We start from the raw sequence: 65,233 nt of genomic DNA, 5'->3' as shown, positions 1-65,233 counted from the left end.
TTAGGCGCAAGGGGTTTACATATTTATAAATAAGACCACATACATCTTGTAACACTTACCTTGATTGAATGAGAATTGATTTAGCTAAAATACCTGTCTTTTTATTTTTGAGGTCATGGGAGTACTCTTCTCCTAGTTCTCCTTCAAGGATCCTTCCTTGGAAGAGCAATCCAAAATACTATAAGAGACTTAGAAATATTTAAGAACTTTCATTGGTGTTCTGCTGCAAGGGAAAATGTGGTTTTCATCATTTAACACCGAAGCTAAGTTTGGAGGTGTTCAAGAGATAAGTCCTCATTCTTTCTCTCTTATCTTAGTTTTAAGTCTTGTTCATGTTTCCTTTGAGTTTAAGTTAATTTACTTTCCTTCTATGTTCTATGCCTAATTTTTTTCTTAATTGATTCAATTACTTATTCCAATTGTCTTGAATCAATTGCATGTGTTTAAGAAACTGTATAACATGTTTTGTTTGTTTCTTTTGTCATAGTTTGATTCGGTCCTTCACATGTATTACTTAGCTTTGAATTTCTGAATCTTTTTAGGTTGTTTCGAGTTATATTAGTAATAAGTGTCAAATAATAGCAAAAATTCATAGTCAAAAGGCATGCAAAATAGGTAGAATATGTGTAGATATCAACAAGGAAGCATGCTAAATCAATCCAACCACAACTACACATTAATAACATAAAGAAAAGAAGGAAATCAAAGGAGATTGTGCAAAACAGTGTAGAAAAACCATTAATCAAGGATGAAGTATTCGAGTAAATTTTCCCAGCTCAGGGAGAAAGGCTTAGCAGAATGGAAAACTCCAAACCGCTGAGCACATCACCATGCGCTAAGCGAATTGAGGCCATAACAAAAGAAGCATCCAGAGACAAAAGCGCTAAGTGAATTTAAAAGGGTTGAGCTAATAGAGTACTTAACCATGAAGAAAGCCCAAAATCGCTCAGAAACGGCTCAAGCCAAATTTAGTCAAGTTGGGATCATGAGGATTTCGCTTGGAGCCAAGGCTAAGCATAACCTACCTCATTATTAAGATTTGGTAGGGATTAGTAGGATTTGGAGCCAATCCTTGACAAATCCTTGAACTTGAAATCTCAAGAAACCCAAAGTAGATGATACTAGCTACATATTGAGACTTTTCTTTAAAGTTGTCAAATTGCATGGTGTACCCAAGACTATAGTGTCTAATAGAGATTTTAAATTTTTAAGTCACTTTTGGAAAACGCTTGGGGAACAATTTGGAACTAACTATGTTCTTTACCATATGTCATCCTCAAACTAATGGGCAAATTGAGGTAGTAAATAGGTTCCTATGCACTTTATTGAGCGTAATATTAAAGGGCAATAAGAAGTTTTGGGATGAACATCTTCCTCATGTAGATTTTGCTTATAACTAAGTAGTCCAAAAAACTATTAATCTTTCTCCTTTTGAGGTTGTTTGTGGTTTTGACCGTATCAGTCTTATTGATTTACTTTCACTTTTGGATACAACTTCTTTATATAATGTCTAGATTTGAGTTTATCAAGATGTACCATGACCAGGTGAAAAACCATATTGAAAAACAAATTCAAAAATATGTTGAATACAACAACAAAGAGAGAAAGAAACTTATTTTTTAAGAAGGAGCCTAGATTTGACTTCATTTGAGAAAGGACAAGTTTCCCTCTCATAAGCAATCCAAACTTAGTTCAAGACGAGGTGAACCATTCCAAGTCCTCTATAATATGATAATGCATATAGATTATATCTCCCACCTATGTATAAAGTCAACCATATGATAACTCTCATTTTCTTTACGTTTTTTTAGACTAATTGTATCTCCTAGAGATTTCTTTTGTTCTTATTTTTTGTTCTTATCATAGATTTTCATTTTCGATATTAAATTTGTGTTGTAATAAATTTGGTATAAAAATGTATTTTTCACCTAAAATTTTGCCTAGACTGTCTAATTCGTTGCTTATGTTTACAGGAATATTTTTGAGTTAATCTTTGACTTATGAAAATTTAATGAATATATTTGGATCATGAAGAATGGAAAGAGAAGAGCTTGAAGGATTAAAACCATCAAAGAGCTAAAGAAACATTAGATGATCAAATAACTTAACATAATGTAGTATAGATAGTGTTGTATTAGATTTATGGTGGCTCCAATTTTCTATTTTAGCTAATGTCTGCCCATTTGTAGTGATTCATACCTTTATAAATAGGAAATAGATGAAGAGAAACATACACATTTTACTATTTTTAGTAATTATGAAACTCACTTTTACATTTCAGTTTTTACAATTTTGTTTTCTCTATTTTTAGTTTATTTCAATTTGCAATTTTGTCCATTCAAGTTCTTCGTTTTATCTTCTTCTTTCTCTTGTGATTCTTTTTCTTCTCTTTACGCTTTACTTTCATTATTGTTTTACATTTTATGAATTTACCTTTAAAAATTGATTGGATTATGAAAATGGGTAACATTGAATACGAAATCATGTTAGATGATGCTTTGTTCGAGTTATTTTCTTCATCGAAATCATTTTGGAATTTTGTTTTTGATTGAAAATCACTGTCTTTTGAACATACAAACCAATTGGTTTGTATTTTCTTTATTAATAAGGAATCCAAAATTGTGTTTCTTTCATTCGAAGTTGAAGGTGAATTGACCATGATTTTCGTTCTCTGTTTCACTACAATTCCTTTTAATTATCGTTCATTGGATTTTTTCACTTTACATTTCTAGTTTACTCACTTAATTCAATTGAATTTTATTTAATTTTAATTTTAATTTCACTTTTAATTCCAATCAGGCTCTATTTTTTGTTTCTCACGTTTATGTTTCTACACTTTACAATTTCTATCATCTACATTTTTGTCGTTCACAATTACATCAGACACTTTGTTCTTCTTTAGTAGAACTATTAGATGGTCTGGTAGATTATTGTCTACTAGATGATCTCATAATTGTACTTAACTTTTGTTTTGCACAAATTCATTTGTACTTTAATTTTTCTTAAAAAATTGATTATAGTTTTAATTCGCTTTGCATTCATGTGTATTCATTGAATCGTTTAACGAAGTTTTCTTTTATGCGTCTAATGCATACTCTATTTTTGGTTCTTCATTGCAATTGAATCAATTTTTTAATGTTCTTTTTCTTCACAGATTAAGAAGGGGGAGTTTGATTTTAGATTGTAGAATGTAAATGGAAAATAAGATGCAAGACAAAGTGTATACTAGACAATCTAACAAGACAATCATTTCATAGACAGTCTAATGACACCATAAATGTAAATGACTTGAAAGTAAATGGTAAAACGTAATGTTCTAAAAAGAGAATCCAAATTATCAACTAGAAACATACACGAAATGAACAGAAATTGAAATTGTTTTAAAGTAAAACTATATAACAAAATATGGAGTAGACGTTAAAATGTATAAAACATCAAAGAATTGTAAATTCATGAATGAAATCAAAAGTAAAACTACTCTAAAACAAACATGAAAGAAAATTCGTAAAGAAAATAACTAAGTACAACTATTAGACAGTCTAGACAACCATCATCTGCTACACCGTCTGATAGTTATACAACAAAGAAAATAAAAAGAGAAAAGTGTCTGATGTAAAACAAACTAACTAGAAGAAATTAAAATTAATTGAAAACACACTAAGTACAACTATTAAACTCTATAGTTAACTGTCGCTTACTAGATTATCTAATAGTTCTACTTAGAGAAAACAAAAAAGAATATAAGCGAGAATGGGAAAAGTAAATTGTGAGAAAATTTAAATACTGAGAATTAAATTATAAGAAATGTAAAAGATAAAAAAAGTAAATTACATGAAATGTAAATGGTTGGAAACGTAAAGGGCTGAAAGATAAATTGTAGAAAATTTAAATTTCATAAATGTAAAAACTATGAACCAAAAAAAAGAATGATGAAATGTAAACTAGGAACGATTTAGAATGTATTAAAAGTGAAAGGGAAATGTAAAATTCAAATGTAAATGACAGAAATGTAAAGAAATGTGAATTGAACATAAATGTAGTAAAGAGAAGCAAAACCCAATTCAAGAATGAAAAATAGGACCGAAACCATGGTTTAGTGTTCTTCTACTTCAAATGCAAGGGACCTAAATCTAGAATACTTGATAATGAAGAAACATATAATCAATAAGTTTGTATGTCCTTTAAAACCTATTTTTAATCGAAAACAAAATTTTGAAGAGAAAAATGCTAGAACATAGCATCGTCTGACATGGTGCTCGAATCGCTGAAACCCATTTCCAAAATTGAATTAATTTCAAAAGATGAACCGAGAAAATGTGAGAACAAAAGAGAAGAAGAAAATGAACAAAGAAAAAGAACTTGAATCGATTACTATGGAGCTCAAAACGTCATACATCAGAAAACTAAAAGTTGTAATCTAAAACTAGCGTACATACTGACTAACTAACTAAGTATCTAGGTAAGTTAGTCTTAAGCGTTACTTCCAATTTATTTATAGATTTTTTAATATTTAGAAATGAATGGGCTTTTCAATTGGGCCCAAAACCAGTTCTAAAACTATCTAACTTAAGCTTCTTCTTCCAAATGCAATGTTGATTGTCTAGTGTAGGTGGACTAAGAACTATTGATCGTTTGCTACCGATTTCTACATAATTTTTGTTTTTTGAGTTTTTGTTTTCAGTCTTCGTTACTTCAATATCTTTATTTAATATTTCCAAGGTTAAAGTCAGTTCAAAATTTGTCCTTTAAAATGATAAAAGCACGTGTCAGACAATTCAATCAAAATGGTATATCACAATTCAGATATCTTATGTGTTTTCTTTTTATCTATAATTAATTAACATAAGCCATATAAGAACAAATACTTTCTAGATTAATTTAAGTACCAAAATGTTTTATCAATGACTAGGTTTTCTAAGGAAAGAAATGTTTTAATTACGAAAAAAATTTAGAAACAAATTATACATTTTTATAAATTGTTATTGTATATGCATATGCTATGCATTTTGATTATCTTTTCAGGAAAGTTTCAAAATAAACCTTTAAAGTATATATCAAACATTTCCATATCAAAACATCTACCATATGGAAGAAGATATAAGATCAAGTAATGTAGTTTCAAAAGCTTCAACAATACTTTACATGAAGGTTGTATAAATAAAACCTTGATGAAGTTGAAAGTAATAACAAGAATACAAACGATGCAAGAGGTATAAGCCAATCAAGCTACAAGTATCATATGGTTATTAGAGCATATAGTTTTTGGGTTGTGAGCTAAACGTTTATAAATACTTCACTTTGTGAAGTTATACCCTTGTGAGCTTTAATTGTACTCTCTTTTAGATTTTTCTCATATTCTTTTAAGAGTTCTCAGTCTTAAGGGAGACTGAGATGAATAACTTGGAGAGGTTTGTGTACTTGAGATAACTTGCACAGGTTGGTGTATATATTCATTGTAATCAAGATTCTTGATTAGTGGAACCTCTTAAGTAGCCTTCTTAAAGAAGATTGGATCTAGGTCAGATTTTGGGTTAACGATTGTAAAACATGTTTTGTTGTTTTTCCTTACTCTTTCTAGATTGTTGTATTTTTTGCTCTATTAGACGGTCTATTAGACGTCTTGTTTTATTTGTTGTGAATTGAGTGTTAGGCTCCATTCAACCCCTCCCTTCTTTTGGAGTCAATTGACCCTACAACATGTATCAGAGATCGCCTCTAAGGTGAGTTCCTAACAATATTAGAGGAAAAGATCCTTGTTGATTCAATGGACTTTGAAGTTCGTGCTATCAATCGTCCACCTTTATTTGTTTGAAAAAATTATGAAGAGTGGAAATTGCTTTTCTTGAGTACAATAACATGTATTTGCTTGATGCTATTGAGAATGGCATTCCTACTGTGCTAGATGCAAATCACAAATTACTTCCTCGAGGTACCTATACCGAATAAAAAAAGCACACATATCAACTGAATGTCAATGCAAGAAATATTCTAATATACACTCTAACTAGTAAGGAGTTGGCCAAGGTTGAGATTATGGTGAGTGTTAAAGATATATGAGACACCTTATCTTTATTCTACGAATAAAAAAAAGGAAGCTCATGTGGAAGCCTTTGAAGTTGCTAAAGACAATGCATGAGACGAGTCTAATCAAGAAGAACATATCAATCTAATGGCATGCACCATGTACAATAGTGTTAAAGAGTCTAATTAGGAGATATATTTATTTGACAAACATTCTGTTAGAGAAATATATCAGATAGTTATTCATAATAATGCTAAAAATGTTTATGCATACAAATAATAGATTTTTTTTTTAAAAAAAAATCGTGTAAATGTAATGAGCTTTTTCCACAATAGCAATGAATGTTTCTAGTTCTAGACTCCTTAGAGGAATATTTTCTATATTTTTCTTTTTCTTTTACCTTTTTTTTTCCTTTCCATTTCCTTTTCTTGTGGCCCTTCATATTTAGATTTGGAGGGCTACCCCTCCCTTTTAGAATCTCTCATAGGAGAGGAAGTGATTGAATAGTCTTTCCTAGAGGTAGGCCTTCTTATAATCTGGTGCTCTACGCTCACATAGAATTGAACCAAATCATTTAAATCATTATAGGGAAGAAGTTCAACCTTAACCTGGATTTCATAATTGAGGCCACTTTGGAACCTAACCAATGTTATTTGAGGTTCTTCCCTAATTCTTGCCCTCAATAAATGTAACTCCATTTTTTTCTACATTCTTCAACAATCACATCTCTCTATTGGAGTCTTTGAAGTTTATCCATCAACTCCTTATCATACTAAGAGGGCACATGAATTTTCCTTACGAAAACCCTAAGTTCATTCAAATATTAAATTTGGGGATTATTATGAACTCTGAGGTCTCTCATTAATGAGGTTCACCAGTACATAACTGACCCCTAAAATCTTAGGGTATCTAGGGATACTCTCATCTCCTAATTTACTTGGTGACACTCAAAAATTTGCTCCACCTTAATCTCCTAGTCCAAATATTCTTCTACATTTTCTTTGTCATAGAATGGGGGAAGGTCTACCTTAGGCTCTTAGAGGGTTGTTGGTGGTAGTCAACATTGTGGTGACTATTAAACACCTAATCACTTTGAGAATATGGGTCATGATAGTCCATTCTCCTACTAGACCCCTTTCCATGTCTGCTCTTAGAATTTTCTTGATTCTTCATGAATTAAGCAAACATGTACCTTAACTTAACTATTTCTTTGTTTATGTTTTAGAGTTCATCTCTCAAATCCTGATGATTCGTAAGACTACCATGTACGATGGAAAGATGGATATGATCACTTATTTTTTCTCACAAAAAGGTTTTCACAAATTTTTTGGTTACAATTGGGATCACAATGGATGACAAAAAAAAACCTTGAAAAAAATAAAGAGAGTTGTCACCATAGTTTATTACAAAAAAAACTATAAGAAATTGTATGTGAAACCGAATTTAAGGTTTAAGAGTCAATTTATGTAGAGAAGGTGCCAATACCCTAAAAAATTCGTCCTAAAAGGATACTAAAAACATTTATTTTTTTTCTAAACAAGAAACAAAGATGCACATAAAAATAAAAACAAAGAAAATATTTTTAAAATTTTTATTTGAACATGATAAATATTGACCTTACTTCTACATATTTCTATTCGTAGTGGAAAAATAGAATTTACGTAATTCTAAAGGTCAAAAAGAATTGTTTGTTGAGTGTTGTTATTTTTTAATCTTGAAATTTCTATTTTTTAAGATTTTATCTTTTTTACGTTTCACGTGAGTTAATACTGTGCGAGCGACTATGGTTAATGTTTTTTACGAACCGTACAATAACTAGAGACATTATAAAGTATACATCAATATTGTTAAATTTTTTACTGAATTTTTTTGAAGAAAACTTATTTTTTTGAGAAAATTTATGTTTATTTATTTTTAAAATATCATATACGAAATGACATGTGTGATGATAAAGTACCCAAAATTTATTCGGGCTTATAAACATAGCGCCAAAAAATTATATCTTTATTTTTCACTTTTTAAAAACAAAACTGTTGGTGAATATGTATGTAAAAAATATGTGGTCAATAGTAAAAGTGTTGAGCTAGCGAATGGACCTAGACTTTATTAAAAATTGTAGTGCATATATAAAAAAGGAAGTGGCAAATATAATAAAAATGTGGCTTGTTCTTCCTGCACCCCCACATTTTTCTTCCTGCACCCCCATAATTTTAAATATTCCAACATTAACCTTGAACAAAAATATGAAAAGGGCAACGTTCAACACTTCCAAAGTCACTGCTCATCTTCATCCTTGGGTTTCAAGTGTTGTGGAGGTTCTTCATAATTGTTGGAAGCAAGGCGGAGGAGTACACAACGTTGCCGAAGTGTTGTCTGGGTTATAGAGGTAAGAGTAAAGTTTTTTTTAAGAAACACGGTGGTTATGGAAATTTCGGGATTACCGGATATCGGGATCCGGCAATACCTTCCGGATTCATGAATCCGGAATAAATGAAATAATGTGTTTCGGATGAGGGGGTGTTCCGGAAGTAAAATGCCATAATATGTTGTTCTTTGGATTTCTGAATCCGGAAGCTTAAATTTCATTACGGATGGGTTGATCCGGTACAGTATTTTGTGTTATGGATTCATGAATCCGGAATGCTTTACTTGCATTATGGAGTTATGAATCCAGAATTGTATTTTGTGTTATGGTGCATTCCATATTCATAAATCCTGAATGGTTTTTTTGTGTTATGGTGCATTCTGGATTCATGAATCCGGAATGATTTTTTTGTGTTATGGATTCCTGAATCCAGAATAGTCTTTTTGAGTTATGGATTGTTGGATCCGGAATGATTTTTTTCACTTATGGATTCATGGATCCGGAATGCAATAATTTTGTTTTATTTTTTTTATTTGTAGAAGCATGGACAATAGTGAAGAATTTGAACAACAATTATATGATGGTGTGAATGTGTGGGATGATGATGATATTGAGAAGTCATTATCTAAATCGAAGGGATATGAATGTACAGATGCGTTTACTACAGATGAGGTAAAGTTAAGTTTGTAAAGTATTTTGAAGTTGTTTGTTAATTAGTAAATAATTTGTTATGATAACTTTTGTAGGTATTTCGTACTCGGGATGAGCTCCTAAAGTGGGTTAGAAAAGTTGCGTTTGACATTGGTTTTTGTATTGTGATATTGAGATCGGATACTTCAACTGGCCAACGAGGAAGGAAAACATTTGTGTTATTAGGTTGTGAGAGAGGAGGTCAATACAGACGATATAAGAAGGATTTACAGGTTACTGAGAGTGGAACTAGGAAATGTGGTTGTTCTTTCAGATTACGAGGGTATCCAGTAAAGAGTGGTGAAGGGTGGATATTGAAATTAATTTGTGGGTCTCATAATCATGAGTTGGCAAATACATTGGTTGGTCATCCATATGCTGGTAGGTTCACATGTAGTGAGAAGTCAATGCTTATGGACATGACAGACAGTTCGGTGAAGCCTAGAAATATTTTGCTAACAATGAAAGAGCATAATGAGAAAAATGTAAGCACAATAAAGCAAGTTTATAATGCACGATATATGTACAAAAAATCAGTACGAGGTGATAGAACTGAAATGCAATAATTGATGATGTTACTTGAGCGTGATATGTATGTCCATTGGTCTAGGTTTGAAGAAGGGACGAATGTTGTGCAAGATTTATTTTGGACACACCCTGATTCAGTGAAGCTATTGAATGCCTTTAACATTGTATTGATGATGGACAGTACCTATAAAACTAATAGGTATAGGATGCCCTTGTTTGAAGTTGTTGGTGTAACCTCAACGGGATTGACCTTCAGTGTTGCATTTATGTTACTCGCATCAGAACGTCATCATAACTTTGTATGGGCCCTTGAGAAGCTGAAAGGTTTGTTTTTGAGATTTGATTCATACCCGAAGGTTGTGGTTAGTGATAGAGATATTGCTCTAATGAATGCAATAAATGTTGTGTTTCCCGAAGCTGTTAATTTGTTATGTCGTTTTCACATTGATAAAAATGTTAAAGCTAAATGTAAAATGATTGTTCATCCAAAAGAGGCATGGGATCAAGTGATGGAATCTTGGGGAGCAATTGTTGATTGTGAAAATGTAGAGTCCTATGAACATCGTGTTGAGGCATTTAATGTTGTTTGTTCACCATGGCCTATATTTACTGAATATGTGATTAGTACTTGGTTAAATCCACATAAAGAAAAGTTTGTTAAGGCTTGGACGGATAAAGTCATGCACTTAGGCAACACGACAAGTAATAGGGTTGAGGCTGCACATTGGAGTTTAAAAATGATCCTTGAGATGTCAATGGGGGACTAATGCTTTTGTTGGGAATCCATTAATAAGATGATCATCTTGCAACATAATGCAATTAAATCTTCATTTGAAAAGAGTTTGCATGTAGTGAGTCATGTCTTCAATGTAACAAGATATAAGAAATTGCTTGGCTTCGTATCGAAATATGCCTTGCAGTTTATTGCAGAAGAGAGTGATCGAGTTCAATATGTTGGTTTAGATATCTCGTTGTGGGTGCACCATTAGATCTACTCATGGCCTTCCTTGTGCTTGTGAATTGGCTTCCTTTGGTGTGGGTAGCATACCATTGCAGTCAGTGCATATCATTTGGACACGATTAAGCTTTTTAGATATTTCAAGTGATGATACTTCAGCAGAGTTGTCCATCCAACAAGAGTGGGCTGTCATCATGAATCGTTTCAAGGAGGTTGACATGGCTGGTAAGATTAACATCAAAGCCAAATTACGTGAGATTGCCTATCCAGATAACACATCTTTATGTCCACCAAGGGAGAAAGTCAAAACAAAAGGTGCATTAAAAGGGCGTCAGAGTAAATTTGGTAGATCAACGAAGCGAATTCCTTCTTACTTTGAACATGTTGATGCCATTCTTTCACAACATGATAGTTCATCTAGTTTGAAATGTAGCAAGGGATTTATTTCGGAGACTCCTCCGACCAAATCAATACCAATGCTACAACAATTTCTGGTGGAAATTCATCCTTACATTGTTGATATTGTTGATGTTAAGGCTGACAGTCATTGTGGTTATCGTGCGGTTGGTGCATTATTGGGTGTGGGAGAGGAGTCATGGGCTATTGTACGCATGAACTTGCATAAAGAACTTTGTCAATGGCGTCAAGAATATATTGATTTGTTTGGCGGGGATGAACTATTTGAATTTTCGAAAAATTCACTTCTAGTTGACCACATGGTAATTGTATTCATTCTAAATGATGTTATTAATTGTAAAAAGGTGTATAAGTGGATTAACTTGTTACATTTTCTTCTGTTTGCAGATAAGTACATATAAGTGGATGACAATACCAGATATGGGATACGTTATTGCAAATCGATATAATGTGATTGTTGTGTGTTTATCTCTTAAACAATCATTGACTATTTTTCCATTAAGATCTCAACCTCCAACAGATTTTAATCATCACCGCATCATCTGTATTGGACATGTTCATGGAAATCATTTTGTTCAGGTTTGTTAAACTTCATTATCAATGAATTTTAGGAATCATAGAAAAACATAATTAATGACATTGCTTACAATTTTTAACAGGTTCAGTTGCAAGAAGGTTGCCCGATTCCACCAACAGATATTTTATGATCTACTCATTGTTATCCAATTACCAAAACATGGTGTTCATATTATACTAGTCGGATGCAAATGTTTACACAAATTATGTCCATTAGACGACATTTATAGTTGTAATTGCATTGATAAATGAATATGTTAACATTCTGACTATTATAAATGCGGAAGAAGAATTGTCTAATTTCATAACCAAAGTGTTCATTCATCAAATGCATCTGCCTACAACCCCTCAACCGAATGTACCCTGAAAATAATGAAATCCACTCAAAAGGACGCACCGCTCTATGCTCTTCATAGGGCATCCATTGAACAACACCAACACAGAGGCTATCTAATTGCATCCGAACTGAGGCAAGTGTGGACAACCTACTCCCGACCACATATTTCATACACCGCGGCTCATCCTCAACATAGGCATCCCAAAGCTGTCGGTGTCCAATACTCGGAAAGTGCTCATATATCCATGATGAAAATAACGTGACATACCCTGCTAACTATCTAGTATTTGCATAGGAACCATCTCCCAACTGCTCATACATGTGGGTCAAAGTAGCTGCTGCCCACGAGTATCCTCCGGTGTGCCTTAAATCTACAAATAATCCCAAGTAGGATACACTAACCGACGTAGCACTCTTATCTGCAAAGATGGTGCAACCTACTAGGTGTAGCAAATATGCCCGTGCAGCAACAGTCCATTGTCTCATGGTACATGCGTCCTCATACATCTCCCTCAACTAGCTTAGACGCACATGTCCACCCCGACAATGACGAGTCTCAGCAGCTGCTACTCCCCGATCTACACGAAGTGAATCAACAAGCAAATCAGTCGCCGTAGCTGTATCCAAGCTCGGATACGTGTAGAATTGCCCCATAATTGGGAGGTGCAACAAATTCGACACATCATCCAATGTGATGGTCATCTCACCTACAAGCAGATGAAATGAATTTGTCTCTGGGTGCCACCTTTCTACAAAGGCACACAACAGTCCTTTGTCTATCGTGTCATAGCTTGCCCCAATAAGTGCAGCTAAACCTGACAACTCCACTGCAGGTAGTATCCGAGGATGAGGAGCACCCATCTTACTCATTTTTCGGCCATGAGACACCAATTTTAACCCTCCTCGATCCTAATTTAACCAACCAAAATCATATACAATTTAATGAACGAAAGTCATATCAAATTAACAATGAACAAGTATCATATTACAATATATTTACTTACCACACCATTCCATAATTGCATGGCCACATGGTCTTCATAACCTGTCAATAGTGTCCCATCCCGTGGACCTCCAGGATAACCTTCACCTTCTATTTCAGGTGCGTCTTCATCCTCCACCTCCATTTGGGGTTCAGCTTCTTCAAGTTCAACATCAACATCTTCTGCATCTTCATGTTCAACATGTTCTTCATCTTCATTAACATGTCTTCTTCTTCTTCTAACAGAGGTTGTGGGACGTAGACGATCACCTTGTGAACCTTCTCCCCTAATCTTCACCATTTATGTTCAATTACACCATTCAAGTTAGATTCAGCTTATATTCATAAACCTGCAGAAATTTGCATGTGGTACCCTGCACTAATAGTGTACATGTCATCTAATTCTAATCTTTTATAAAGTATACATGAACATTTGGTGAACCTTTCCTTGGTTTCCGAAAATGCTTAGCTATTTTTAGAGGTGAAGGAGAAGTTCCAAGCAAAAAAAACGAAGCAAAAAAAATAGAGGAATAGTAAACAGAGGTCTACCGGGTTTTGCTACATATAAACACTACCGGATTCCTAAATCCGGAATACTACCGGATTCCTAAATCCGGACTACTACCGGATCAACAAATCCGGAAAGGTCACGGATCCTCACATCCAGGAAACTAACGGATCCACAAATCCGGGAAAGTACCGGATCCCCAAATTTGAAAATCTACCGGATTCTGTAATTTGGAATGTGAAATAACATTTACGGAAACAACAATCCATGAAAAAAACGGATATCAAAGTCCGGAACACATGAATGTACTTACCTTTATGAATGAGAGATGGATGAGATTTAGAAGAAGAAGCTATTGCAAAACCGAGATTCAACGTGTGTTGCGCCGCTGAAGAAGACGTTGTGCTATCGAAGAAGACGGCCTCCACGCACAAATGGCAACCATTTTAAGTTTTTAGGGTTTTATTACATTAAGGGTAATTTTTGGAATTTCAAAAATTTTAAAGGGTAATTTTGTCTTTGCACAAGAGTGTGGGGGTGCAGGAAGAAAAATATGGGAGTGCAGGAAGAAACAACCTAAAAATGTTGAGTCTAATGAATGGACCCATATTTAAGAAACTGAAGGGTATATATTCAGAAAATGTAAATGTTAAATAGTAAAACTACTGGGCAGCCAAATGGGCCTAGGCGTTTCAAAAAATTGATGATGCATGTATAAAGCACGTGTTGCTAGAACAGGCAGATTCTCTCTACACCAGATCTTTTCGGACTGCACCCAATATGCATAAGTGAAAAGACCAAAATACCCCTAATGAAATGAAAATTAGGGTTTAGGTAAAATGAGCATCCAACCCAACGATCTTGCACCCTTCATTCTTCTGTGGTCACTGTGAGGCAGCGCGGAAGCTTGGAAGTGTAAAAAGAGAAAAATGTCACCACGATAAGATTTATCTACCCAATAAACTTTTCCTTTAAATTGGGTACTCAATAAATTAACCCTTCAAAGTTCAGATATGCCTCTCTATCTACATTTGAGTCTCCCAAAAACCAAAAAATGCAGTGAAAAGAGAAATTAGACAAGTAAAAATATTATCACAACTTTCCCTAACACAAACTTAAGTCCTTTATTTCTCAATGCATTTCATCTTTTTCAGGTTGCAGGAGATTGTAGCTTCCATGTCTTGACTATCAACTTTTAGAAGAAGATTCAGGAATTTAATCAAGGTTTTGTACATAGAAGCATTGCAGCCTGGTGCTTCAGCTATCCATATTGGAGGCACTGTAGTTCTCAAGCATAGTGAGAAAAGCAAAGAACACAATGTTGATGAAGGCACTATTTAAGTATACATATCACAATTACATTTTGAAGATCAAAGCTTCTTGTAAATTGACAAGGGTTATGCAATCTTTCTTCTTTATTGTTATTTTATTTCCTTTGTGGCCGTTTTCTATATTTTTCTTCCAAAAGAAAGAAATGCACATGATCATGAAAGACAAAGGGTGCAAAGCTACATGCTTTTCCTGGTTTCTCAGTGTGTTTGGTTTAGATGTGCGATATTAGATCAAGGAGACTTTATACAATCAATCATAGTTCAAATTGATTTTAAATTTATGTGATTTAATATCTGGATAAAAAATATTAGAAATTTTATTTTTTAAGAAAAAAATTGTTTTGAATTTCTTTTTGTAATTAAAAGATTGAATTTTAATGTCTATGAATAATTTTTATTACAGTTAATTACTATATCCGGAAGCATGATAGTGTCTTCCGCATGGACAAAATCCGTAGCATGCATTTAAATTTCAGACTTACATATCCATAGGCATCATGATGTGTTTCGCATTTTCGCATGTGTTATGGATTTTGCCATCCGTAGGCATCATTATGTGTTCCGAATTTTGTCATCCGTAGACACCCTCATGTGTTATGGATTTTGCCATTCATATGCAACATTATGTGTTCCGAATTTTGGCATCCGTAGGCACCATTGTGTGTGATGGATTTTGCTATCCGTAGTTGTATATGATAGTTTCGTAAGCGCGTATATGCAATATAAATGTAGTGAATACATGTATTAAAAGAGGCTAAACATCCTAAAACATAAACATTAAGTATCTATTACAAATGTTAAGATTAAAAATATCGTCAAATGGACATTATTTGTGTATAAACTTGTATCCGACTAGTGTAGTATGTTGATCAAGATTGGATCGTAGGATAACGATGTGATGCCCACAATATATCTGTAGGTGGAATTGGACAACCATATTTCAGCTTCACATGTAAAAGTTATAAATATAAGTTATATATAACGGAAATGGGCTGGCCCAATTTTATTTTTAGGTTAAAATCAAAATGGGTTGGGCCCAATTATTTTATTTAAAAAAACAGAAATACAAAAAATGATAAAATTTTAAAATATTTTGATATTTTAAAATTTTATAATAAAAAAGAAAATAATTTTAAAGATTTATATTTCTCTATTTTTTAATTTATTTTTAAAACTATAATTTTAACTTTTAAACTTTACTTATCCGAATGAAATTGGGTGTTGACATTTTTCAAAAAAAAATTAAAAAATGAGTGATAAAAATTTTCACCAAATGATTTTAATTTTTAGTGAAGTCTTGTAAGAATAAAAGATGTTGAAAGTTTACTAAGTACACTAAAAAAAAAAAAGTGATCACTAATGAACACACTTAAATTTCTTAGTAAAAAAACTTCAAAAATATTTTTCCCAAATGTATGTGTACACATACTCTTAAGGACTAAAAGAATGTTAACATTGCTTTGATTGAGAGATGAAACTCTATATTGTCACTTAGACTTAAAATTACAAGAAATAAAAGTGCAAGTAATAATATCACAAAGAAAACAATAAAATTTAGTTGAATTCTTAAGTCAAAGTGCAAGTGACACTTTGAACCCATAACACACTTTCACAAACTAAATACTTAACCATACAAAGTTTGACAAACAAGATGGGATTACACCAAAGACATTTCCCCAAGACACCAAAGCAAAGGAAAAAAATTACAAATAAGCAAAGAAAGTATAAAAATTATACAAAATTTCGTGACAAAAGATGAAATTACAACATAGAAATGTAGCTAACAACGAATTTTGCACAAAAAATTTAGATTTCTAATAGAAAATTTTGTTGTTAACTCGTTTTTGTCTTTGTTTTTGGTTCTTATTTCAATTGACAAGATTTCGGTCTAGCTCTTCTTCTCAAGTGTAGGCCAAATCAGGTCAATTTCTTAATCAAGGTTATCTAGAACAACGAACTATCATAATCAATTTCTTGACTTATAATAAGTTGTTTCTGCATTAAGATGGAATAGTTCAAGCCAAGTACTCAACTTTTTTCCCCAGACATTGGTATACTTGATTGATTTGAAAGGTTTCAGATACATGAATCTGTCTCGCGACATCATTCATGCTCTATGGGCATTAATGGTCGTTTCTCATCATTAAGCATTAAACATACAATCAAACCAATAAAACATGAATCTTAAAGAAAACAAGCATTCATAAATAATAACAACTCAAAAGATATTACATTGCTCCTCAATCCCAACAAAACATATTTAGCAACTCATGATAAATTTCACAATAAAAATTATAGAGGAGTTGCTAAGCACAATAAACATGGATCCCTGTAAGTTCCGTGCCAGCTTTTTAGGCTTTGGTCTTCTACCTTAGTGTATGCCTTCGTTTTAGCCTTCCATTGAAGTACGAGGACCTCTCTATTTAGAGAGTTTAGTGAGGACCTTCAGCAAATTTAGCTTCCACTCAGCGCAAAGACAATCCACTCAATGGATTGACATTCTACATTCTGAAGGAAACTTTTGGCTTCAATCTTTTTTCTTGGGCTTTAGAAGATTATAAGCTTTTTAGTTTTGGGATTCACACCAAGCTAAGCCCAATGAAATCCTTTCTTGAACATGGACAATTCTTAGGCTTGGGATTCGCTTCAAGCCAAGTCAAAGCAAATCTGCAACCTCTCTTCTTTGGTTGTAGTTAGCGTTTTTCTTTCTTTGATGTAGTTCTTAACAAACTTTTAATGAAATTATCATCTGATAATTAATTATTCCACATTTAATATAAAATTAAAATAATAGGAAGAGATAACTAGAGATGTTTCACATATGCTCGTTTCTAACACATGAGATTTTCTCAATTTAAAGAGATGAAATATTAAAACAAATAAACAAATATATATATATATATAATATATATATATATAACTTCTATATAAAAAAAATATTTGTTCTCCATTCTTAATTTTTTTTTTTAAATATAAAAGAAATTCTTGCAGTTAATCTATTATATATTTGACTAGGTATTATTATCTCATTTGTATTAATAAAATTTAATTGTTTTTCAATTTTACATTTATTTTATCATACTAACGTGGTCATAAATATATCTATACAGATCCATCATCTAGTATTGGATAGAAAAACGGTGGTGAACTGATGATTATATGGTAATAAAAATGGCCTTTCAGGTACTGCTCAAATCCTCAAAGAGCTATCAAATACTATATTTCTGTGATACCCCTCTTAGTTGCTGCAAAAAGATACTATCTGATAAAAAAAGCCAAAAGTCTGAAGGCTCATCATTTCTGCACTGATCTACGTTTTCACCCTCTCATATCAATGGCAACAACCACAGTAAACTTAGTGTGGCATCTCACAGGTGTGACATTTGCTGCCCTTTTTGAAACAGCCTTAATTTCATACCTTTCAGCACTTAGCTTATCTATGTGTTGAGTACAAAACACTCACATCACGCACCTTTCTCTTTTGCAATCTCATAATTATAGTCAGAACAATGGAGTGCCTGAAGCCTAGAAGGAAAGAAGGCCAGGAAATGGATGTCATTGAGAAAGACTTACTGAAGAAAAGCATCAACTATATACAAGACAACATTACAACATTTACAAAGGCAATATAGGCTGCAACTGTAACGAGAAATCAATACAACAATCAACTACGTATGATGGAACCTCGAAGAGATTTAAACGAGCAAAGGACAAAAAGATAATAAGAGGGTAGCAAACATGATAAGAGGTCGAAGAAAAAATATATTTTTTGGTAGCAAACATATACATTAGCTGTTTTTCCTTCTATTCATCTGGGTGTCACTTATAAGTCTCATTTCTACATTAGCAGGGATCAAGTTTTTATATCTTACAGTCCAATGAATTACCAAATGTTAGTCTGCAAAGCATACTTTTCGTATATTGAAACTGAAAACGATTTGCAGCATGACAATATGAACTGGTCAGTTGCAAAGCAATGATTCAATCAGGAATGCATTTACAGGCAATAGTTGGCATAGATGCTAATGTGGCCAACAAATCTAAAAAAACTACTGTCACAAAAGGTGAGATATACATTCACATGTACACCAAAATTGGGTGCACAATGATTCCTTTTGAGATAAATACCCACATGGGCAACACAAACTAAAACTCAAACTCCACGAGTTCACACCTCGTCAACATAAAACTATCCATATCAACACATGTCCATTTAAATTGAACCCAAAAGAATAACATCAACATATGAATGAAGGGGCCTGAGATATGGCAGACGCGGATGAATCCAGAACCAAAGAACCATATTTCTCGAGTAACAAAACAAAACAATCCCCAATGCTCAAGAGGTAGGAAATATATTCACATTCTCGGGTCCACCATAACAACAATGGAACCCGAAAAATAGCATACACCCTGAAGCACCATCGTTCATAATTATTCATCAATCAAGAGCTTCTCGAATCATGAACTTTCTTAGCCAAGGAGTCACGGAAAGCCAAAGCCTTGGACGACACAGCCTCACCCTCCAACGAATCATCAAACGGGCCACTGTCAGAATCCTCAAACCCGGAAGCCAAAGCCGAAAAATCCTCCCGCATGAGCAAACTATTATGAAGAATGGAGCACGCGCCGATATACGCCACGGCCATCTTAAGCTCCTCGGTAACGGGTCGACTGAGGACCCCCCAATTCCTCAAACTGGCGGCGGTTCGGAGCGCAGGGAGGCGCATGGTTGCATGGGCGGCGTTGAAATCGGCTTGGACGGAGTCCGGGAGAGGGTGGGCGAAGGGAACGACGAGCCAAGGGAGCAAAGGGTATTGGGAATCGGCGATGAGGTACTGGGTAAATGGTGCGTTGAGGAGGGTTCCCTGTTCGATGTCGTTGAAGAGAGTGGAGGATTTGAGGATTTGGAAATCGGATTTGTCTCCAGGGAAGCCCGCGGCGATGGTGAGAATCCGGAAGGAGGAATCGACGACAATCTGGGCGGCAACGCGGGAGGTGGAGTTGGTGTGGGGGTTGACTACATGGAAGCGGGTGCAGAAAACGACGCCGCAGCAGCTGGGGAGGCTGGAGAGGGATTGGAAGGAGTGGGAGACGGAGCGGAGGTCGGAGGGGTTGGGGAAGGAGACCCAGAAGCGGAAGTTGGTGCAGAGGACGCGGCAGAGTTGCTTGACGCAGAATTTGGCGACGGGAACGGAGACGTCGAATCGGGAGGAGATGTCGGGGTAGTGGAGGCCGGCGGAGAGGCGGGAGAGGCCGATGGCGAGGCGGAGGGCGGGGGAGAGGTTGAGGGGGAAGAGTTCAGCGGGGTCGCGGCAGTCGAGGAGGGGCTCGAGGAGGCCGGAGAGCCATTGGAAGGTGGAGGAGGTCATCATGAAGGAGTTGCGGAAGGAGTCGGGAGTGCGGGTGAGGGTGAGGGAGAGGGGAATTGCGTGTTGGGAATCGCGTTTGCGTTTGCGTTTGCGAGAGAGTGAGAGAGAGAGGGTGGTGGTGAGTTGGTGGGAGAAGAGGAGGAGAGGGAGGAGCGAATGGGAGGAATTGGGGATTTGTGAATTGCGTGGGAGAATGTGGAGGAGCAAGAGGAGGAGCTGCGAGATGAGGGATGAAAGTATGGCGGCTAATTTCCGAGATTCCATGATCATAGAAAAGAGAAAGGGAATTTGGGGGAACGAAAACCGAGGTGCCCTGCCCCTGTTCTGTTTTGTATGTATTGTTTTTGTGAGAGCATAAAAGGTTTGGTTTTACAGTCAACTCACTCACTCACTCTCTCTGACACACCTGCCCTTTCACTGCCTCTCAACGTATCACCAACCTTCCATTTCGGCGCCCACCTCAACTTTCCGAACCTTCCATTTCATCCGCACGTGCCGCCTCTATCCCCTTATTTTAATTCCTTTTTTTTCATTCAATTACATTGCTACCCTTCACAGTCTCTCACTATCTCTCAGCTCAATTATAAAATCAATGCATCTTTCACATTTCATCCTTTAATTGAGGTTTTCAATTTAAACTTTGTGGATAAAAAAATATCACTTCCCAACTCAAAATTGTTACCCGAGATCAACAAATATCAGTTGTAGGTGAATATTTTGTACCGATTACATGGTTACGAAATAAATTCATTAAAAATATGAAAAAAAAAATATTATTAGTATTTGTATTGGTACGAAGGTTCTTTGTCAAAGTTTAAGGTAAGTTGAATTGGTCAAAAATGAATTCAATAACTTATCATGTTGGTATATGATCATTAAATTCAAAATTGATATGATTATCTAGATCAATCTTAAAGGGTCTTATGGGTATTCTTCTAAGTCAATTAACGAGGTTTTTAACCGTTATTTTATTGTCAAATATCATAATTAATAAAGTAATCTTTCAATTTTCATTTTTGGATTAAAAGTTATTTTTTTAGTACTCAAGAATCTCTCCAACATCTAGTCAATTACGATCTTTATATAAATACATGGGACATCTAGTCAAGAGGATTCAAGTGACATTAAGCAACAAACATACTGATAAATACTGATAAGAAAGGAATGACTTTCCTATAGTTGTTTTTTAACCAGAACATTGATGTTTATCATGGGGTAAGGTAAAACTTTCCCACCACCAACCATTTGTTACCTACTCTCCTCTAACCCAGATGAGAAATCCTAGATAGATGGCTCGACCAGAAACAGAAAATGACACCCACAATCTCCAACAAATCCTTCAGATTATACAAGATCTGCAAAACATGAGGCTCGACAACTAGTAGAAGAAGAACTCAAGAGGGAAGCTCTCTGATAGGAAGCAAAAGAATATAGGCACCAACTGGAAAAGGCCATGAAGGCCCTTGAAGAAATGTATAAAGTTAATGCTAAGTTGAAACAAATGATACGAAGTAGATAGTTAGTCCAAGAAAGGATGTGTTAGATTTCGTCATAGCATAGATTATGGACGAGTCAGTGTCACCTCAGTACATGCTGTCAAAGTTCATATGTTTTGTAGGATTTATAGATCTTGAGGAGTATCTCTGACTTTTGAGCCTAAATGATGATTTCTGGAGGATCAAATGTTGTCCAATGTATCCATGTATCCCTCCATTCATGGGTTGCCATGTGGCAATCCATGTATCCCAAACCTCCCCATTCAAGATGTGACAAGTGGCATATGGAAGAGGAGAAGGCAAGTAATAGGCGCTTCATTATTCCATGTGGAAGAAGAATAGTCACTTTGGGAAAATGAAGGAAAAGGCTATATGTAGGTGTTCATGTGGCACCTATGTGGATGCCAAGTAAAGTTCCCTTTAACCTCTTTGACTCTAATATAAAATTGGCCCAAATACAAGGTCCAAAAAGTTTAATACAATATTTTAAAGACTAAATTAGAAATTCTTAATTACTTTATACAAATTTACAAGGCTTCAGAAAGAGAATCTTCTAGAAAATAGTATTTTATTCAACATTTCTTCTCTTTTGAGCTTGATGATTTAGGTAGCTGGGATGGTCTTCCATGAGTCCTAGGATGGTCCTCCATCATAATGGATTTAAGGTTCTTCTTAAACTCTGAGACATACCTAATATATGTTAATGTGCGAATAATGTCATCATGCATCCTTATTCGTACAAAGTCGTTACCAATAATCTTTTGAGAAGACCATTTTCCATTAGAACATTGTCATCGTCCAACTCTTCTGATGTTACAAATAATTCCCTCTTAGGACTCATGTGAAAGGAGCACCAAAAGTCTAACACCCACCTATGAAACGCTTATTGTCGAGTTAACTCAAACTCATCCTTTTAACATGTAGTTGTCATAGTCTACTTCCCCAGTCTTGGACAATCCCTCCTCCTTGGCTAATTGCAATGCCTACAAACGTCCTTATGATTAGTATTGGCCTTTTACTTGACCTTCTTGTCTTTCTTGAAAGTTATCAATCCAAAAGATGATGCACCTTAACTTTCTCAAACACTCTCAATCGAAGTTCCCTCGTGTAGAGGCTTGACTTAACTTTCTTTAATGTGAGGCAATTCTATACTTAAATAACTTACTACGTTCTCCGAGGAAGGTGGGCGAGAGGATACAATAATCATGGTTGCGTTTTCAACATCTACCTTGACAACATTGTCTCGGAGCTCCATCAATATTGAATTGAGTTAATCAAGATGAGTTTTTAGTTGTTTTCCCTCCTTCATATAAAGTTTGAATGTAAATTGACTCTGTCATGAAGAGTTTCCCTAACTTCAGTCACAACATAGAATAACTCGTTTGACAATGATAGAAAGATAGTAAAATGAGTATTTTCCTCCATCAATTCCAACACATTTCTCTCTATGTGCAACATACTACTGAACAATAGTTCACACACCCCTTACTCCTTAAACAATACTCTTATCTTGATCCTCCAAAGGTTGAAACTATTATTCCCATTAAACTTGTTGTACAAAAACAAGTCAAAAATGAGTCTTGGAACAACAAAAGAATAATAATACCTTAATTATGAAACACACATTCTAAAGATAATGAACAAAGAATACAAATAAAGATATAAAGAATGTCTCTTCTTATATTATTATTTCATGCAAATATACAAATATCTTCCTTTCTCTCCTAAAAATTAGAAGCTCTTCGAAATCATGTTACAAAAATGATATAAGAAACAATCCTAAACTTCTTACTAATTGAGTATAAAATAGTTATACAAAATATACTACTAGTACACCATCTCATAAAAGTAATACCGTTACATGGTTGAACCTAATAGACACTATTGATAAACAAAACACTCTATTAGACAATATAAGTTATTAGACTTTTACACTCTCATCTTAAAAAGTAGTTTACTACCTAACTAATATATATATATATATATATATATATATATATATATATATATATAATAACTATAACATATGTATATAAAAAAAGTCTTTGTCAGAAACCTTTGACTGTGTTTTAATTTATATAAAATAACACACATTTTTGTAATTTAAGGATTTTCAATATTTTCTGCATTTTATATTTAAATGCAATAATCCATAATGGCAATAATTTGTTAGTATCTGATTTGGAAAAGTCAGACTGAATGAAGGAGATTTCCGACATGAGGATAAGGGATGAATATAAAATTGATGCAATGAGAATAATTTGGAATCATAAAACTAGAATCTCACTCAAACACGACAATGCCCTTACCAACAAACAATAGTCATGTATATATTTTATTTTTTTTATTTCATTTTATCTTATTTCAGAGATAATTGGTATATTAATTGGGACCCATCTTATGATTATACATAATAATATTTATTTTTCAAGAATCCCTTCATGTAATCTATCATGCATTTATTTATTTATTTATATTATTCGTTGTTCATGCTAATAATTCTTACCATCTCCTGCCCCATGTCAACTTCTGGCTACTTCACTACTTGCCAATGGATTTCTTTCTCATTTCTCTATAATACGAAACTATTAGCTAGTTATAAGAATAATTAGCATCAATCTTCTTGATTTTAACTTCTTAATGTGAATGTTTGAAACTATTCAAAAATATTTCAACCCTGCATTTTACTTGATTTTTTGCAAAGAAAACATATTAGAGAATAATAGTTTATACAAAAATTTATACAATGTGGAATATAATATTATTATTGCATAGTCAAACAAATGGTTTAACTAAGATATTCTGTCTAGCTCAAAAACACTTATGAAATGAGATTATAGAGATTGGAAGTTTATGATTCATTATGAAAGCAGTCTCACACGGCCGCACCTATTATGGGAAAAAAAGCCACACAATATGTACAAGAACTCGGCAATGCTGCATTGTCCCAAAAACTAAAAGAAAATTTAATTGAAAATGAACAAAAGGTTCACCAACTTGAAGTTTTGCTCCCCAAGATCCATGATTAGGACTTGAGCACCCTCTCAATAGCAGCTACATAAAACTCCTTTGGCATGGTACCAATTACAGAATCGCATTTCTGACCATTTTTGAACAGTAAAACCACAGGGACAGCCTTAATTTCATAGTCTTCAGCAATTTGCATGTCAGTGTCTGTGTTGACTATGAAGCACTTGAGTTTTCCAGCATACTCTGTTGCAATCTCATCTATTATCCGGTGAACCATCCTGCACGGTCCACACCAATTTGCATAGAATATAACAAGGACTGGAGTTTCACTTTTCAAAATCGAATTATCCCACAAGTCTTTGGTAACTGGTGTAGCTGCCACATAACAAGTTCACATAATTTAAGGCCCATCTATTCATTCAAGTCACAACATCACACATCCACATATCATGAATGTGAAATTGAAACCAGGACCAGCTAAAAGTAAGAAACAAACAAACATGACCCTTTAACCATTGGGTGAACTATTTCAACATAAATACCCCTTGTCTAGTTACATAGAGAGTGAGAAACTTTCTACTCATAAATAAACACAAATGACTTTAGATGCCTTCCTACATGGATGATTCCAATCCTTTCTTTTTTGTGGCAGAGGGGATATTATGTATAGGTTATCCCATCATGATACAATTCAAACATACTAAGTCTGAAAATAAACAACTTGGACACTCAGCAATGGAGGTCAAGCCACCAAACCTATTGATAAAATAGCCATAAGAAGAAGAAGCATGAGGGGAAGAATGAACTTTGCAAGCACTTCAGATGAGAAAACAAAAGACAGTTCAAAATTATCAAGTTGGCCACAATGTCCTCAAAAACAAGAGGAAAAAACAAGGAACTACTAGAGTATGCTAGCAACTCAAACTAGGAATCAATATTCAATACAATGATGAATGATCAACTATGCTACACATTTCCTTGATATTTAAATAAATATGGATAAAAAGATGAAAAGTATACTGAGGTTTATAATGCTTCGGATCTTGTATGCTGGGCTTTCAGGTGGAAGTAAGATAATCATAAGTAACAAACCTTGCCAACCTTTCATAATTCCATGCCTCTGCCGGTTACTTTGACTACAAATTATTTACAAGGAAAGGCTTCACAAAACAACTACAATTCAAAAGAATGAATCTATTCCAATTGCAACTTATACTGTGAGTGGTTTGAACCAAGGTAGTTAAATTGAGATACTAAATGTCAATCGGAAAGCCTATTTCTTGAATCACAATTTGAATTGTATTGTGAATAATAGTCATATTCATGATGAACAATAAGACAGCACACACAAACAAATATATAAAAGACTTACAAAAGCACAAATTCATGATCAATATCTCTAGGATTCTTTAACACAATGTGACAAATGAAAACAAATATAAATAAACATAAATCTAGGCTATTTGTTGGGCTTTTAAGTTTAATATCACAGCCCAATTAACAAGTTAAAATAAACAAAAGAGGGGTTTTAAAAACTCATGTGACACACCTAACCATCTACATATGAATTTGTAAAAAGGCATATAAATTGTGCAGACAAGCTGCAGAAAGCCCATACCCGAAGCAGACACCTAACCCGATTTTCTTTCCTATGTTTCCTTACTGTCGAACTCTAAACTCTAAACCCTGAAAGCCACCTTCTGTCCCTGACACACTAACCGGATTTTCCCTAGCAACAGGTCAAAAACACGGGAAACAATGATGCAACTCCTGCCAGAAGACACAAAAGGTGGCAGTGATTGCCTTTATCATGGACTCCATAACGCAACAGCATCACGATTGCATTGAAACCATAACCACAATAGCGTGATATGTGCCAGAATCATGCAATTCACTGGGAGATCGCAATTCATGGGTAATGGCGATTGCCCTGAAACCAGGGATACAATAGTGTGATAGCATCGCCGCAGTGCCAGAATCATGGTGCAATTCACTTGGAGATTGCAATTCATGCAATACTTGAGTGATTTGTACAATATGCTGGACAATTCAGACGCAAAAACCAACTCATCATGATTTGAATCGCCAGGTTTCGAATCGTATCAAAACAATATTATCGTGCTATACTAACTAGTAACTACCATGGTTTGAACATTTTTGACACATGCACTATTCTGAAAAAGACAAGATTAAGAGAATACGAAAGGAGAACTATAATCCCATTTTCAAGCAGATCCAAAATGACCATTTCAACACGTCCACCGTTTCACAGAACTCTACCTAAAATTTACCCAGAAGTAAAGATATTGTTTAAGTTTAACACCTAGAAAATATATTTTTAAGTCACTCGAAACGTGGTACACCTTCTTGAAAACCTAAGCTGGAAAATGCTACAAAGCATGAAAGTTAAGCGACAAACAACATACATTAAGTGGGACATGATTAGAGGAAAAAATAAAAGCAAGAACTAAGCATTGTCAATGAAATCCAAATGAATGAATCTCGAAAGCACCCCACAACACAAACATGATCTTGGCCCCGATCTCAGCCCAAAAGTCTTAAACAAGAAACCCCAGAAGCGTGAAACAAATAGATAAACAACTAGACAGATACCTGTAGTTTGGTGACGCGAAGATTGAATCTTTGGCAAAAGAAGAGGGGTTTGAAGGTGTTGAGGTTGGTGGGGCATTCGCAGAAGAAAGGGAGGAGGGTGAGGGAAGGCATGGGAAAAAGGGTCTTTGGGTTTGGAAAGAAGGGGAGGAGAGGAAGGGAGAGAAAAGGAAGCCATTGAAGAAATTGGGAGAAATAGAAAGAGAGAGTGACAAGTTAAAGAAGACAAACACAAACTATGGGACCGCACAGACAAGCCTCAGAAACAATAAAGACATGAGGGAAGAAAAAACTGTGGATGAGTGAGTGAAAGAGATGTGTGAATTATGTTCTTCATCAATTACTCACAACTCATGTATCATCAGACAACATTTCATTTTTTTTCACTCAATCTATTATTGTGGATCTAAATGTTTTAGATCTTCGTTAGTTAGAATCACGCCATCATGCATACACTTATAACTTATGTCTATTTCAGCATCTTTTGTAATATATAAAGAGATATGCAAAGTAATACCATATTAGAAGTAGCAAAATTCGTTAGTTAAGTATATAGTGATGAAAGAAATTATTTATAATTTTTTTTATAAATTTTTTTCCTATTTTATTCTTATATAAATATTTGATTTTATTTTACTATTATGGACATTGCAAATTTTTTTATTTTTTCTAAAACATTTGGTACATGTAGATGGATGGTTTTGAATTAAAAGATAAATAGAGGTATAGTTTTTTTTAATATTCCAGTTATTTTTTTAATTTTTTAAATATTTATTAAATAAATAATTATTCTTATAATTAATTGAAAACTACTTTTTAAAAAAAATATACTTTCATTTCATAAAAAAATAATTATCAATTTTAAATATTAAACGTGGAACGACCAATTTATTAAACGTGGAATAATTTATTAGAGATCGAAAGTTCTTATGTGAAGTAATTCTTTTTTATATCTTCATCTCTTTTAACAATTAGAATTTATTTTTATCTCTTTTTCTTATTTTTTTTAATTGATATCTTTTAATTAAATGTTAATATTAAATATAATTTATATAAATGATAAAAATAAAAAATGTGAATACACATACGCTATTTTGGTTTTTGACATATTTTATTTAATTTTTAATATTAAGCCTGCATAACTATATATAAATGATAAAAATAAAAAATATATAAAGAGAATTCCTCTTCATAACCTTTTTTGGTGTACACAATTTTCCTGATTCTATCTTTATTTAATATATCTCATTTTATACAATGGAGTATTTTATCATTTCATATGAATTACTTAAAAAATAAAATTATTTTTTAATTTTTTAAATTAATAATAATGGACAAATACTCTTACCCTGATTTGGTTACCACACCAAATCTCACATATAAAATAAAATAACCTTCATTTTTAATCACTCTTTCCAATGTATTTCAAGAAACTCTATTCTTTGGTAAATCTATTATTCTTTTATATCTACCATCAAGTTAATCCTAACCAATGTGAACATCATCATATTCTCTGATACCAAAACTACCAATGAAAGAAGAGAAAAAGCTTGAAGAAGAAGAGAAACTCAAACTAGAGAAGAAGAAAAATGAGGTTGATTAATCAATTCATCATTTTTCTTTTACATGCTCTTTTTTTGTTTTTCAATTTCGACTTATCCAAAATTATTTCTGTATGTATGTTAAATTTTTATCATCGTGAAAATTGAATAGAAGAGGAAAATGTGGATACACAAGTGTGGTGTTGTGCCTTAATTTCCACTAGTATATATAACAACAATGACCTATTGATTAATTATTGAAATGAGTATAAGTATTAGAATGCAAATATCTCCTAATCAAGTAGTTAAAATGAAATTATTGATGATTGAAAAAATAATTCAAAACTTAATTTTAAAGGTTTATGGTTTTTATCTAAACTAATGGAATTAAATTTGTTTCTTAAAAATATTAATTTTATTTAAACTTATACTTAATGGTGTAATATATTTGAATTTGTTTGCAGAAAAAAAAAATTGTATTAATATTTTGTCATTGTAATTATTTAGATTTACTTTGAGATTGAGATTTTAATAGTAGTTTATATTTAAAAAATTATTTTTAAATAAAATTATATTTAAGATTGTCTACCAGATCTATGAATATTCCTAGATATAAATATTTTTCAAATGGATAACTAATAAGGATTTTTTTTATGTTTTAAGAAAATGAGTAACTAGATAGTATCTATATCTTTTATGAATTGTTTTCATTTTTACATAAGTAAATGTGAGTGTTTCTTATCAAGAATGAACATGAATAGACTGAGGTGGGATGTTAAGATTTTGAGGAAGCCAAGTTAGACCCTCTGAAAGAATGGTTACTCAGTTGTTGAGTAATATCAAGTGAAAATTCACTTATAGAAAGTTAAAGTTGTTTAAGAATATAAGTATATGACTAAAGAATGAGATAATTAAGTGAGTACTTCCTGGAAAATCAATATGTATTCATAGGCTTTTGGATCAATGTTAAAATATCCAAAAGATGAGTTGTTACTAAGTACTAACTTTTAGTGTGTTTAAACAAATCAATTACATAAACATCCAATTTATTCGGATTATAGGTAGTTATCTATGCATATCTTCGAAGTGAGTAACATACCTTTGAATTGTTGGACTTGTTGCTGCTAATGTATTGGATGAATCCAATCAATGAAGCTTATTGAAGATATATCTATTATTGTGTGTTTGTGTGTGATTAGTCTTTGATTTGTATGAAAATTTCTCTTTCCAAGTTGTTTGATTTTTATTCCCTTAAAAGAAACTTGATTTAAAATTGTTTAGAACATATCTTGATAACAAGATAATTTTAACTGTTTAAAATATATTTTAATTCATTAAAATATTCTTACCTGAAGTCTAATATGAATGTAAGGAATATTTTAATATATTATTTTATAGAATCAATTTGTTAAAATTACTAAATACTTTTTGGAGGCATGTTTCAATATATTAAAATGAGTTTTCAATATATTAAGATTGTCATTTTAATATATTATTTTATCGAATCAATTTGTTAAAATTACTGAATACTTTTGGAGGCATGTTTCAATTAATTAAAATGAGTTTTCAATATATTAAAATTGTCATGTGTTTTTAAAAGAATATCATCAGTCTATTTTAACAAGTTGAAAGTACTATTCAATCCATCATTTTTACTTGTAAGTGAAATCAACATATTCAAATGTAGTTTTAATCCATTTAAATTGGCAGAACATACTCTATATAACTCTCTCATCTTCATCTCATTTGACACGTGTATTGGTATGGGACGAGACCGAGCTGCCTGAGACTCGGTCTCCCTGCCTGAGGCTCGGTCTCCCTGACCGAGATGACCGAGACCCCACGGACGGTCTGGCCGACCGACACATACAACTATTAACGCTCAAACCAAGGTTAGTGAAGCTAAATTACCATTGAGAATTAGGTAATGCAACCATAAGTGTGATCCATTCCACTAATCAGACCCAATAAGGTAAGCCCATTAAAATAATATAAATAACACACATTTCAAGGAATAAGTTATGTCAGTATCACCGTACACACCTGAGTGCCAAACACCCTTTTTATAGACTTGAGCGTCGGATTGTCTTTTGCAGGTACCTCCCCCATTTGGCATTCACCCGAGACTAAGAGCCGAAGGAGAAGCGTGAAGACCAGAAGAATCACAGCGAAACTTTAACAATCTTCCCGAAAGAAGAAAGAAGATGAAGTCTTCAATAGTTCTCTAGGTCTCATCTCCCTAACATAACAGCACGAATTCAAAAATATGAGTTTTATATATTTTCAAAATCTAAGAGAGTTTTCACTAAGGTTTGTTAAAAGGATATTTAAATCTTATAATTTAAAGTTGCACCATTATTTTATTTTTATATTTTAGTTTTTGTTAAAAGGATATGGGAAACGGATGTAATTGAAGTATTATGGATATTATTTCATAGTTTACCTTAATGATTTTGTAAATGTTGTAGAGGTATTACATTGTTGTAAATATACGTAGTCAAAAGGTACAAAATGTAATACGTAACAAATTAAAAAGTTTAAAGTTCTTGTCACATTTTAAATATATGTAATTCAAAAAAAAAGACGTAGAATAATTTAAAATTATGTAATTATAATACCTTTTACCAAAATCAAAGCATATATATCAAACAAATAAAAGTTTGTGAGGATAAATTAGTAATTATTTTTACTTCCTCAAATTTCTCTTAGTCTTATTCTCTCTTGATTTTTTTAAAAAAAAATAACAATCTAAACTTAGCTGAATTAACCCCTCATGAATTTTATTGATTGATCTAAAAATATTCATATTTGATTTGGAATTAAAATTCATAATTTATATATTTATTTTTCAGTTTCAGGTAGTTTGAGTATTACACCCACTAAATCACTTCTTTGACGTCTAAGATGTTCTACTACTTCTCTTAAAATACAAAGATATTACTAAATGGAAACAATTTATGGCCCTAAGCACAAAATGCATTAATTTCAATAATAATTATGCTAATAAAATTTGCTAAATAAAAATTTAAAAGCACACACGCCCGGTGGGACTCGAACCCACAGTCGCCTGATTAGAAGTCAGGCGCCTTATCCATTAGGCCACAGGCGCCTCTTGGAAATAAGGTTCTTTAAAATATATTAATACAATTTAATAAAATTTATTGTTTAAAAATGCTATAAGAATCACTGTATATATTCTGTAGAGGCAAAATAATATATATATATATATATTATTATTATTATTATTTTAAATGTTATTATATATTCTTTTATTTTTATTACGAAGTCAAACACGATGATTTATGAAGTCAACAAGTCTTACTAGAATAAGTATATGTGTTCTAAAATCAAATCAATCAAAAAATCAACTGAAAAATTATGCAAGAAATTGGAAATCAGATTGTTTTAGATTTTTTTTTTTCAATTAAGTGATTATTTTTTTATGTAATCCTTAAATGGAGGATTATTTTGGAGAACTCAAAAACCACAAAAGAATGCATAACAATGGCGAAAGCAAAAAATAACCCATGATTTGATTCGATCACTACAAAACATAAGAGTGGTCATGAATTAGATTTTTTAAAATCTAATCTAAATTCAATCAAATATTGCCGATAAAAAAAAAATTCAATCAAAATTTAAATGTTTAGATGAGATTTTAAATTCAAATTCAATTTTTTTAAAAGTAATATGAGCATTTTAAATCCATATCCAAATATTTGAATTGAATTTTAAATCCTAATCCAAATCAAATTAATGTTTTATAAAAAAAAAAATTAGATCTTAAATTCAAATTTATATTTTCTAAAAATAAGATAATATTAATATAATATATGTAAAAAAAGTTTAATATTGTATAAATATTAAGGAAATATAATAAAGTTATAATTAATAATATCAAAATTAAAAATAACATAACACATAATTCTTAACATTCATTTTTTATGATTGTTTTTATTTTAGTATTTAAATTAATTTTGTTTATTATTTAAAAAAATCAATAATGAAACATAAGTGTCAATCTTTTATTTTTATTTTTTATTAATTATGTTTTAAACTCTTTGTTCTGTAATTTAAAAAAAAAATCATGTCAGAAAAGTCAAATTTCAACCAGTTTTTAGTATGCACAAAGTTCGAATTTATTTTCCTAAAAATAAATTTTAGTAGTTGACAAATAAAGTTGATAGAATTTATTTTAGATTTTCAATTGTTTTAATTGAAAAAAATCAAATATTGTTATTATTGGAAGAACTAATATGTTCAAATTTATTCTGACAACATTTATCTAATAAGTATCTATATATATCTATATATAGTTCAAATTTATGTTAATGACATTATACTTGTTTATGCTGATGAACTATTCTACAAGAAGTTTTGAATCTTATATTAAATGATTTTGAGATGAGCATGATGGAAGAACTAAGATTCTTCTTGGGATCTTGTTGATGGTTTGATTCTTGTACATAAAATAAAATAAAGTATATCAAAGAGTTGTTTAAAAGATTCAATCTAGATAAAGTTAAAATATGTTGTTTAACATTTATCTATATGCTCGTTTTCAAGCTAATCCAAGGGAAGTACACATTTTTCTTGTTAAATGTATTTTTAGATATTTAAAAGGTACTACTAACCTTGGTCTTTGCTATAAGGTTAGAGAAAATTTCAAATTATAAGGTTATTGTGATGTTGATTACACGGGAGACAGAGTAGAAAGGAAAAAATACAAGTGGAGGTTGTCATTTTATTGGAGGTAACTTAATCACATGGACTAATAAGAAGTAAGGAATTATTGTCTTGTCTGCAACACAAGATGAAAATATAAGTCTTTCCCGCTGGAATCTCCTACCTATTTCTCTGTTTTCTTGTTGAAGGGCGTCAATATCTTCAGCATTCATTTTTTTGATTTCGATCATTTCCTTCAGAAGAGCCAAAAGTATAGTCATGTGTGAGGTCTCGATTACTCTCGTGTCTACTTACTGATCTTTAGTCATTAGACACATTCCTTGTAGATACCATTAAATTCTTCGGTATTCTTCATTTTCGATTCTAAGCACTAGGAAAATGTCTTCTCTACCTTTTTATATGATTATCCTACTTATCAATTTCTTCTGAAATCTTGGTTGGAATGGGGGAATACATAGTATTCAAATGTTATTGAAAACATAAATTTGACTTGATAGTGTTAACTTTGATTTATTCTATACCGAAAATTAATTAGCTTAATCTAATGGATTTTGATCATTCTTCGTTCAATTATTACTTTCGGTCTCCAACATGTGTTGAACGAGACTTTCAAAGATATTTTGTGCTTGTTATTTCTAATATGATTTGTGGAGATAATGTTGATGAAGGATGAACTCGAGAAGTTGATAGCAACGGATATTATTTGTCTGTGCATACAATATAAACCTAATTGTCATTAAAAAAACAGCTTAGTGGTTGTTGGCGAGTTAATTGAGGAAGTTCGCAGAGTTGTTGTTAAGTTTTCAAATACAAATAAAATATATATAACAGAAGGTAAGGTCCATTGCCCTGGGAAAGTAGAAATATTCATCTTCACTTTCACTCTTTCTGCTGCCACTGAAGTAAATATCTAAGAATAAAAAAACCCACACACACACCCAAACCAAAACCCTCTTCCACTCTTCTTCCTTCAATTACTTCCTCTACTGATTCTTCTATAATCACGCGCTAATCATCTTCGGATTCATCTTTTGCTACCTAATCAGGATCAGGACTCCGGATTCATGTTCCTGCAGAATCCGATTTGATTTCCCATTCACAACGTCTCAATTATTCTGCAATTACTGTCAATAATTATCGGTATCTCTCTAATTTACATTTTTTTAATTACCCTTATTCCTGTTTTCAATGCAATCAAAAATATGTGTACCACTGACAGGACCGTTGTGGGATTTTGTGTTCGAGTTCATGCTTTTTTCTTTTCTTACCGAAGCTCATATTCTATTCCGGCTTTGTTATGATTAGAACAATTTTCTCTCTGTAATAAACAATTTGGAAGGAATATTCATGCTACCCGTTCAAGTATGTGTTTTTCTCTGATGGATTCCTGTTCTTTGAATTTTGTTTTTGAAGACCTAGGTTTGAGGGGGGAGGGGGGAGGGGGGAGGGGGATTTCTCTTTTCTTTAGTGTTTCTTTTATAGGGTAAGTGTTAGAAATTGCATAATGTTTTTTTTTTTTTGGCTGTTGATGTTAATGTTAATGGAATTGGAATTGGAAGGGAGTCTTGGTTCAATACATGCGGTGGTGCGGCTAAGAGTTGGGGTTTATGATTATTCATTGTGGGGTTTTGTTGATTTCATTTTCAATCGTTCAGTGGGGATAGACTTTTATGATGCTGTGACGGTGAACTAGGCTTTGTTTTATAATTGTGATTCCTTGATGCGTATAAAATGGGGCGATGGATTGAAATCATTTTGTATTTTTAATTTTCGAAAATGTTTCAGAACCTTTAATTTGGGAAGGGTTTTTCAAGAATCATGTTAGTACTTAGTTTTATATTCTTTACCATTGTTTTCCATAGTGCAATCACTGAATTAGATACCTTGCATTGAACTCTCTTTGACACCAGGCAGTTCTGCTTCTTGCTCTAGCAGTTTAATCACTGTTTAGTAACCTGCGTTGATACTTAATAGTTCCTAGAATTGATTCTCTTAAGTCCTATCCTGTTTCTTTTTGAAGGGAAATAGTGTGTCGTTATCCGAGTTCTGTAGGTCTTGTTCTCTTTGCAGCTGTTGCATCCAGTGCCCCTATTTTTGGGTCATATGGCTGGAGCATTCAATCCTATAGTATTACCTTCTCACTGTGTTGCAACAAGATGTTTCAGGGATTTGTTTTGTTGAATGATGTCTTCACTCCGTTATGTGTGCAGGAACATCTGAATTCCTAGTGCATTGATGGCTACCCCTAGTAAATCAACACCAATAACATCTTCTGACACTTTTGAACAGAAGGGGAAGACTATTACTGAGTCAAATGCAACCATTCTTCAATGTCCTTTAAACCAACAACTCCATAGCTCCTTAGATGGCCCAGTAGCAATCCTTTGGGATATTGAGAATTGTCCTGTTCCAAATGATGTACGGCCTGAAGATGTAGCAGGTAATATAAGAATGGCTTTACGGGTGCACCCAGTAATTAAAGGAGCTGTTATGCTGTTTTCTGCTTATGGGGATTTCAATTCTTTCCCTAGGCGACTTAGAGAGGGCTGTCAGAGAACTGGTGTTAAACTTATTGATGTTCCAAATGGGAGAAAAGATGCTGCTGATAAAGCTATCTTGGTCGACATGTTCTTATTTGCTCTTGACAACCCTCCACCATCCTCTATTATGCTTATATCTGGAGATGTTGATTTTGCACCAGCACTCCACATCCTTGGTCAGCGAGGATATACTGTTATTCTTGTCATCCCTGCTGGGGTGGGTGTTTCGTCTGCCCTATGCAATGCTGGTAAATTTGTCTGGGACTGGCCTAGTGTGGCACGTGGGGAAGGCTTTGTGCCTCCCTCAAAGGCTTTAATGCCACCCCGGGGAGGTCCAATTGAGCTTGCTGGATATTTGATGGGGTGCCATATCAATGACTATTCTGAAGGATTAAATGAAGAAGAAGCAATAGTTTATAGAGGTATGTCACAGAGCTATTACAACTCAAGGGAATTTTCATTGGTGTCACAATCACTGTCTGAATACAACTGTGGCACATCGAACGGGGCTTGCTTGCCAACAACTATGAGATCACACAGCCTTCCATCTGTATTCAATGATGTTCAAGGAGGGTCGATGATGCCTTCTGGTGATCCTAATGAATGCCAGTTATGGGTACAACCTGGGGATTTAAATGGTCTCAAGGGGCAGCTGGTAAGGTTGCTTGAACTTTTTGGGGGAAGCCTGCCTCTGGCCCGAGTTCCGGCAGAGTACCAGAAAATTTATGGGAGACCTCTTTATGTAACTGAATATGGGGCAATAAAGTTGGTCAATCTTTTCAAGAAGATGGGCAATGCCATGACTGTGGAAGGGAAAGGGAATCGTAAATTTGTGTATCTCAGAAACTGGAAGGCAGGTCCAAGCGCTCCTCCTCTCTCCCTGGCAAAGAAAGATAAGAAGGGAAAGGGAACCCAGGAAGAGAATGTGAATGTTGTCACTGGAGGATGCTCTTCAGATGAGTTCTCAGATGAAGAAAGAGTAGTCATAGAAGAAGATGATGAAAGAAATTTCACAGGCAAGGGCAATCAGGGGACTGCAGCCAAATGTGAAGTTGATGACTGTGTTATTGAGAAATTCAAGTATGAGCTGCAAGAGATTCTAGTAAGCTATTCTTGTCGAATATCCCTTGGTTGTTTTGAGGATATATACCAGCAGCGATACAAAAAACAACTGGAATATAAGAGATTTGGTGTGGACAAGTTGGAAGATTTGATTGAGAAAGTGAGTGATGTGGTGGTATTGCATGAGGAACCAGTAAGCAGGAGCAAGTTCCTGGCTGCTGTGGGTGGTTAGAAAACTTGGCAACAAATTGCTATTTACTTTAACCGTTCTGATGTTTTAAACTTATGCTCAGGAATTAGTCAACCTCAGCCCTTTCAGGTTATTTATTCCTTAGAAGACTTGTAAAAACGATACGCTGGACGTATGTGTTTTTTTTTTAGTCACTGTCCTGCATGTATCTGAAACTTCCCTCCAATTTGTGTTTATTTTCAGTCTCTGAAACCGATTACCTACTTACAGAAATCGGGAGACGTGTACAAGTAATAGCTTTTGTACTTGTATCTTGTATCGTATTTCAATATACAATTCTTCCATACATGTTGACTTATTTTGATGCTGATTACTGGTAGAAACATCATACCTTTTAATGCTTCCTGTACCTAGAAGTTTTAGGTGGGAGTCGTTACTGAATATCGTAATAAAACCTGTGTACTCGTTCTTTTAATATCAATGTTTACCAATGCTTCTACAAATGTCACTAAAGGATGCCATTACAAAAATTGTGGCATGGGTGACCATACTGGTGGCAGAGAGAGGATCGTAGTCAAGAAAAGATGGCTTTGAGAGGCCCATTTGACGTTAAAAGAGTTACGTTATAGCCAATGCTACCAGTTCTTGTTTTTACATTTGTTTTAATGTTGGACATGAAAAATTACGTTCTCGTGTTTCCAAACACTTGTGTATTCTAAGTTTACAGCTTCTCAATGAATATATTAGTTTCGGAACTATGCCTTGCAGAGAGGAAATTTGCATGAATGGCGATGAAAATGAAATCTGTCACTCTAAAAGCCTCAGGTACAGGCACTGTAGGTTCGAAAGATTCTCTTATAAAAGCAAGTGAAGTACTATATTTCTCATTTCTCCCAAGATTTTCATATAGACTTTCCCCTACATCCTAACAATCCACAAATTTGAAGTCGGTGAGTAAATGAGAAATTCAAAATTCAAGTCAACTTGAAGAATCTAACGATTGTTTCAGACAGAGAACATATTTGGCGGAGACTGTGGAGAGCCAGTCTCAAGTAAAAAACTTCTACTGCAATATGACCGGGATGTACTTGAAGATGAAGCAAGATATCTTCCCTCTCCGCTGTGAAACAATGCCTCATTTCTGAGCATTTTCCCCTTGCTTCTTCTGCCTCTATGCTGACTTCCCTGACATTCTTCATCTTCAACAGCTTGTAGAAACTCACTGTGCATTGGTTCTGATGTCTCATACAGAAGCCTAAGTACCTGTTTTATTGAAGGTCTTGCTCTTCCTTCTCTCTGGGTGCACCATCCTACTATAGTGATTACTGTGTGGAGCTGATCCAAGTCAAAAGACTCCCTCACATTGGGATCTACTAGCTCCAATAATCTCGTATCTGATTCCATGTATGGTTGGGCCCATTCCACTAGATTCTTATTATCTTGAATGGCTCGTCTTCCTGTCACAATTTCAAGTAGTAACACCCCAAAACTGTATATGTCACTTTTCTCGGTGAGCTCTTGAGTAACAACATATTCAGGATCCATATAACCTGGAATTGAATTTAACATCCAAAATTAAGTAGTATTGTCAATGATGAAGGCTTGTAGCTGTAGTTCCCTGGCTATAGAACCATCCTTTGAATCACATAAAAGGACAAAATCAGCTAAGTGAAATATAGTGAAGAAAAGAATTTGATACCCGGAGTTCCCCGAATTTCAGTGTTTACAGGTTCAAAGCATACTGATCCATCTTTTGAAGCTTGTGCAAGGCCAAAATCAGCTATCTGTGAAATGATGTAATACAGGAATAAAGGAGTTAGTTAACAATTTAACAGCATCTTGCCCTATCCATATATAACATCACAAATTGTTTGCATTGTTTCAAACTCGGGCTACAAAAAGACAGTGAATATTAACGGGAGAAATGGTGGCATGCAGTGCGAAAATCACCCAACCTTGGCAACAAAGTTCTCATCCAGTAAAGTGTTGCTAGATTTAATATCTCTGTGACACAAGGGAGGATCGCAATAGAAATGGAGGTACTCCTGCACATGAAAGAATTTGAGGTTAAAAAGTAAAATCCATAAAATAAAGATAATAAAGGATTAAAAACAGTCAGCCACTCGATTGAGATAAGCTTGAAATTAAACCAATGGCAGTTATTACCAGTGCATTGGCCACATCAATCGCAACTTGGATTCTTGTTCGCCAACTTAAAGGTGTTTTACCAGGGGCTGTACAAATGGACAAAATATCTCACGTGAGATTAAGGGGTTAATAGGGAAAAGAAACAATGGTATTTATCTGTGTCCTCGCTATTTAAATGCTATTATTTTGTTGCACGACATGTTTAATTGTCATGTTTAATATGGCTGAAGGTGCTGAGTTAGAAAAAAGATGCAGGAAAGAAAGCACATAAGATCCACATAATAGATACAAGCACAAGGGATGAAGACAGAAGTGCCATTTGTAATTTGACAAAATATTATCCAAAATATCTTATTACTCAAAACAGTGAGCGTCAGTGTATGTTTTTGTTTTTTTAAGGAACAACTATCTATAGATATCGAGAGGCATACAATGAAGATGATCTTTCAAGCTTCCATTTCCCATGTACTCATACAATAGAAACCTGCCATAGACATGCAGAAGGGTTTGATTCATTGGTATATATGTCAAAGAATACAACAAGCACAGAGAAACAGATACCTCTCATGTTTTTTAATGCAAAAGCCTCTCAAGGCAACAAGATGCCGATGGTGCAGCCGGGCAAGAAGTTCAATTTCTCTGCAGAACTCATCCTCCCCCTGCTCAGAGATTTTGTTCATCCGTTTTACTGCTGCGACCAGGCCATCAGAAAAATGCGCTTTATACACAGTTCCAAATCCCCCTTGACCAATCATAGTGCTAAAATCCTCTGTAGCCCTTTTTATCTCCTTGTAGTTGAATTTTCGGAACATAGAAGAAGAACCTACACACCCCCACTCCAACCAGGAAGCAAAATAAGAAAAAAAAGTGCTAGTTTCAATTTATGACTGCTAAGACAGAAATAAGCAGAACAAGATGATCAACCGAAACCTTACCTTCCTGAAATTTCCATGTTGCACAAGGAGGTAAGGTTTTCGAACAGGGTTTACCAAAATTATCAGGCTTGTCTAACTCTCTGCTTTTCTGGCGAATTAGAACTATCAAGACTATGAGTGTGATAACAGCAGCAGCTGTAACTGCAATAGCAATACCTGGAACTAATGTCAAATGATATGAATGGTGCTTTCCATTTAAAGGTGCACTTAACAATGGTTGACTCGGGCCATCAGAAATAGGTTGGCTTGGAGAAGCCTTAGGAGCAGGCAAGGATGGGATCGACTCCGAAACTGACATCACAGTTGCAAAAGCACGATCAGCTAAATTGTTTTAATTTATTGGTAACAATACACACAGACTTCATTGCATTCCTGAAATGAATATTTATTAGTGTAAAAAGAAAACAATACAGATTTCATTTGGCACACATTAATTATTGTAAGTACTAATTAGTAGCCTTTAACAGTTTTCTCAATCCATAGTTTAGTTATACTGTTTTCTATTCTTGTCATTTACCAATGAAAAGGATATGTGCAACAATTGCTTATTTAGTTAGAAGCAATTACAAAGAAGACCTATAACATTCTGAAGTAGAGATCTCATCCATTTGAATGGCTTCACATCATAATAAATCTCAAGCCATAATCATATAATGCATGCAGTAGCATTAACACACGAAGGAACTCATTCACACAGACCTGAAGAGGGAGAGCATCACAGTGATTATCATTTTTTATTTTATAAAATTCTTACCAGGAAGCCTGAGAAGTCCTTGAACCCCAAAGAAACAAATTGCAATGTCAATAGTAGATATCTCATCAACTTGACTTGCTAGTGCAGCAAAAGTAGCATCACGACATGTACTTAGTGTTATATTATCTTCAATTCCGATATGATGCAGATAACCAATGCCAGCATTTAAGCACTTCTTACATTTACTTTCCTCTCCAAGTGGCGCTTTGCAATTTTTTGTGACCTCTGAAAATCTGGGCGATTGCAGCATTTGGACAACACTAGTTCTCCCCTTGCATTCATAATTAACAGGAATTTTTGTTCCGAAACCACAGAAAGCTGTTGCATTTTGTGCAACTCCATAAAGTTGCAAGGTTTGAAATATGGTTTGGAGGCAGATGTCAGACGCATTTTGAGAGACCCCAAGGTTGCCTGTTGCATTAGCAAAACGAGAAATAGCAATTGCAACATTAGCATTAATGTAGCGGCAGCATTTTCCTCTGTCACCATGGTTAGAGCACAGAGAGGATGCCAGTGTTAAGTTTGAACCAGTAAAATTCAAAGGGCAGTCTGCAAAAGGAGCAGCAATTCGACCATTAAATCACATTTAATCCTTCACCTGTATTGCCAACAATTTACTATAGTACAGTTAAAAGATTGATCAGTCATGTTAACTCCAATAAATTTATTAAGAAGCTGCAATTCTCAAGATAAAGATAGCAGTTTTGCTCACCATTACGGTAAAGGAAATGAATGGTTCAGGAATCAAAAGTGAAAATTTTACTAAAAAATATAACTTCCAAATATTACCAATGCATCTCTACCATGATTTCAAATAAAATCTTTCAATTAGTCGATACCTTAACCATTTCCCTCAAGGAAACGGTTAGAGAAACTATAAATTCAGTTTCTGTGAAAGTTTTCAGACTGCTTGACAGAAAACTACACTGCAAACACAGGTCCAATCTTAGTTTCATTTCATGACATTCTTGCGGTATTAGTTTTGAATACTGTTTAGTGTTTACAGTCACCATATGTGCATTATGAAAGTTTTTGGCTCCCTGACCATGTCATGATTCCCCTTGAATAGATCATGAATATGTCAAAATATTGTGGAACAGCATCTATCCCAATGAAATTATTATACTGCTTAGGTTTCCAATGAAAGCTCTGGGTCTGATGTTCATAAGCCATAGGCATACATTTTATTTGAGTGACGTATAATGGAATAAAAATGAACTTGTAACGATTTTATGGATTTTTTTTACCCGAGAGCCTTCTTATAGTAAGGTTACATGAATTCACTTATTATCCTTTTGCTGGGGAACAGAATAAGATTGGAAGTTACATGAATTCACAAACCATCATTTCATTTACTGAAGTAAAAAATTCATAACAATTTCAAAACTAGTTATCAGTGATCTTAAAAATTGGAATAAAAAGAAAAACACTCTTTGGAGGCCAATTCACAGTTAATCACCATCACACAGGCTCATTATACTAAAATGGGGTAAAGTGCAAACCTTTTGATGTCTGAATAGAGAGGAGGGTAACTTTTAAAATGAGAAGTTAGGGGTGTATTTTACTTTACTTGAAGTAGAATAATAAGGGCAGAAATGATGAACTATTGGTTCAAGGCCAACTTTCATAAAAGTACTATTCGGTAAAGCCTTGTAACTATTCCGTGTCACCCATAACATGCTCTCAATTTCATCATAGTTCAGAACAGTTCCATTTTATATAGTTTATATACCAGTAAAAAGTACAAAACAATGTCGGATGTGCAGGATAGCCTTATCTATTTCTAGTATGGGTTAAATGTGGCCAAATGCTTCTACTTTCTGCTCTTAGAAGGTAAAAAAAGCCAGGGTTCTCTATGGGCAAACCTAGAGCAATTGTGAATTTGAGATAGAAGCTTTTGTGTATTAATTTCTGCAGCCATTCCTGTGGTAAAAGCTTATGTTTTACCACAATTCCATCAAGATAATTGCTCCTAACTGTGATTTTGGTGTAGAAAAAGGGAAGGGAAACAAGGTGAGAGAAATGCTAGAAACACATTGACAATGTGTACAAATGTCCAGATTCATTAACACCTGTCAATCCTTTCTCATCACATTCAAGTTTCCCAATAGGTCAAGAATGCAATGCAACGGGGAAAGCAATCATAACTACCAAAAATGTATAAATGCGCCAAGAACATCAAACACAAGTTCCAAGTGTTCACATTAGCATTATTAAATACCCGTTACCATTCATTCCTACCTCGACACCATTCCTTACCCGTGATGGGTAAAAGACATATTCCAGAAATCAATGCAGCAGTTTGTGTACCCAGTATCGTTATAAGGCACAAGGGTGGAAGATATTGAAGCAAAGCTAAAAAAGGAAAGAACTTTAGAAGGGACTAACCAGCCATTATGACAGGAAGCTGCATTCCAAGAAAAGCCAACATTCCCAACAAAGGTGCAAGCCCGTAGAACATGGTGGAGTAGTTGGTAGAGAACAAAGATGAGGATTTGAAGGTACAACAAGAGTGTGTTTATGTGTATTGTGTGTCTTAACCACCCATTTTGGTAACACCATTCAACGTTCTGGCTGCTACAATAGGTTTTATTAGACTTTTCAGAAAGACCGGTGGGTGTGTGGGCGTGTGAGTGTGTGTGTGCGTGAGTGAGAGAGAGTGTGAGAGAGAGGGTTTTGTACTTTTGTTTGTTTGGCTCTGAATAAATGCGCACTGAAGAGGAAGAACAACAATTTTAATTGATGCTTTGGTGGGGTATACCTTTATTTGTTTCAGATTCTACAGTACACCAGAGGCTACCCCTTCACTTTTCTCATTCTTCTTCAAACCTCAAAGCTTTAGCCTAATGCAAAAGACTACGCATAAACCAAAAAGAAATTCAATCTTGCTAACTACTAGCTAAATACCACTACACGGATATTGATACGACACAGACAAAAATATGAAAATACGTAAAATTTTTAAAATATAGAATATGGAGACACAAATTTATATATTATATAATTATGAATTATATAAATTGATAATAAAGATTTATGTGTATTTTAGATTATTTTTTGGAGCAGAAAGATGTTTTTTCATGACTAATTCACAAGGATTTGTTTCTTATTTTTATAATTATAATAACAATTTATACAATAAAGTTTGAATTTTTAGAAAATTAATGTATTTTTTCTTTTTAAAATTGTGTTAGAATCGTACTAGAATTGTCAGAAATCTACCAAATATTTTTTGAATTTGACACTTCACGGATACGTGTTCTACATGTGTCATACGAGTGTCGGTGTCCGATACAAATATCAGATACCGACACGTTATTTAAGAGGAGTGTCCGAGCTTCATATAGTAGAACTCATAACTATGAGTTTTTTAAATTAACTTTGAAATCTTTGTTGTGCTTAATGGAGCATATAATAATAATTAAGAAAAAATTTACCTGAATGAAAATGTTACCTCTGTTGAAACAATGCTGTGATTGTGTCCTAACTAGTTGAGACAAAAATTTTGAGGCTAAATTTGCTTACTATTTTCATTTTCTTTTAGTTTAATTTAATGTGTGTGATAATGCATTTCCTCTTTCATCATCTCATTTGAGCTTCTTTCTTTAGCCGCCGCCAATGCCAAAGCATCATTCAGACACCTTTGCTACTTTACTAATGGCTAAATTACTATTTGCTTATAGGGAAAAACAAATAAAACCTTAAATATTTTTTTTCTGGCAAAATTGGCTTCATAATTTTATTTTCATTTTGATTTTTAATAAAAAAAAATTATTTTACGTTTGATGGCATCTTTTATTAATGATTTGTTCAATACATACTATGATAAGGTTTTGAGTAAAATTGATATGTGTATTTTTTATTTTTTATAATTTTTATATTTTAGTTTTGTTTCTTACTAAATCATTTTTAATTTTAGATTTTGTTTTGGTATATTTAATATAGGGATACATTGATGAGGAATCAAAGCTTATGATAATTTATATATATTTTTCTCCTTTAAATCTATGAGGCGCATTTTAAGGATGGAGTTTCGAATTCAACAATATATAAGTCGAAACAATGGCGTCGTCTATGGGAATCAAACACTCATTCCTTCCGTCCTTGACCGGGACTTATTCTAGTATGCCTAATATAGTCTCACATTACTATTAATGAGGAGTTGAGATTAATGATCATTTATAAACATTGAATTATTTTAAATTATTTTATTTAAAAGAAAAAAAGTAATCAATGTAACTGAAAATAATATTGTTTCCTTTTAATTAAGATTTTGTATTTTTTTTCAAAATTCTTGATTTCATCATTAAATAAAAAGGAGAGAAAGGAATATAATTATATTTTTATTATTATTTTAGTTTGATTTTAAAATTTTAATTAGATGAAGTTCATTATTTCATTAATTTATTGTTGTAATTTGATAATTAATACATGACAAAATCTGAAAAATATCACATTAACTAAGCATTTGTTACTACAGCCAAATTAATATATTTTTTAGAAAAAAAGTGCAAATGACCAATTTAATTTAATATAAATACTTTAAAAGGTCTATTACCTTTTTTGTTTCTTAATTTTAATTTTTTTATTTAATTAATCAAAATGTTAATTGATCTTAGTTTCTAAATATTTTCTTTATTAATATTTTTAATAAAATTGTTTTTTAATATTCTATCTTTAATCAATCATCAACGAGTTTGGTATCTTGCATGAGAATTGAAATCACAGTTTGTAGAAAAATACATGTGATTGGTCTATCAAACTTGTTAGATGATGTAACAAAACAAGTAATTAGAGTGCCAACAATATTATTAGTTGGAATAATAGATTATAAAAACTAAAAGTGTTAAAGGAGAAAAAAAAGTTTAGTGACTAAGATTAGTGAAATTTTGAATTAAGAAGTAAAACCAAATGAGCAATTGGTGAATTTAAAAAGGTTAAACCAAAAGTAAGAAAGGAAAAGAAGGATAAGAACGTATTTGATGAGATTTGTTTGGTGTGATAGATAATAGAGTGGAGCGTCGGCAGTGAGATTCTTTTCTTATGGAACGTAAAAGCTTAACAATTCTTTACGTGATTTCTTACTCATTTTCTTTTCTTTGGTTTGGTTTTGTTTATATGAAAGGAAGAGAAGTAGTTTTAAATAGAAAAATCTTATAAGACTGAATACAATAAAATACATTAATTTATAATTGTGATGTAATATTGTATATATTAGATATTTTACATCGATTAAAGATTAGAAAATTTCATAGTATATAACTGGGTGCAAACCTCACTTCATAAGATGGTTTTATAAGGTTGAATTATACTTAAAGTCCATTTATAATATGCTATCAGAGTCCTTTCGAGCTTATTCTAACAAGTGTTTGTTAGGCTTATTAGGTCACCCGCTATCGGACCGTTATCAGATCACTCATAATATATTATTCCATGCACGAGCTCTCACTCTCGACATGAGAGGGGTGTGTTTGATGGAAAAAAACGCACGCAAAAGCAACACACAATCATGAATCAACTGCAGAAAAATAAACGACACAAAATTTAACGCGGTTCGGTCAACAACTGCAATCTACATCCACACGAGCAACTATCATAAAAAGAACACATGATTAAGCTCACTCAACGGTGTTGGAGATTAATGTATTAAAAAATAAAAAAATTCATAATATATAAGTGGGTGTAAATTGTTTCTCTATTTAATTTGAACTGAGTGTATTAAATGTATGGAGTGAGAAGTCAACATCATCTCCCAGATCTTGCAAAAAATGTGTCATGGATTTAGTTGCATCACCATGTGAGGATGTGTGGGACCTATGACTTGTGTTACTTCCTACATACATGTGCCTATATTATGTGGTTGTTGTCTTCTGTTTGGTGGCCACTTACAGCACACAATGCCCTAGAATGCCATCCTCCAATGGCTGTATATGGTGTTAAAAAGAAGCATGTTTGGACATTTTTTTATCACAGATTCAACTCTAACATGACCAAACCAATATAAACATCCACCGCACACACGTTACTTTCAACTCAACCATTAAAATAAAAAAATTATCATAGATATTTTTGTTGGTTGTTTCTTAATAATGAACTGTGTCATTTCCTACAAATGATCGATTTTAATATTAGTGTTAGGTTTTCAAAGAAATACACTAAAAAGGTGTAAAACTAATAAACTATGAATATACTCATATAAAATATTACAACATTATCTGTAACTCGAAATTGTAAGAGTGTTCTCAACTCAAAACTTATAAATTTTGTTTTTTATTGACTATTATTAACCCTTTTTTATTTCTATTTTAAACTCACACTTAGATTAGATTTCTATATATTTTTTATTATTCTTCTTATCCACTTTTATCTAATATAAAACTTATTTGGGAATCTATGTACATTTCAATTTGAATATAGAATATTTGTTTCTCTTTGCTCAGGGTTTCCAAATGAAATGTGTCCAAATTATTTCATGCAAATACAGTATTTGCCACTCATTTTTTTCTATTTTGTTCACTAAAGTTATATGCAACTCTGTCCAACAAGTTAATTAAATTTTAGTGTTTTTAGTTTGGGTTACTTTCATTTTTGTTTAGCTTTATTTCTTTCTTCTTAATTTTATATTTTACTTTTCAATTATTTTCATTTTACAAATTTTATCATTTTTTAACTATTTAGAACTGATGGTTGGTGTTAAGATAATTTTAATGGGTTAAAAGGATATTTTAATATGTTAAAATATTCTTAATTTGGGTCTTTAAAGAATATAATAAATATTTTAATTGGTTATTTATCGAATAAATTTGTTAAAATCACTTAAAACTTAAAGTGGTTAGGTGAAGGATTTTTAATCTGTTAGAACTTGTTCTTAATAGATTGAAATTTCTTAAATTTTTAAGAGGTTTTTTGTGTATTAAGTTTTAACATATTAAAAATTTAAAATAATTCATTATTTTCATTTTAAGTGAAATTAATAAATTAAAATAAAGTTCTAATCCATTAAAATTAATAAATTCAATTTTTATAAAACTTTATTTTTTTATGATTTAGTGAGACTTTTTGAAACCTGTTTGAAAAAAAAATCATAACCTTTGAGAGAAGTTCTTTACTGTGTGAAAAATCTGATTCTTGGAATAATTTTTTGAATTTTTTTATCACATACTCTTGGTTGAAGAATGTTTTCTTAAGTCATAACAATTCAAGTGTTACTATCCCTGTAAATCTTTTCAAGTTGGTTAAAATTAGATAGGATTTATAATTTTTTTAAGAGTGAATTCAGGATTTGTGGTCTTTTAAGTTTTGTTTGTAAAGACTTTTGAGGAGTGGAATCGTAGTTGGTGTAGCTAAGAAACTAATGTATCTAAAATAGTTTTGTGAATATTTTTTTCTCTCTCATTAAATTTTATATTGTGTTATTGATATTTCTTGGTTGAACAAATTTGTAACATATAACTACGAAAAAAATCATTAAATAAAAAATAATTTTAAAAATAAAAAATAATTAGTCATTATACTAATTAAATTAAATTTTATTTTATAAACTAAAAAAATTATTAGTATAGTTCATATCATTAAAAAAAATTATAAATTAGTTTTTAAATTAATATCTAATTTAAATATTAATAATTTTTTAATCTATAAAATAATATTTAATTTATTCAATAGTAATCAATTATTTTTTAGTTAATAATTTTTTAATTATTTTTTAGTTAATATACTAATTCTCTTTTCAGACAAATTTAATTGATTGATTTTGTTGTTTTTATGAACTATAAGTCTATCACTACAAGAAAATCATGAAATAGAAACTAATTTTTAGAGACCAAAATAATTAGTTATAATAGGAACTAAATTAGAGACCATTTTAGAAACTAAATGAAAAATTGGTTTCTAAATTAGTTTCTATTATTTTCTATTATTGTTAAATAGTTTCTAAATTGGTATCTAATTAACAACCAAGGTTTTTGCTACAAAATCTAGAAACTAAATAATTGGTAGTTAAAACCTTAGTTGCTAATTAGATACCAATTTAGAAACTATTTAACAATAATAGAAAATAATAGAAACTAATTTAGAAACCAAATTTCTTTTTAGTTTCTAAAATGGTCTCTAATTTAGTTACTATTGCAACTAATTATTTTGATTTTTACAAATTGGTTTCTATTTCATGATTTTATTGTAGTATATATATCAATTTTAATGTGTTGTTTATATTTTGAGTATATTTTAATAAGTTGATTTTTTTTAAAACTTCCTTCTAAGTTGGTTTTCAAAGAAATTTTTGAAACTTCAATTCAACATCTTAACTTGTTCTCTCTTTTCAACAATATTTATTGGACCTGTTTTGGTAATAGATATTTCCTTTAAATAATTAGAGAAAGAAAGGACAAACTTCATTATGCATTTGTCAATTAATGAAGTTGAGCAAAGCAAATGAAAGGGTAAATACTAAAGTATGAATTAAGAAATATTAATATAGGTTAGTGTGCAAAATTAGGCAAAGAAAAACTGCAACAAGACCGGATCAATAAAATATTCTACTACAACATGTGTGCCAGCTATTCTTATCTGTTTTTGGCTGAATAATTCAAAATTAAACTATTTTCTACTTTCAATAATTGGACTCGGTGTTTTAAAAGATTAAAAATAAATTCAATTATATTTTTATAGAACGGTTTTGTTTTTGAAAGTTTATACTTTGGAAAATAAAAAACTAAATTAAAAAGGTTATTATTATTATTATTACTATTATTATCTTTATTACTATTTTTTTCTCACTACTATTCTTATTATCATAATAATTATAGTAATAGTTATCGTCATGTTAAAATTATTACTATTGTGATCTTTTTCTTTGTATTTCTCTATTACTCATTTCATTTTATAATCATTACACTTTTAATTTTCCAAAAAAAATAATAATTATAAATTGACTTATATTCTCATTTTTTACTGAATGATTAATCTATTTCCTTTCTAACTTATCCTTACCTTTTTTTTATTTTTAAAATAATGTTTAGTAAAATTATTTTTTGAATTAAGATATTAATTATTGTGAAAATATGTGAAATACACAAAAAAAAATGATTAAATTGTGTATATAAAAACTTTGACAAAATTGTTTGCCCTATTACGTCTAATAGTGTAGAGTCTGATGCAACTTTAAACTAAGAGATGACCTGTTGTTAAAACTTTTCAAAAGATTTTGTTTGAAAAACTCTCATTCCTATGTTAGTTCAAATTTTAAATTTTGTAACATGTAATATATAAGATTTTAAGGGTAAGAAGGATTTACGTTGAAATTTTTTTATACATGTTCATTTGTAAATGCAAATTATATTTAGTTCTTGACCAACTTGGTTAAGTTTCATTAAGTAGGCTAATGCAGCAAAGATACATTTGGGTATTATTTTGACCCCAATCACCTTTGGTTTAAACAATTCAAGTATTATTTGATCATGCAACCACTCTTACTAAAAGTCTTGAGTATTGTTTGGAATGCAGTCATTTCTAACTACAACGGAGTATTCTTAGAACTCAATCTCTCCTTGCTAAATCCATGAGTATTGTTTGGAACTTATAACTTCTTGGCTAAACACGAGTATTGTTAGAAAAAAAAAAAGCATTGTTGACTATGGGTCTGGTGAATAAAGGAAGTGATATAAAAGATCACAACTTTTTGCTCACTATAGGTGGAGAAAACGTGTCTTTCAATGAATACAAGATTTAAACACTTTACTAGTTTGCTATTCAAACACGTACAATATTCTTGTGAAGTTGTCAATGTTGAACTTGAAGCTTTGATGTGTCCAAATCCACGAAGATTGCTTGAAGACTAGGTTGCTGCTTGTGGGCATGGGTTCTGGGTAGATTAGAATTTGTCAATCCACTCTTAGCTTAATCCAAAACTGAATCAACCAAGTTCTTTAAAAGAAAAGTGTTTTTCAAAAGTAAGTGAAAAATATAACTTGTTGATTTGTCGTTTCAATAAGTTCTTTTACACTTGGTGGTTTTGGAAAAGATTTGAAAAAACTGAAATTGGCTGGTCTCACAGTCAAAGCCAATTCAATCGATTGATTCGTACTTTTCAATCGATTGTTTTTTAAAAACCTAACAAAAGTGGTTAAATATGTTTTTGCTTGATTCAAATATGTTTTGGCCCCTGATTGAAAGTCTAAAACGACTATTTTTTAGGCTATATAACTTGTTTTTAAATCTCTAATTAGAGAGAGATCAGATTACAAAAGATTAAAAAGTTTTCCAAAGATTGTAAGATTTCTTAAAGCTTTGAATTGGTTAAGATTGGAATAGGATCTGCTGTATTCGTTTTGTATCAGGTGTGATCCTTCCTGTTTTTACTTGTGTTTCAATTCATATTTCTAAAATTGTAAGATACTGGTGTCTACAGTTAGAGAGTGTTCTGACTTGTAGTGTTTATGTTTCAAAGAGGGTGAGTATTCTTGATGGGTTCAAGATCACCTCTTTGGTGTTTGTGTTGTGTAATTTGTGGTTGATTACTTAGTGAAATACTCAGGGGTTTCTGGGGATTGGATGTAACTCAGGTTAAGAGTGAACTGGTATAAACTTTGTGTGTTGAATCTCTCTATCCCTCACTGTTATTAAAACTGTTTAATATGTGTTTTTGCAAAGTGCTGATAAAAACAATCGGTTGATTCCCATAAACAATTGATTGATTTTTTGGAATCAAATTAAAACAGTTTTGTTTTTTGGTTGATCTGATCGCTTCTTCTATGATTCTGCATTAATCTTCATTCTTGTCTAGAATTTTCGAAAATCTTTCATTAAACAATTCAATTTGTGATTGGAAATTGTTTTTATTCTTATATTCTTATTCTATATTATTGGAAATTTTGTTAAAGTTTATCATAAACACATTTCAGAGTAGCAACACATAAAACATATACAATTTATCAATAACCTTACTAAAGAAGACTTAAAATTTTAACCAAAAACTTATCAAAGTAAGTTAAAGAAAGTTATAGGTTTAAACAATTGTAAAATATGCTGTGCATATTCTCAACTCAAATAAAACTATCTCGTCGTAACTTCTTTTGAATATAAATAATTTTCACGAGATTAAATAAACTATGTATAAACTCTTTCGGAACTACTTTTATTTCTATAAGTTGTTAAATTTGATCAAATTAAAATGTTAATTTCAATTACTTGGTACATATATTATGACTATGTTCAAATAGTAGATAATAAAATTGAAATTAGTTTTGAACAATTTTTTTGCTTGAGTCCTTTAATTTAGTTCAATATGAAAAACATAATCCCACGCTGCCTAATGCACAATGATAGTCCATCACGAGGTTCATCTTTTCTTTTCCTTTTTTAATTTTCTAGTTATCTGGACTGAATATTGTATATTAGAATAAATTTAAATATTATAATCATAAAGAAGATTTAAAATTAATTTACATTTTCGATGGGTTCCATTACGTTATAATATAGTGAATGTCAAATAATAATAAATAATACTTTAATGTATAGAAACGATAATTATAGAATATGACTCTAAAATAATAAGTTTATATGAATGTTTTATACAAATTAACTGCAATATTTTTATATGTTTATAAAATAATTTTCTTTTGAAAAAATACTGTACCAGTATTAGGGGTGGCGAAGCGGGCCAGCCCGCCCGCACTTGGCCCGCAAAAATGCAGAGTGGGTTGGTCCGCCCCGCAAAGTTATTGCGGGTTAGAATTACCCGCAAAGAGCTGGCATGCGGGTTTGTAGGTCAGCCTGCGTTTTTTTTTAAAATTAAATATTTTTTTTTTTTACATTTTGTTCTTAAAAAATTGTCAAATTAAACCTATATATTTGTTACTATCAAATCCAATTTTTTTTTCTTCCTTTCAAACATAGTCAAACATCAAAAAATTAAACATTAAGATAAATATCAAATATCACTATTCTTCTACTTCCAAAACATTAAACATAAACATAAACATAAACATTAATTAAAAAACATTAAACATAAACATTATTGACATTCTCCCATTTCAATAACATTGGATGTCGCTTTAGAAGAACTTTCATTCATTTTTTCATAATTATAATCTTCTTCGTCATCTGCACACATTAAAACAATGACATTTTTTTTTCTTGCGGGTTAGCGGGGCAGCTCGCCCCACCCCACTGCTGGCCCGTGCAGGCCGCGGGCTAATGCGGGGCGAGCTAATGTGGGTTAGCAGATTGGAAAGGTTAGCCCGCCCCGCGTTTTTTACCTGCGGGCCGCGGGTCAGCCCGCATGACCCGCCCCGCTTTGCCATCCCTAACCTATCAGCCTGCTATACCCAACGACTAAAATTACCTAAATTGGCCCAACAAATTTTGAAAATGTATTATAAACCCATGACTGTTTCTTCCTGCACCTCCGTATGTTGTTCTCTCAATCCATAAATTTTCGTTTTACCAAAAATATTCTTTTGTAATATTTTGAATTATATAATCCATAAGTCTTTTGTTAAATTCGTAATTAACTTTCGGACTACATAATTCGGAAGTCGTATTTCATATGCATAATTATTTTTTGATTACATAATCTTGAAGTCTTTTTTAGCTTCTGGATTATGTATTCCAAAAGTCTTTTTTCAAATGCATGTTCGGATTACATAATCCAAAAGCTACTCTATGGGAGTGACACAAGAAAGATAAAAAGGTATTTTCATATTTTATATGGGGTGACAGAAGAACATATAGAGGTGCAGGAAGAAATAGTCTAAACTCGTTACTATAACCTATACCAAAATCACACATGTACATTCAACTACTTTTAGGTTGTTTCTTCTTGCACCTCCGTAGCTTCTTCCGGTACTCCATAGGTTAGGCTAAAAAGACTATTTTATCTTTAATTTTTTTTTAAATTCTATAATCTGAAAATGTATTTTTTTTTCTATTTACACCTCCTAGATTGTAGCACGTGAAAGGTATTTCCATATCCAAAATACCTTAGGGATTATACAATCCATAATTTTTTTTCTTTAAGAAAATATATTATGGATTACAAAATTCAAAAGGTATTTCTGAATTCGGAAATACCTTCTGAATTCTATGATCCAGAAATACTTTTGGATTTCATAAGTCAAAATGTATTTTTTTTAAAATCATTATGGAATATAGAATCCAGACCGAAAATATCATCCAGATTTCATAATCCATAGTTTTCCTAGATCATCCATTTCGAAATGAAAAATATCAATAAAACAAAGGGTACTTTTGGTATTTTAAGAAGTACGAGATGTAACAAGACATGGAGATGCAGGAAGAAAAAAATATATTTTAGAATCAAACATCTTAATTATGACATTGCTAGTTATTTTAAAAACATTATTCGTCCCCTCGTAAATGAATCTTCGAGCTAAATGCTTGTCGAATTTGGGCTATCAAACATGGATAAAGAAATTAGGCCTCTTCCTTTTGCACCCATCACTTAAATGTGCACGCCATGGGGCTCTGAAATGATGAGAAGAATACCCTCACATCAATTTATATATAACCCTACCTTTCATTTATCTTCCCCTTTTATTCTTCCTCCATCGCTGGTGCACCCCTTTCTTATCATGCTTAAGTGTGAGAGTCCTTGCCAGGCCATTATTGCCCTCCTAAGAATCATCGCCAATTTCAACGCACCATTGCCACTATAGAACAAGTTCCTTTTTTTTGTTTTTTATTTCATTTTTTCTAGTATTGCAAGATTTGATCTGAAACATATTTGATGTTTCTAATATATTCTAGATTGAGCATTTAGAATGTATTTTGGCAGACATTGATGGTGTTAGTACGTAGAAGAGATAGGGAACAAGTTACCACTACACCCAATGTGAATGTATTGCTAGTAGTTGCAAGATTTGTTCGCATCCCTTATTTGTTCGCATCCCTTATTATACGTCCCTTCTAGTGAGTAACACTAACCATGTTGCCATACGACTTTGGAAGAGTGAGGATCAAGGCGAATTAAAGTTGGTATCTCATGAACATGAGTTAAGTAAGTTTGGATCCCTCATCCCCAAAATGAGCACCACGATGCTTAACATTGAGTTGTTGCCACTCTGCAACATTAGTTATGAGACCGCTGATAAGAGTCTTATTTCAGCCTTTATAAAAAGATGACACTGCAACACCAACATTTTCCACCTTGTTTTGGGTGAGATGACTATCACATTGGAGGATGGGTCTCCAACGTTGTATCTCCGGAACACTTTTGTTCTTAAGTGACGTTGAATTTCACATCAGTGTCATCAATGTTGGTTGAACTCCTTGGGATGGAGTTTGATAATGGCACAACAAAGTTGAGACAATGTTGTGATGCTCACGTCAGATTGAGTTGGTTACTGAGGTGTACGAGGAGTGCATTGTTCACCAGAGATGGGAGTACATAACTCAGACTTATTTGTTGCACCTTGTTGGATGCACAATATCTATAGATAAAAGTGTAACATTTGTGAGCGTGTCGTACTTATCTCTTTTTAGTAAATTGAGGATGTATGGTGGGTATTTATGGAGAGCAGTCGCACTCACCCAAATGTTTAACCAGCTAGGGGATGCTTCCTTTTCCCAAACGAAGCATTTCAAAGGTCATGCCACACTTTTATAGGTAAATAATATACATTATTTGAAAACCTTAGATTTATTCTCAGTTGAACATATCAATAATGTTTTGATCATGATGAAACATGTGTGGATATATGAGTACTTTCCAATGGTGAGAATGAGATATGAATCCCACATATGAGGAGAATGTCTCTTGGGCATCATGTGATGTTACCGGATGCCATATCTACATAGTTAACGATGTGTGCGTCCAAATAGATGGTGTTACCCATGTTGGGGTGACCTGGACTCCTTACGATGACCATGGTCCAAGTAGGCTGTTTTAGGCAATACCTTGTTCTCGGGATATATCTCTATCGGAACCTACTCAAATTTGGGTAGGAGTAGACAGTTCCTCGGCCTCCCCCATTTAATATTTATGAGTTAGTTAATTAATTAATACATCAAACTTATTTAATTGAAGGGTGCATATAATTTGAGCATCTTCTTACCCCGTCTTCTTTCCTTTAAAATTCTAATATTCAAATATCATGTTCTAATTTTCTTTTCCTCTTGAGACGTATCATGTTTGATTTATCCAACTGTTTTCATCCATGTGATAAAAAGCTAAAATGATTTTGCTTGTGAACATCCTACATAGATGAATATTGTATTATTTAAACGCAGAGATAAAAAAAACACATATCTTTTTAATTTTTTTTGCAATTTTATCATATATTATAGAAAGAGGATATAAAAACATAAATGTTACAATTTCAAATATGTTAAGATAAGATTAGTAAGATTAATTATTATATTTAATATATTGTTCAACACAAATTTTATCATAACTTTTTTATTAAAAAACGATCTGATTTAAAAAAATATTTAATGAAGAGAAAAATGTATTTAAAGTGTTTTTAACCTTAATCTCTAAGATTTAGATGAACCGATCAGTACATTATAATAAATAACTTTTTTTTAGTGAAAATAAAATAATTTCCATATAAAGCTGATATAATAATTAATTTTTAATTTGTATGTTCCATATAATAGAATTAGGAACAATTGCATAAACCACTTTTATTTTTTGCATTTTATTCCCAGAAGAGGAACATCTTACTATACTAGTCCTGTAGATCTGTCATACATTGTCATATAATAATTGAATAATTCCCCATTTTGTAGTCATTTTCATTTTTTTCTTTTTTATTCTTGGGTCACCATCATGACATTATTGTTTCGTTACAACTATTTTAATTTTTTACAACATACTCTTGCTATATATCATAAGACCAAAACATTCCTAAATTACTCTAAGCAATCGAAATATGATTAAAAATATACGTAGCCATTCAAATATACGAAGTTTCATTTCCAATTTAATATATATATGTTAGAGTATGTTGTCTAAGTAAAGCATAGAACAGGAAATAATGGAGGTTGTTCCAGTTCCATTTGCATTGTTAAATTTCTGGTCTGCATATTGCTTTATATTCACAGTTTCATCTTTGTTCTTTTGCAGAACTACCTTCTCATCGCTACTTTGATCAGCACAAGTCTTGTATTTGCTTGCTACATTGTTCTCATGGTACTTTATCTTAATTACAATATATATTCTCCTGGTACTTCATATTTCATAAAATTTCATGCCAATTTGAAAAATATAAAATTTATTTTGAAAAAAAAGCTTCACAAAAAGTCATGGCTCAGTATCTTCCTTCACCTTATCAATGATAAAATGAATATGTTGAATATGCTTTCAGTGATTTATAAAAGTGATGGTTATTGATCATTGCTATAAAGGATATTGTCAGAAAAATCATACACTATTCAATGAGTTTTCTTCATGTTGTTCAAAATTCTGCTAAACCAGATAGCTTTTCTCATATAGTATCTAAGCAGTTGTATTATATTACACTTCCTTTTCTTTCTACATGATCAATCTTACCTTTTAAGAAAAGCAATTATTTAACATATTTCAAGTCTTTTACATAAGTTTCTTAAAAATCACATTTAGTAAGTCACCGATAAGCACCGATAGGACTGGCCTAGAGTATTTGAGGTCGTAGTAGGAGTAACTCGACTTCATTATAAAAAATTAATCTTAAGATAATACGATTTTAATGTATTATCTTAATATGATTTCAATATAATTAAAATAACACAATTTTAATGTATTTGAATTGAAGTTGTGTTACCTTAACAAGACTTCAGTATAATCAAAATTTAATTGAAATTGTGTCACTATTATAAGAAAATCATGAAATATATAGAAATCAATTTTTAGAAATCAAAATAATTAGTTGCTAAAAAAAATATAACTAAATTAGATATTATTTTAAAAATTAAAAAAAAAATAGTTTCTAAATTAGTTTCTATTATTGTTAAATAGTTTCTAAATTGGTATCTAATTAGCAATCAAGGATTTAGAGACCAAATTTAAAAATCATCTAACAATAATAAAAACTAATTTAGAAACCAAAAATTATTTTTAGTCACTATAGCTACTATTATTTTTTGTCTCTAAAATTGATTTATATTTCATGATTTTCTTGTAATAATATATATATATATATATATATATATAACTATTAGCATAATTATACAACTAAAATTGGATTTACCTAAATTTTAAATTTTAAAGACTAAAAACAAAATTAAGTCATTTTTTATTTATATGTTTTAGATGTTATTTATGATAACTTATCTGACATGGATCATTAGCTAATTCATTCATATTTTAATTTTTTTTTGTGTGTGTTAAACTTCTTGTAATAGGTGGGAGAAACATGTTCTCGAGACATTAATGATTGTGACATGGGATTGCAGTGCATAGAATGCAACTCGAAAAATCGGTGTACACGTATTCAAACTATAAGTCCTATTTTAAGGGTCTTTATTAGCCCTTACCATGTTCATCAACCTCTCTTATACCTCTTAATAAATTTTGTATAAGAGTATATATGGTGAATGATGTCTAGGTGAAGGATCTTCCATTTAATCAATACTCATGGCTTACAACTCATAACTCATTTGCATGGAGGGGAGTAAATTCAAGTATTGGTTTTCCAATTTTGGCCATCATCAACCAAGAAGATTCCATTACAGATCAACTCAAGGTATGCAACAAAGTTGCATTTCAATTTTTTCATTAAAGATGAAGTAAATGTGAGAAACAATATTTTTTTTATAAGTAATAAAAAACAAAATAAATGAGAGTATTAAAAGTGTTTCAACCCATTACAAAAAGTTTTAATGTATTTTAGTCGCCTAACAATCTTGAACCAATAACAAACTCTTCCACAATTTAACTTTTTCTTTGTGCATATCCTAATAGTTCCTCAAAACACTCACAAGCATCAAAACCAGATTAAACCCCAAAAAACATAAAATCCTTTTATAATGCTTTACAACATGGTAACAAAAAAAATTAAAAGAGTTAATTTCTTTTTTTTTTATGCCTATAGTATCTACATTAAGATCCCTTCATTCCAGAGAGAAAACATATCAGTATGAAGTTTGTACTTCTGTTGCAGTTCCTATTTGATTTCATTAATCATCACAGGATCCTTTTACAACATAATATTTTCTTGCTATGAGTGTTCAAGTCACCTTCATATTACCCACAACATAAAATCATGAATCTAGACTTGATGGTATGATGATGTTAACTTAACATTTGGATGCAAGTAATAGGGTTTAAACACCAGTCAGAATAAGAGAATGAAACCCATGAGAATTTAGCATTTAATCATGTCCATGTTTTTACCTGAACCATCAGGAAAATTTGTTGATTATCTGGTATGTGTTTATTAAAAATGACATTGTTTCTTAAAGTCCAGATGTTCCAAACCGTGACAATTCATATGTTTTTCAAAATGTGAGAAACAATATGATTTTTAAGATGAATATCGTTTAAAATTTTCAAGACAACTGCATATGCTTATAGTATTTGGTAGACAATTTTTGTTGCAGAATGGTGTAAGAGGATTAATGTTGGACATGGATGATTACAAAGATGACATTTGGCTATGTCAAGGGATGTGCTCTAGATATACAGCTTTTGTAAGGCTTTTGTAAAAGTTTCTAAATCAAAGTTAAAGTGTGTTAGTTTTGTTTGATTTGGTATGTGTTTATTTGACATTCTTAAGGATCCTATAATTTTGAAATACGAGGTATGATTTAACAGCAACCTGCCATTCATGTTCTAAAAGAGATAAGGACATTCCTTGTAACACATCCAACACAAATCATCACCATATTCATTGAGGATCGTGTAACATCACGAAATGGTGTGAATAAAGTGTTTAATGCAGCTGGGCTGAGGAAATTTTGGTTTCCTGTGTCGAAAATGCCCAAAAATGGTGGTGATTGGCCAATAGTCAAAGATATGATACGCAGGAATCATAGGTTAATTGTGTTCACTTCAAATGCTACTAAGGAGACTTACCAAAGAATTGCTTTTGTGTGGAATTATGTTGTAGAAAATCATTGTGAGTCTCATACCATTCTTTCTAGGTCAAATCTATATGAAATGGGTCTAATAATTTATACATTTTTTTTATGTAGATGGACATGATGGCATGAAGGGAGGTTCTTGTTCAAATCGAGTTGAATCATTTCCAATGAACTCAACAACAAAGTCATTGGTCTTGATGAACTACTTTCGAAATGTCCAAAATTCTAAAGAAACATGTAGGGATAACTCATCTCCTTTGATTACCATGATGAATATGTGCTTCATAGCTGCAGGTAATCGATGGCCTAATTATGTTGCTGTTGACTTTTACAAGGTAAAATTTTCATAACACTTTGAAAACCATTTCATGTTCATGTTCAATATATATTATTCAACGGAGCTTATGTGGGTGAAACATATAGAGAAGCGATGGTGGAGGAGCTCCAGAAGCATTAGATGTGGCAAATAAAAACTTGTTTCAGACATGAGAAAAGAAGCTAGTTGCAATCATCTTGGGATTTTTGTTGGATATGATGAAGATATCATACTTAATAACTAGAAAGCTTGTCTATTTCCACTTCACACACAAATTAATGTTATAGTTGAAACTTGCTTAAAAGATTTTTTTTTTATAAAAGACTATCTGATGGGTGTGAATTTTCTATGATAATTTTGCTATGTTCCCATTAATTAATTAATTATGATATTATTTTATGTTTGCTAAAGTTAATCATTAAAAATTAATCATTTTTATGAGTAACTAACATTTTATAATTTCTAAAGAAGGAATGTTTTAGTCCAAAAAAAATAGCAAACAAGTTTAAGTTGTTAAATTGAGTTAAAAAAAAAAAAGACTTCTTCAAATGCTTAAGGAAAAAAAATTGTTGAACAAGTTTCTAGATGCCAAATCATAGTTCTGCAAAGTAAATTTTCAAATTTTTCAAAAGATAACTTTTACTAGTTTAGAAAGATATAGTTAGATTAGTAAAAATGAGTAAAGGTGATCTTGGATTTAATCCAAATCCAATTCAAATCTAAATATTGGAATAAGATATAAAATTTATATTTATATTTTTTAAAAATAATTTGGATTTTATAAATTCAAATCTAAATATTTGGATTGAATTTTAAATCTGAATCCATATTTTTATAAATTTCTATAATATTAAAAAAATTAGTAGTATAATGTAATTTAATTTTTTTTTTTTTGTGTGTTATAAAGGGTAATTATTATCATAGAGAAGTCTTCTTCTATCTATTGTATGTTCACATTCAAAGTTAAAGATGTATTAAATGTTTTTCATACATCATTGTATATCTCTTGTTCAATGACATAACTTATGAGGTATAGGTTAACTAATTTTTATCCAACTTAGAGTAAAACATAACAACCTACAAGATTGATAGTCCTCATTAGAAAAATTATTAGCATGAACTAACTTTAACACATTCTTAAATTTTCTTTTGATATATAATAATATTTACTAGATCCTCTAATATTAGAGATGGAAGAAAGAAACATTATCTACTTCCATTGAATAAACATATATAATATTTGAGATATATCATGAAATAATAAATATTAAAATAATAAAAATGATTACAATTAGAAAAAAAAAACAAATATTAAAGTAATTTACATATTTTCTGGACTTTAGTCATCCAATTATGTATTATATTTTAATTCAAAATCATGCTAAAGTTTAATTGTGTTTGTGAAGTGAAGATAATTCCTAAATAATCCTGTATCTAAATTATTTGTTTGATATTTAATTATTACAAGAAAATTATTATAAATAAATTAATTTTAGAAATCAAACTAATTTGTTACTATGTTAATTAAATTAGATACCATCTTATAAACTAAAAAATTATTAGTATTTAAATTAGTTTTTATTATTAATAAATAATTTTTAAATTAGTATTTAATTAGCTAGTAAAGTTTTAATTACTAATTTTAGAATCTAAACAATTGGTAACTAAATAGATACCAATTTAGAAAATATTTATAAATAATAAAAATTAATTTAAATATCAATAATTTTTTAATATCTAATTTAGTCAATATAACAACTAGTTATTTTTTTATATAAAATTAATTTTTATTTAATAATTTTTTAAAAATGGTATTTTTTTTATAAAATAAATTTTTATTTAATGATTTTTTAAAAGTGATAGTTGAGAAGCCAATTTTATAATTTACTTAAAACAAATCTGATTACTAGAAAATTAATGTAATTAATATTTAAAAATTCCCCGAACCAAAAACCCAGAATGAGTTTGGTATTAATGACATTTCTATAGAAAGACTTAGATGAATATAAATTTGTGTAGCGTCATGGAAATTATTCTCATTCTAATTTCTAAGTAACTTTATCTATCTATTTATCCATTATTTACCTTTTTTAAAAATATAAGTTAAAATTATATATTAAAAAATATTTTAAACTTAATTCAATTTTTATAAAACCTATTCTGTGACATATACTATTAAATATCTTTATCACATATATTATTATTTTATTATAATATAATATTTTATTAAGGGATAATTTTGTAAAGTAAACGTATTTAATCACGTGTGAAATGAAGCAATGTAGCTCTCTCATATATTTGAGATAGTTAATGCCGTTTCAAAAGAGAGTTCCAAAAAAATATTGCTTCAAGAAACAAAACAAACTCTTGACTTATTCTCATTTCTTTTGTAAAGAAACAACAATTACTTCTACGCATAACATTAATATAATATTTAATTATTAACAAATAATGATCGATAATTATTAATATTTAAGTATTACTAAAAAGTAATAAATAATATTTTTTTAAATTAATATGTTTAAGAAATAATTTATTTTCATTCTCTCAACTTATTTTTTTAAAATAATTATATTTTAAAATACATCTAATAATAATTTTGACATTAGATGAAGTTATCTACCTCAAATATTTTTGCTGTGTTATTAAAAGGGTGTAGGTTGGTTAGAGGAAGATCATTTGTAACAGCATGCAGCAAGTAAAGCTGCTATAAAATGGTTAACGTTCAGCTCAAATGTTGCACTCTTTGGAATTCAAATTTCGCCTTCAATCTTTGTAACTGACAGATAAAGGCCGTAATATCTCATCTTTTCTCTCACACTATCAACACAACAAATAATCATCATCATCATGCAGGTATCTAATTCCCTTTCTTCCTTCTTCCTTCTTCCTCATCCTCTGTTCTTCCTCTGTTCCAAAACAGAGACTTCACTTTCCTCTCTTTCTTTCTCGCAGAATCCAACACTTGCGACAACCCTTTTAGCCATTTTGCTCCTTGTCCACTCCTCACTCGCTCTCAAGGTACACCAACTTTATTTAACCTTTTCGATAACCCCTTTTGCCTCTAACTTCGATAAACTTGTCTCCCAACTCCACTCTCTTAAACAGGAAGGAAAAACATGCGTGGCAGACAGGAACTGCGACTTGGGTCTGCACTGCGAAACGTGCGTGGCCAATGGGAACGTGCGACCAAGATGCACTCGCATTCAACCCATCAACCCCTCTTCAAAGGTCTCACCTTTTTGTTGCTGTCGTTGTGCTTTTTGAATTTTGTTCTGTTGTGGCGTGAAAGTGGTGTGCGATGAAGTTTTCAGTTTTTTGAACAGGTAAAAGGGTTGCCGTTTAATCGGTATTCATGGCTGACCACGCATAATTCATTTGCGATTTTGGGTCAGAAACCAATGAAGGGTTCTGTTCTTCTTGCTCCCACCAATCAGCAGGACTCCATCACTAGCCAACTTCATGTGAGTCCTCTTCTGTTACATCATTTTTTTTCTTCTTTAATTGAAAAACTTTATATGAACTTGCTTATATGTTCATGTTTTTCCATCCATTATCAACTAATAGAACTTCTTATCTAATTATTTATCAAAACAATATTATTAATTGACTTAAATCATACAGCTACTATGAAAAGATTATATATAGAAAAAAGGTTTTAAAAACTTGTAATTATAATAAATTGTGCATGGTCTGAAATAAGATAAATATACTAACAACTTATATTGAAAATGATTTTTGATTAATTGATAGAGTAAAATATCAATCTTTGTTTTACTTAGAGAGAACAATGTCAGAGACATTTAATAAGTGTATCTAAGTTTTGTACTTTTATTTTTAGATGATGGTATTTGGATACTAAAAAAATTTGAAATACAGAAACGTTGAAGTAAAGAAAGGGAAAGATCTTTGAAACTTTAAGCAGTTGTTTGAAGAGCATTTGTCGTGTCTCTCATTGTGTCCATTTTACATACCTAGAAAGTAAAGTTTCTGCCTTCTGCTCCTCTCTAAGAACAGAGGAGGGTCCCCACTATGTTTCTTTTCAATTCTTTAAAACTGAAAAGTCAGAAAGTGGTTGGCTATTAATCGCTCTTTTGAAAACAGCACAGGATTTTTCTAACGCGATAATTTGCATTTTAAATAAATTGAGCAACTAGAATTTGTTTACACAGTTGAATAGTTCAAATGGTTACTAGTTTAGTTAGTGACATTATGTGAAATGGATTATTTTTTACTTCTTTAATGAGATACTTGCATTGTTGAAGCCCACCAGTGACGAGGATGGCTTTATCGGTTGTACTAGACACAAAGAATGTCTTGCAAGAGGGAGTTATATTTTAATCTGACTAAACAATTAGGATTGTTTTTCCCTCTCAATATTGCAACTTGTTTCTAGTTTAACTTGATTAGTTATGGCCCTTGTGTGAAAGCTAATTATTTTTAATATAACTTTTTAATGAAGTTAGAGTTGGTAGATTCCACATTGACCCAACAAAAGTTAAAAGTTAAGAACATTTCAAATCTTATTTAAGTAGATGCAATGCAAACTTCGTTTTATAATAAGTTGGTTTTATAAGGTTGAATTAAACTTAATTTCACTTCTTAATTTAATATTATGATATCCGACAAAGTTTATCTTAACGAGAATTTATCTTATAGACGATCCATAATCGATCACCTATAATATATAATAGATCAAACAACATCATTCTTAAAATACTCTACAATCTAAGATACATGGTTCAAAGTGGATGAAAGAGAAGCTATTCCTTGTGAATTTACATTTCATTTCACATTTCAAGTAGAAGGAATCTAAACTGATTTCAGTTGAAGAACTTTGGCACCTTATGCTTATATTTCACATTTGTCTTGTAGA

At 31.9% G+C, this 65,233-nt stretch overlaps 7 protein-coding genes, 1 non-coding gene and 1 pseudogene across 9 annotated transcripts in view; 4 read left to right on the top strand and 5 right to left on the bottom strand.

Annotated features, from left to right (window-relative positions):
• The first annotated feature begins 8,930 nt into the window (after positions 1-8,930).
• Positions 8,931-11,687, top strand: LOC137839010 (protein FAR-RED ELONGATED HYPOCOTYL 3-like; annotated as a pseudogene).
• A 28-nt stretch (positions 11,688-11,715) lies between these two features.
• LOC137805787 (protein MAIN-LIKE 2-like) lies at positions 11,716-13,181 on the bottom strand. The gene is made up of 2 exons (XM_068605711.1): positions 12,898-13,181; positions 11,716-12,802 (listed from the first exon to the last, which is right to left on the bottom strand). The coding sequence occupies exons 1-2, from the start codon at positions 13,174-13,176 to the stop codon at positions 12,410-12,412; spliced, it is 672 nt and encodes a 223-aa protein (XP_068461812.1). The 5' UTR covers positions 13,177-13,181; the 3' UTR covers positions 11,716-12,409.
• Positions 13,182-18,673: 5,492 nt separating this feature from the next.
• Positions 18,674-20,518, bottom strand: LOC137806432 (protein ALP1-like). The gene has a single exon (XM_068606552.1). The coding sequence runs from the start codon at positions 20,354-20,356 to the stop codon at positions 19,160-19,162; it is 1,197 nt and encodes a 398-aa protein (XP_068462653.1). The 5' UTR covers positions 20,357-20,518; the 3' UTR covers positions 18,674-19,159.
• Positions 20,519-24,411: 3,893 nt separating this feature from the next.
• On the bottom strand, positions 24,412-27,614 carry LOC137806431 (thioredoxin M3, chloroplastic-like). Its single transcript, XM_068606551.1, has 2 exons — positions 27,166-27,614; positions 24,412-24,927 (listed from the first exon to the last, which is right to left on the bottom strand). The coding sequence occupies exons 1-2, from the start codon at positions 27,338-27,340 to the stop codon at positions 24,608-24,610; spliced, it is 495 nt and encodes a 164-aa protein (XP_068462652.1). The 5' UTR covers positions 27,341-27,614; the 3' UTR covers positions 24,412-24,607.
• Positions 27,615-31,739: 4,125 nt separating this feature from the next.
• On the bottom strand, positions 31,740-31,812 carry TRNAR-UCU (transfer RNA arginine (anticodon UCU)). The gene has a single exon. It is a non-coding gene; the product is annotated as a tRNA-Arg (tRNA).
• Positions 31,813-34,141: 2,329 nt separating this feature from the next.
• On the top strand, positions 34,142-37,527 carry LOC137806430 (uncharacterized). The gene is made up of 2 exons (XM_068606550.1): positions 34,142-34,529; positions 35,600-37,527. The coding sequence occupies exon 2, from the start codon at positions 35,625-35,627 to the stop codon at positions 37,221-37,223; it is 1,599 nt and encodes a 532-aa protein (XP_068462651.1). The 5' UTR covers positions 34,142-34,529; positions 35,600-35,624; the 3' UTR covers positions 37,224-37,527.
• Positions 37,528-38,020: 493 nt separating this feature from the next.
• LOC137806429 (probable receptor-like protein kinase At1g49730) lies at positions 38,021-43,759 on the bottom strand. 2 transcript variants are annotated; one of them, XM_068606548.1, is made up of 9 exons: positions 43,407-43,759; positions 41,019-41,567; positions 40,265-40,555; positions 39,891-40,152; positions 39,761-39,813; positions 39,348-39,415; positions 39,137-39,226; positions 38,881-38,965; positions 38,021-38,731 (listed from the first exon to the last, which is right to left on the bottom strand). In XM_068606548.1, exons 1-9 carry the CDS (start codon positions 43,477-43,479, stop codon positions 38,187-38,189), a joined length of 2,016 nt encoding a protein of 671 aa, XP_068462649.1. In that variant the 5' UTR covers positions 43,480-43,759; the 3' UTR covers positions 38,021-38,186. The 2 variants fall into 2 exon arrangements, with proteins under 2 accessions (XP_068462649.1, XP_068462650.1); XM_068606549.1 differs by having other exon boundaries at positions 41,019-41,616; positions 43,407-43,726.
• Positions 43,760-56,970: 13,211 nt separating this feature from the next.
• On the top strand, positions 56,971-60,948 carry LOC137805786 (PI-PLC X domain-containing protein At5g67130-like). Its single transcript, XM_068605710.1, has 8 exons — positions 56,971-57,022; positions 57,106-57,171; positions 58,362-58,475; positions 58,565-58,702; positions 59,559-59,648; positions 59,773-60,076; positions 60,153-60,376; positions 60,465-60,948. The coding sequence occupies exons 1-8, from the start codon at positions 57,017-57,019 to the stop codon at positions 60,528-60,530; spliced, it is 1,008 nt and encodes a 335-aa protein (XP_068461811.1). The 5' UTR covers positions 56,971-57,016; the 3' UTR covers positions 60,531-60,948.
• Positions 60,949-63,001: 2,053 nt separating this feature from the next.
• The window catches only part of LOC137806428 (PI-PLC X domain-containing protein At5g67130-like), a 3,909-nt gene continuing 1,677 nt past the window's right edge, over positions 63,002-65,233 (top strand). The window contains exons 1-5 of the mRNA XM_068606547.1: positions 63,002-63,213; positions 63,313-63,378; positions 63,466-63,588; positions 63,684-63,821; position 65,233. The exon at position 65,233 is cut by the window's right edge and continues 98 nt beyond it. Of these exons, the coding sequence (XP_068462648.1) occupies positions 63,208-63,213; positions 63,313-63,378; positions 63,466-63,588; positions 63,684-63,821; position 65,233 (334 nt within the window). The 5' untranslated portion in view covers positions 63,002-63,207. The remainder of the gene's footprint in view (positions 63,214-63,312; positions 63,379-63,465; positions 63,589-63,683; positions 63,822-65,232) is intronic.

The sequence above is a fragment of the Phaseolus vulgaris genome, chromosome 3 (genome assembly GCF_000499845.2).
Source record: "Phaseolus vulgaris cultivar G19833 chromosome 3, P. vulgaris v2.0, whole genome shotgun sequence".
Classification (NCBI taxonomy): Eukaryota; Viridiplantae; Streptophyta; class Magnoliopsida; order Fabales; family Fabaceae; genus Phaseolus; species Phaseolus vulgaris.
Note: the sequence above shows the minus strand (reverse complement) of the source record. Positions and strands in the feature narration are given on the sequence as shown.

Excerpts from the sequence above, each read along its gene's own strand:
- LOC137805787 (XM_068605711.1), bottom strand. The coding sequence starts at position 13,176 with ATGGTGAAGATTAGGGGAGAAGGTTCACAAGGTGATCGTCTACGTCCC. Across the intron at positions 12,803-12,897 it reads TGCAATTATGGAATGGTGTG|GATCGAGGAGGGTTAAAATT; the intron begins GTAAGTAAATAT and ends TGGTTAAATTAG.
- LOC137806432 (XM_068606552.1), bottom strand. The coding sequence starts at position 20,356 with ATGATCATGGAATCTCGGAAATTAGCCGCCATACTTTCATCCCTCATC.
- LOC137806431 (XM_068606551.1), bottom strand. The coding sequence starts at position 27,340 with ATGGCTTCCTTTTCTCTCCCTTCCTCTCCTCCCCTTCTTTCCAAACCC. Across the intron at positions 24,928-27,165 it reads TTCGCGTCACCAAACTACAG|CTACACCAGTTACCAAAGAC; the intron begins GTATCTGTCTAG and ends GTTATGTGGCAG.
- LOC137806429 (XM_068606548.1), bottom strand. The coding sequence starts at position 43,479 with ATGTTCTACGGGCTTGCACCTTTGTTGGGAATGTTGGCTTTTCTTGGA. Across the intron at positions 41,568-43,406 it reads GCTTCCTGTCATAATGGCTG|ACTGCCCTTTGAATTTTACT; the intron begins GTTAGTCCCTTC and ends CTCCTTTTGCAG. Across the intron at positions 40,153-40,264 it reads AACATGGAAATTTCAGGAAG|GTTCTTCTTCTATGTTCCGA; the intron begins GTAAGGTTTCGG and ends GGGGGTGTGTAG.
- LOC137806430 (XM_068606550.1), top strand. The coding sequence starts at position 35,625 with ATGGCTACCCCTAGTAAATCAACACCAATAACATCTTCTGACACTTTT.
- LOC137805786 (XM_068605710.1), top strand. Across the intron at positions 59,649-59,772 it reads GCTCTAGATATACAGCTTTT|CAACCTGCCATTCATGTTCT; the intron begins GTAAGGCTTTTG and ends ATGATTTAACAG. Across the intron at positions 60,077-60,152 it reads TTATGTTGTAGAAAATCATT|ATGGACATGATGGCATGAAG; the intron begins GTGAGTCTCATA and ends TTTTTTATGTAG.